The sequence below is a fragment of the Pinus tabuliformis genome, chromosome 3_2, assembly GCF_031772625.1.
Source record: "Pinus tabuliformis cultivar Carrire ecotype Pingquan chromosome 3_2, CPIR1, whole genome shotgun sequence".
NCBI classification, from domain to species: Eukaryota; Viridiplantae; Streptophyta; class Pinopsida; order Pinales; family Pinaceae; genus Pinus; species Pinus tabuliformis.
Window position 1 is genome coordinate 56,628,679 of NC_142302.1, and position 72,089 is coordinate 56,700,767.

At 35.6% G+C, this 72,089-nt stretch overlaps 2 pseudogenes; both read left to right on the top strand.

Annotated features, from left to right (window-relative positions):
• Positions 1-26,668: 26,668 nt before the first annotated feature.
• On the top strand, positions 26,669-28,266 carry LOC149179783 (phospholipase A1-Igamma3, chloroplastic pseudogene; annotated as a pseudogene).
• Positions 28,267-52,319: 24,053 nt separating this feature from the next.
• LOC149179784 (phospholipase A1-Igamma3, chloroplastic pseudogene) lies at positions 52,320-54,106 on the top strand (annotated as a pseudogene).
• Positions 54,107-72,089: the final 17,983 nt, after the last annotated feature.

A 72,089-nucleotide genomic window follows, 5' to 3' on the forward strand; every position in this document is an offset into this window, starting at 1 on the left:
ATGACGTTGTTGGGATGATTATTATCATATTTAGTTAAGTCATTCATCCTGTCAGCCATACTTAACGCAAGATCGTAGGTTCGCATGCTCAACATAATGGTTTTCGTTCTTCGTCCAATCGAAAATTCTTGCTAATTATTACACTTTCATACCCATCATGCGGTTCGTACTCCGGAGGTAATCTAGATGATTGTCACATAGTTATCCATAACTATGACACGTGCCGTGCATACACAGGCCATCGCCCCATTGACGAGAAAAGAGCGTCCACATCCTTTTAGCACGCGAAAAGCAAGAAAATTCATTGATGCGAAATAAATGCCGGCAGCCAATCTAAAAAACACAACACACAAATCGGTAAAGCAATTAAGAAATATTCATCTTCGGATGTGAATTGGCCAAATCAAATAAAACCAACAATTTTTAATTCATTATGTCAAAGATCTTCACCATGATCGGCATTAATCGCATTAGCGTAATCGGCAGTATGTGTTTAATGACTGCCATTTAATGATTGGACATGTGGAATATAATGAATATAGATTAAAGTCACCATTTTATTCAGTTTGTAAGAGTGCTGCTCAAATAAAAATTCTCTTTAAAAACAAATCCATAGGTGATAAGAGCTAAAGGACATATGGCAATATAAGGTGATACTCCAATACCACAAGCAGAGCCACTGCTGCTAGCAGGCATTCATAGCCATGACAGGGTTGCTTTTTAATCCCCCCAAATGATCTAGAGTCCTTCTTGCAGTTAATTCTTCTTTTCTTTGTCATAAAGAGACCACTATGCTGGCATGGTGACCAGATAAGCATAGTGCCATTCACTAGGGTGTAACAAAGTGATTAGGCTGGCTCATGATGGGACCCCCTGCTCTTCTGACATATTTAATTATCAAGAAGGTGATTACCTTGGTTTGGTGGCCAAATTGGAATGTCAGCTGTTACATCCTTATGATCATGGTAGGCTAGCTCAAAATGAGACCCCCTATCCTCTTTAGACAATGTTTTAAGCATTTTCATATTTTACCATTTCCATTTCTTTTTTTGCAATTCTTATTGTAAAAAGAGGGAGGCTCATTTGCTCCTTAAGAGTCAGGGATGGTGTAAGAAGTAAAAATATGCTAATGAAAGTGTTATACTCTTATCCCCTTATCATTATATCAATGAGTTTTATCCATTTGGGAGTATAAACATAAGCCAACATGGATTAAGAATAATGAATCATTTCATGATGTGTCCAAAAGAAAAGATGTTCAGGCAGTCATTCTAAAGATACATCGTATTAGCTTATGAATAAAGATAACCATCAAAAGGATTTAGAAGTCATAATGATATTATTATTACTGTTTTTCCTTAGAAGAGGCACAAACCAATTCAAATGGTGCTTCTTTGCAATACAAAAGAAGAAGAGAGAATGGCATAATGATAAAAAAAAATTAGAAAAATTCACAATTTATCTTATTAAAGGGTGATGTTCAATCGATTAAACGGAAATCGTTCAATCGTTTGAACGACGAAATCAAATAGAAAATGAAAAGTGTTGTTTAATCGATTGAACGACAATTGTTCAATTGTTTGCACGGTGAAATCAAGAGAAACAAAAAGTGTTGTTTTAATCAAGTGAATGACAGTCGTTCAATTGTTTGGACAACGAAAATCAATCAAAAACAAGAAGTGATGTCCAATCAATTGAACAACAGTCGTTCAAGTGTTTGGACAACGAAATGTGCTGTTCAATTGATTGAACGACAGTCGTTCAATTGTTTCGAACAACGAAATCAAATAAAAACAAAATGTGTTGTTCAATCAATTGAACGATAATTGTTAAATTGTTCGAATAGCGAAATCAAATGAAAACAAATTGTGTTGTTGAATCAATTGAATGACAGTCATTCAATAGTTTGAACAGTGAAAAACAAATGAAAACAAATTGTGTCGTTCAATACTTTGAACAACGAAAAACAAATGAAAACAAATTGTGTTGTTCAATCCATTAAACAGTAGTCATTCAATTGTTTGAACAACGAAAACAAATGAAAACAAATTGTGTTGTTCAATCAATTGAACGACATTCGTTCAATAGTTTGAACAACAAAAAACAAAAAGAGGAAAATGTGTTGTTCAATCAATTGAATGGCATGCATTCAATTGTTTGAACAACGAAAAACAACAAAAAGAGGAAAGAAAAAAAAACTTCCAAACTTTGCGAAACTTCCTAAAAAAAATCATGTTTACATGGTAATGCCTAAAAAAAGATATATACATTATTTACAATTTCTCAAGCAATTTCAATTTTTTGAAGGAAAAGCTGCTCGGTCCTCATTCCCTGCAGCCAGAATTTGCATGGAGGGGTCCTCGTGTACCTTTTCACAGAAAGACTCCTTAGTAAGTGGTGGATGATAGAAGTGCACTCGATGCCCGTTTACCTTAAAATAATGGTCACATCCGTCGATAGTAATCAAGGTAAGAGTACCATTATTATGCACTTCTTGAATCTCATAAGGGTCGAGCCATCTTGTTTGCAACTTGCCCAGGAAGTCCTGGAATCTAGAACCGTACAGAAGTGCCCAATTCCCTTTTTTAAATGTTTTCTTCTTGATAAGGCTGTCATTCCATTTTTACCTTTGCTACTGAATTATTGCAGTTCGTTGGAAAGAAAGCATTCGAGCCTCATTTAGTTCGTTGATCTGCTGAAGATGCTTGGTTTGGGCTTCTATTAAATCTAGCCCCACTTCTTGGGCCGTTCTTAGAGTCTTTATTTTGAATTTGATTGGAAAAATTGGTTCCTTACCGAACAGAAGCTGGTATGGAGAGTATCCACTAGTATTCCTCCAAGTCGTATGATAGGCCCACAAGGCCTCTGGTAGTCTAGCAACCCAATCTTGTCGGTTTGTTGAGACTGTCTTGGTCAGAATCGCTTCTATAACCTTATTGGTGCTTTCGACTTGCCCGTTCGCCTACGGGTGATACAGAGAAGTGATCCTATACGTAATATCATGGTTTCTGGGAGGGGCAGTAATCTTCTGCTCTGTGAATTGCTTTCCCCCATATGTGATCACTTCTAGTAGTAATCCATACTACACAAATAACCCAAAAAGGAAGTTAATCACTGCTTCCTTTGTGGCTCTTGGTAAATCTACTGTTTCCACCCATTTTGTCACATAATCCGTGGCCACAAATATGTAGGTCTTCTGATTGGATGGCAGATGGAATGGAACCACGAAGTCCAATGCCCAGCACTCGAAGGGCTCTATGACTAATTGGGGCTGCAAAGGCATTTCATCAAATTGGCTAGGTCGGCCCATCTTTTAGCAACTATCGCAGGCCTGGGTATATTTCTTAGCATCCTTAAAAATGGTGGGCCAATAATAACCCATTTGTAATACCTTATGTCATGTCCTTCGATATGTGAAATGGCCCCTGCAGGGCTCATCATGGCAAGCCTTTAGAATGTCATGGATCTCATCCTCACGGATACATCCGCATGTACACATGTCAACCCCTATATCAAAAGGATATCCGCCTATCCAAGAGAACCGGGTACTGCGTTGAATGATCAGTTTTCTTTCTCTTGTTGTCAAATGTTTAGGTAGCTTCCCTACTGCGAGATAATTTGCCACATCTATGTACTATGGTGTCTTGGCTACCACGAGAAATAGGTGTTCATCCGGAAACTGGTCATCTACCGCCAGTGGATCATTCACCTTTGAGATTCGAGATAGAAAATAAGCAACTAGGTTTTCCTTCCCCAGACGATCTTTAATGGTAATTTCAAACTCCTGAAAAATCAATAGCCACCATGTTACTCGACCATTTGTGATCAGTTTATTAGCTAAATACCGAATGGCAGAATGATCAGTGTACAAAAAGACTTGGTAGCCGGTTATATAGTGTCTAAATTTGTTTATTGCATAAATAACAGCTAAGAATTATTTTTCTGTCACTACATAATTAAGTTCCGCAGAAGTGAGATTTTTGCTAATATAATATATAGCATAAGGTTTCTTGTCCTCCTCCTAGCCGAGGACAACACCTATAGCTACATCTGATGCATCCGTGGAGATGTGGAAAGGTAGCTCCCAATTTGGTCCATGTAATACTAGTGATGTTGAGACTAGTTTCTTTAAACCTGCAAATGCTGTGTCACACTTGTCAGACCAACTGAAATCAGCATTTTCAGTTAGATCATATAAGGGTGCAACAATCTATGAATTTTTTTAATGAACCTATGATAATAACCTGCATATCCTAGGAAGCTACGTACCTCTGTTTGAGTGCAGGGGGTAGGCAATAAAAGAATTACCTGTATTTTTGTTCTATCTACCTATATTCCTATTGTGGAGATATAATGTCCCAAGATCACACCCTCGGTCATCATCATGTGACACTTGACATTGCTTAAACATAACCTGGTAGAAATGCATCATTCTAAGACCTTTTCTAGCATTTGCAATGCTGATTGAAGTCATCCCCATATGGAGAAAATTAATCCATATATACCTTAAGTCCTTCACTTATTAGATCAACAAAGATGTCAAGTATAGCTCTCTGGAACATGGTTGGGGCATTACACAAGCCAAATGGCAATACCCTGTATACAAATGTACCCCAAGGATGGGTGAAAGTTGTTTTATCCTGGTCTTCAGGGGCAATATGAATTTGATAGTAGCCAGTGAAACCGTCTAAAAAGGAGAAGAACCGCTTCCCTACCAACGTATCGAGGACCTGATCAATGAATGGGAGGGGGAAGTGATCTTTCTGTGTTGCCTTATTCATCTCCCAATAATCTATAGAAATACGATACTTCCCTTTTTTCTTAGGGACGACTACCAATGGAGAGACACATTTACTATCCGAGATAGGATAAATAAAGTTTACATCCAACAACTTCTGCAATTCCTCTTTCACGATGTCCTTGAGGTGTGGGTTCAACCTCCGTTGAGGTTGTCGGATGGGTCAAGCATCCTTCCTTTGTATAGATGTGGTGTGTACATAGCTGTGGGTCTATCCCTTTCATATTAGGATAATCCCAGGCAAAAGCCCCTTTATTTTTTGTAAGGCCTAGATAAGCCTCTGCTGCTGTTTGCTATCCAGATTGTCATTGATATTTAGAACCTTTCCTGGCTTGATCTCAACGGGCTTGATGTTATGAACAACAATCATTTGAATATGTTGGTCATCTATATCCTTTAGGGGATCTTCCATGGCTTCATTATCAAGGATCGCTTTCAACATCTAAAATTGTACATTACTCACATTAGCTCGCTAATTTATAAAATTATTGATAACGTCATCCTCAGTCTGATCTTTAAATTCCAGTGCCTTCGCTACTGTGAGTGGTGAATGAATGCTCTCTTCCAGGTGTGCTAGTGGCTGCTTACATATTTTTACAATGGGCAAACTTGGCCTAGAAAGAGGATATAACACAAAAAGTTTTGCAGCATCCCCATTCATAATAGTCATGCTGCCTTCTCGGCAACCAATATATGCATTAGCTGTTTCCAGCCAAGGTCGACCTAGAATCAAAGGATGCCCATCCAACCGAATCCTTGGGTTTATAACCAGGAAATCTATTGGATATTCCCATGAGTCAACAGAAATTGTTTTATCTTGTAAAGTCCCTTCTGGTCTTACCACTGATCGGTCAACAAGTTCTAATAAAGTGGTGGTTGGTTTCAGGGTTGTAATAACAAGTGCTTGACAAGTTTCTGTTGTTAAGATGTTAATGATGGCTCCTAGATCAACTAGTGTATTTGGAAAGGAGCGGCCATATATCTGAACTATTACTATGGGGTTTCCAGGATCTTCATACATTATTGGAGTTTCCTCTCCCAAGAGTAAATCGGATAAGGTTCCTACAACATGAATAGTGGGTGAGGTTTTTACCTTCCTCGCAAGCTTCCTTACACATAGTTCTTTGATTGTTTTGGCATAGATGGGAATGTCTTGAATGGCCTGGAGGAGAGGGATCTTAATAAACAAAATTTTTAGTTCCCCTACAAGATCGAAATCAGGGTAGGCGATCGATTTAGGTATTGTTAGTCTTTCGGGGAACGAAGGAGAAGTGATTATAAGTTTTTCAGGGTCATCATGTTGATCTGTCTCTTACCCTTGCTTTGGTTCAGTATTATTTAGGTGGTGTAATATGTACAGGTGGAGTTACACTTTCAATTGAAGGCTAGTCCCTATTTTCCTCAGGGGTGATGACACGCCCTGACCTCAATCTAAGCTCATTACATTCTTTCTACTCAATCTCATACTCTGGGTTTTCAATAATATGTACCAACTGGACTGGTTTGTTATTAGGATTCGAGTTTGGCTGAGCTGGTATCTGCGGCTACAAAAGAGTTTGAGAATTCTGCTATAATGTATACGGAGCTGACAGTGAGGGTTGAGGCTGAGGGCCTGTCCCCATCGGTACATTGGATATTCCCAGAGGTCACTGCCAATTTGTTACTAGACTAGTTCAGATTTTGAGAGGTGGAGGCAAGCCACTAGGATTGATAGGGATTGCCTTGCCAAACAAGAGTAAAAGGAGAATTCAGCCAGCCATTTCCTAGAAAAGATTGTGTTGGCCAGGATGTCATAGGGAATGGTAGGCTCTGTAAATTTGGGTCGGACGATTGGCCTTGCTAGGCTGCCCTAAGGTTCTTTTGTTGATTAAACTGTGAGGAAGGAAAGATTTGGGGTGCGTCTTATGACATACCTGTAGGTTTAGCTTGCCATTGTCGATGCTGGTTCATCAGATATACTGGTTCTATTTCTTCCTCTACTTCTTTGAATATTGCTTTCAGCCTTGGTAATGATGGACATTGTTCAGTGTTGTGATCTTTAGTACAAATAGCACACGTTTGAACCATATCTAATGGGAATTTCCATTGGTTGTGCTTCTTTCGACAACATGGGCAGAAGCTGGCCAAATTTTGTTATGCTAAGGTCTGTTTTTGTTTAGCCTGTAGGATGTCCAATTGTGTTGTAAGAGTGCCCAGGATGTCTGTCTTAAAATCTTCTAGGAGGTTGTTGATCTCCATCTGTGTTTCACCTCCACTATGTGGTTTTCTTCCTCTGCTCATGGGATCTTGACTTCCTGCTCCTATGCGTGTGCTTCCCTGCGAACACCTGATACACAAAAAATAATTTCATCATAATCTTCCTGAGAAATATTTCCTTTTCCCATTAAGTTTAGAGTTTCTACCCATTCCTTTTTCATTCCTTTAATTAAGATAGCTCTTAAGACTTCTTTTGATAGGGCAGTGTCTAGAGACCTCTGCAAATTATAATTAAATTGTTCTACATAGTATTATAGCGTTTCATTATATTTTGCAGCCATCTTAAAAATCTCATCTTTCAGTTCCCTAGTTTTACAAAAGTCCTGGTATCTTTTGAGGAAGGAGGTTTTCATTTCATCCCAAGAATTGATAGTTCGCCCACCTAGACCCACAAACCATCTTAGAGCTGCTCCTTTCAGAGTGGAAGGGAATAGTTTTAGCTTTTTCGGGTTGGTGGTATAGTCATACCCTCTACAGAGGACATCAAACTCAAATAGGAAAGCATCGGGATCCTCTGTGATCGTCCCATGGAAAGTTGGGATGCTCTGCAGAGGAATAGCCTTCATGGGAGAATTGGCCACCTGGTTGACTATGGGGTACTCTAATGTCAAGGATTGACCTTGGGGTGGCTGATCTGCCATTTGGTCAAAGATGTGCCAATAATCTTCGGGGACTTCAAGGGGTGCTTCTGAAGTAAGCAAAGAGTTAGCAACCCGAGTTGGCTGTGCAACACTACCTAGGTCTGGGATCTCAGGAGATCCTTTTTCAGACAAATATGGTTCTGCCTTAGTAGCCCCACTAGTTTCTCCTTTTCCTTCTCCTAAGTTACAAGGTTTTCCCTCTTGTAGAGGATCAGAGTGTAAACTTATTGTAGCTTGATGACTAAGGTGCAGATGGTGAACCTGCTACTTGAGAGATAACAGTAGGAATTTTTCCAGGTATAGCCTGGAATCCTACTAATGCTTGAGACTCTGCTCTTCTTACGATTTCGTCTATAAAGTTCGTTCTTCCAAGGTTCATTGATCCTTTTGGTTTTGTGGGTTTTGGTGGAGGATTTTTCTCTTTTTCTATTTTTCTATTCCTAGTCATTCATAAAAACAAATTCCTATTTAACCTCTAAGATTTTGTTATAAAGCAGGCAGGTAAGCAAGCACTTTACTTGCTAGGTACGCAGGTTCTTACCTTCCATTTTTAAAACCCAGTTATTTCACAACAAAAAAAAAAAAATCACTTGAAACACTCTCCCCCGACAATGGCGCCAAAATGTTGGTTCACTAAGATGTCTTTTTACAGGTAATCTCATTCCCTACATTAGTTTTCAACCTAAGGTAAGTCTTTTTATCTCAAGAGTGTCAGCACCGTATATGCAGTGAGTCTAGAGGTTATCTAATGATGAATCGTTTCAATCACTAATGACTAATTCTTCAATTCAACTCTCACAATTCTAGAAAGAACTATCTATAGAAGAAATACACTTGACACACTCTGCAATTCTATGCAACTTGTTCCGAAATCAATTGAAACTAAATGCAAATAAAAACCACACTTGGAATTGTTCAAATAGACTTAAGGATAACTTACTCAATCAAGGAAAGAAACTATAACTATTGAACAACATTTTTAATTCTATAGCAAATCCAAATTAACTTGCATTTCTCAATTGAACAACAACAATGATTGAACAACAATTGGTAATTGAACAACAAACAACAATTGAACGACAAATACCAATAGAGGATTTATAAATAGAAAATGATATATATTGCAATATGTGGAAATTAATTAGAATTATCTCTAAGATCTATGATAACATCAATTGAAATGAACAACGATCTGCTATTAACACTAATTCACTCATTCCAATCAAAGCATTACTTAAGTATGTCACACGGCTTCACTCAGAATCTAATTGAACAACATTATGAATCAATATCACAAATCTTTACGATAAATGAAATAACCAATGACTGAACATTAAATCAATAGCAAAGACTATAACACAAGGGAGAAGTAGAACTTCTTGTGACCGGGCCCAGAGTCGCCAGAAGCTTCCGCTTAATAAGAACTCATAATATGAATATGTATCAAACACAACCTTCTTTCATTAATGTAAGTAATAGCTTACAAAGTCACTAGGATAACAACGTATATGTTTTCAAAAATAATAATTACAAATTATCAAAGTCTAAACTGTCTCTAATTTCCTTTCGGCCCTATATATAACATAAAAGAGTAACTAGATAAAAACGAATCCTCAGGATCAGGGGATCCTGAGGATTTCGTAATACATAATCTGATCATGTGATAAAATAGCATTGTTCAAGCTGATCTCTTGTTTCCTTTTCTGCCAAAGACGTTGTATTTTTTCCCTTTTATGGCCTCATGTTGTTCTGTCAATTGAACGAATTTTGCCCAGTCTACATCTCTCCACATAAAGATAGCAAAAAATCAATTTCTTGTGCTAGATTTTCCTATTTTTTCACCAAATACTTTCATCCAACTTTAGCCGATATTTTCCTTATTTTTGTTGGGTGTGGAGCATGATTATTTAGAGGTCTTTGTTTTAACCGGATGTATACCCCACGAAGATTGTACACCCCTCCACGCGGGGGGGGGGGGGGGGGGGACTTGTCCCCCCCGCGGGGGTCCAAGGGGCCTAATCCTTCCCGGCTGGGGGGTCCGGGGGCCAACAGTCCCCCGGCGGGGGTTTTGGGGGCAGCACTCTTGAAGCTAAAAATAGATGTAAAATTGCCTTGTAAAAGTATAGTAATTTCTAGTCAATCTAGGCCGTCCATTAGGCGGATGATCTGACGGTGGAATTTATGTTTAGTTTAGGGATTTTTGCCCTAGAAGGCAACCCCTCTCTTTGTATTAGGGTATTTTATTGAGGTTGTGATATAGATGTGGGTATTCTCAGAGCGAGAAACATAGAGGTGAGACTGTGAGAGAAAATAGAGGATATTACAGCGGATTTGCTATAGGTTGTGTCTTTTCATTTTGCTGGATAATAGAAAGGATGGACTGGCTATTCGGGGTGGACGTAGCCCAAACTGGGTGAACCACGTATATCTGTGTCTCTCTGGTTTTATGTGTTTGTGTTTTTCCGCATATTATATGTCTTGCATTTCTCTGTCATATATAATTTTTCCAACAACTGGTATCAGAGCCGAAGGTCTATTTGGTTGATAAACTCGGAGGAAAGAAGGGTTCCTCATTCGAGTGGGAGAAATGGCAGAAGATGGTAAGTTCAAGGTTGAGAAATTTAACGGCCAAAACTTCCCGCTGTGGAAGATGCAGATGGAAGATTATCTGTATCAGAAATATCTGTACCTACCATTGAGTGGAAAAGCAAAGAAGCCGACAGCGATGACAGATGCAGAATGGAACCTTCTCAATAGAAAGGCACTCAGAATAGTACGAGTGTGCCTCACAGCGTCGGTCGCCTTCAACATTTTGAAGGAAACAACAACAAAGGGTTTGATTCAGGTGTTAGCGAAACTATATGAAAAACCCTCAACCTCAAGCAAGGTATTTCTTATGAAACGAATATTTAATATGAAGATGTCAGAAGGTGGATCTGTTGCGGACCATTTAGATGATGAAAATATAGTTATAAGTTAGTTAAGTTCTGTAGGGGTAAACTTTGATGATGAAGTTAGAGCTCTGTTATTCTTGTGCTCATTTCCAGAAAGTTGGAATGGTTTAGTAATGGCCATTAGTAACTCTGTTTCTAGATCTAGTACTTTAAAGTTTGATGATGTTGTCGGTGCTATCCTTAGCGAGGAAATGCGACGAAAAAGCTCCGGTGAGACATCGGGTAATGCTTTGAGTGCAGAGTCTAGGGGAAGAAGAATGGAAAGAGGAAAGAGCTCAGGATATCACAGTAAATCAAGGAAAGGTAGATCCAAGTCCAGATTGGGAATAGTGTGCTGGAAATGCGGAAAGAAAGGACACCTAAAGAAAGACTGTAGATCTCGAAAGGGAAAAAGAAGCAGATTCAAAACAATAAAATAATCATGAAGAAAATGTGACAGGTGAGGTGTTACAAGATGCTTTGATTCTTTCTTTCGAAAATATTACTAATTCCTGGCTGGTAGATTCAGGGGTCTCATTCCATGCCACACCTGATAAGAAATATTTTCATGACTATGTTCAAGGAGATTTTGGACAAGTCCATTTGGGTGATGATAAACTCTGTAAAATTGTTGGAATGGGTAAGGTTCTTGTAAAATCGCAGAATGGAAACCAATGGCCACTAAAGGAGGTAAGGCATGTTCTAGATCTGAAGAAAAATCTGATTTCAACAGGGCAGTTAGGCAGTGAAGGTTGTGTGACAACTTTCACAAATAAAGCTTGGAAGGTCACCAAAGGAGCGATGTTAATAGAAAAAGGCGAAAAGGTTGGTACATTGTATTTATGCAATGGTATTTCTAACTCTGTTAATGATTTAACTTCCAAAGGAGCAGATGCAACATTATGGCATCATAGGTTCAGACACATGAGTGAGAAGGGGATGAAGATTCTTCACTCAAGGAATCTGTTGACGGGTTTGAAGAATGTTGATTTGGACTTCTGTGAGAATTGCATTTATGGAAAACATAAGAGAGTCAAATTTCTCAGAGTTGGGAAAGAAAAGAAGAGCGAAAAATTAGATCTTGTGCATATAGATGTATGGGGACCTGCTCAGGTATCATCTCTCGGTGGCTCTCATTATTATGTTACTTTTATTAATGATGCAACTAGAAAAACTTGGATTTATTGTCTTCAGAATAAATCTGATGTATTTGATACTTTCAAGAAATGGAAAGCTTTGGTTGAGATTGAGACATGAAAGAAATTGAAGTGTCTCAAATTAGACAATGGAGGTGAATATTGCAACAAAGAGTTTGATAGGTACTATTCAGAGCATGGAATTTGCAGAGAGAAGACAGTTCTAAGAACACCACAAGAAAATGGTGTGTCAGAAAGGATGAACAAAACAATCATGGAGCATGCAAGGTGCATGAGATTGCATGCAGGATTGCCTTTATAATTTTGGACAGATTTTGTAGATACTACTGTCTATCTAATAAACAGAGGGCCTTCAAGTTCCTTAGATGGTGGTGTTCCAGAGGAAGCATGGACAGGTAAAAAGGTAAACTACTCTTTTTTAAAGCCTTTTGGTTGTGACGCCTTTGTCTATATTAATAAAGAAAATAGAACAAAGCTTGAGGCAAAATCAAAGAAATGTACCTTTATTGGATATGGTGTTAATTATTTTTGTTATCCCTTATATGATTATGAAAATCAGAAAATCATTAGGAGCAGAGATGTAATATTCAATGAAAAGGTCTTGTATAAGAATTAGTTGCAGGAAAGGAAACAGGGAAAAGAAAACAAGGAATACACAGTTCTTGATGAGATCACTGAAAAAGTAAAGGTGCCTAAAAATAATAATAATCAACAACCACAACAACATCAACCACCATAATAGCAACAGGTACCCCAAACACCTGAAAGTGGTGTTAGAAGATCTATCAGGATAAGTATACCCCCTGAACGATACTCTCCTTCATTATATCATTTATTGTTGACTGATTCTGGTGAACCTAAATGTTATGAAGAAGCAATGCAGGTTGAAAGAAGGAAGAAGTGGGAGCTAGCCATGGAATAAGAGATGGACTCCTTAATGCATAACCAGACTTGGGACTTAGTCAGGTTTCCTGCAGGTAAAACTATATTGCAGAATAAATGGGTTTACAAGCTGAAGGAAGATGATGGAGGAAAATAGAGGTACAAAGCTAGACTTGTGGTGAAGGGGTTTGCACAGAAGAAAGGTATTGATTTTGATGAAATATTTTCTCCTGTTGTTAAAATGACTTCAATCAGAACTACTTTAAGTCTAGTAGCAGTTGAAGATTTGCATATTGAGTAGTTAGATGTAAAGACAACCTTTCTCCATGGGGATTTGGAGGAAGAGATATATATGCAGTAGCCACAAGGATATGAGGTAAAAGGGAAGGAGAAACTAGTGTGCAAGTTGAAGAAGAGCTTGTATGGATTAAAACAGGCTCCAAGGCAGTGGTATCTAAAAGTTGACAAGTTTATGTTTGAACAAGGTTATACTGGATGTCACTCTGATCATTGTGTTTATCTGAAAAAGCAAAATGATGGCAGCTATATTATATTGTTATTGTATGTAGATGACATGCTTGTTGCAATGTCTAACATGCAAGAAATAAATGTGCTCAAAAGAAAATTGGCAAATTCATTTGCAATGAAGGATTTGGGAGCTGCAAAACAAATCCTTGGTATGGGAATAACTAGAGATAGGAAAAATCACAAATTAACATTGTCTGAGAATGAGTACATACAAAAGGTGTTGAAAAGATTTAATATTCACAATGCAAAACCAGTCAGTACACCTTTTTCTAGCCATTTCAAACTTAGTAAGGAGATGTGCCCAAAGACCCATGAAGACATGGATTATATGTCTAAAGTTCCATATGCATCAGCAGTTGGAAGCTTAATGTATGCAATGGTTTGGATAAGGCCTGATATTGCACATGCAGTGGGAGTTGTAAGCAGGTACATGAACAATCCAGGAAAAGAACATTGGATGGTAGTGAAATGGATTCTCAGATATTTGAGAGGTACCACAAATCAAGCATTATGCTTTGGTGGTCCAAACATTTCTCTACAGGGATATGTTGATGCAGATATGGCAGGTGACAGAGATAATAGGAGGAGCACTACAGGATATGTATTTACTGTAGGTGGAACAACTGCCAGTTGGGTTTCAAAAATCCAAAGTGTTGTTTCACTTTCAACAACAGAAGCAAAGTATGTTGCTGCTACAGAGGCTAGTAAAGAAATGATTTGGTTACAAAGGTTTATGGTTGAATTAGGTAAGAAGCATGATATGGGCACGTTATACAGTGATATCCAAAGTGCCATTCATCTTGCAAAGAACTCAGCATTTCATTCCAGGACTAAAAACATACAGCTCAAGTACCATTTCATACGATCAGTGTTGGAAGTTGGAGAGTTGAAGCTGGAAAAGATACACACTAGCAAGAATCCTGCAGATATGCTAACAAAAGTTGTAACTAGGGAGAAACTAAGAATATGCTCAGTTTCAATTGGTCTTCAAGGATGATGATGAAGATGAGAAACAGCCAGGTCCAAAGAGGAGTCATTTTCCAGCAAATGAAGCAGCGGTGGAGTTGCTACAATCATTCTCCAAGTGGGAGATTGTTGGGTGTGGAGCATGATTATTTAGAGGTCTTTATTTCAACCAGATGTATACCCCAGGAAGATTGTACACCCCTCCATGCGGGGGGGTGCGGGGGGGACTTGTCCCCCTAGCGGGGGTCCAGCGGGGCTAATCCCTCCCGACTGGGGGGTACGGGGGCCAGCGGTCCCCCAGCGGGGATTTTGGGGGCAGTGTCCCCGAAGCTAAAAATAGATGTAAAATTGCCTTGTAAAAGTATAGTAATTTCTAGTCAATCTGGGCCGTTCATTAGGTGGATGATCTGACGGTAGAATTTATGTTTAGTTTAGGGTTTTTTGCCCTAGAAGGCAACTTGTCTCTTTGTATGAGGGTATTGTATTGAGGTTGTGATATAGATGTGTGTATTCTCAGAGCAAGAAACAGAGAGGTGAGACTGTGAGAGAAAACAGAGGATATTACAGTGGATCTGCTATAGGTTGTGTCTCTTCATTTTGCTAGATAATAGAAAGGAAGGACTAGTTGTTCGGGGTGGACGTAGCCCAAACTGGGTGAACCATGTATATCTGTGTCTCTCTGGTTTTATGTGTTTGTGTTTTTCCGCATATTATATGTCTTGCGTTTCTCTGTCATATATAATTTTTCTAACAATTTAATCTATAAACAGAGATAGTCGTATAAGGGTGAATGGTAAATAAAGAATTTTACGAAGAGAAAGCATACCAAGCGAGAAATGGGGGGGGGACAATTTTGGCAGAAAATCCAGTATGCTCTAGGGCTCATGGTTTAGTTCCACCTCACAATCTTAGTGAGATAAAGTTGAGTTCTAGCATATTAGGCCAAGGTCCCAAATGTGCAACCAATACACCAAAGTTTATATTTTTCACCCCCAACACCAGAGCTAACTCCTTATGCCGTTACTTCTAGTCTCCCAGCAGAACATTCCTTCTAGATCTTGGCCTCCTGTACTAAGAAAACATGCCTACTTTCAATGACCTTGCATCCCATATCACCTTCAAAACCAAAAATCTCATGTGTAATACTCCCTAAGTGCTCAACCAACGCAATAAGCACAATCATGATGTGTTCCCATGAATATATCAAGTCACCATAAAATAGATTTTAATGCTAAATATATCAAGTCACCACAAAAGAGATTTTAACACTACATGACACTGCATGGTACCATGATGCCATGCCACCCTTTCTAGTTGACAAGACGATTAGTGAAATCGTTAACACCTGCACCATTCCCAAGGATTTTCGAATCCATGACCCATTAAAGAGTCTAAGAAATATTTTAAATATTATAATAAATATAATATTTTCCCTGTTTCAAAGATTATTTAGCTTTTTATATATATATATATATATATATATATATATATATATATTTTATGAATTAAAAATATTAAAAATAATTTACTTAAAGTAACTTTAGAATCTAAAAATAATTTTATATTATTAAATAAGTAAGAAATCAATACAAAACAATACTTCCTCACTTCGATATATAATGAAATAATTTCATTATCTTTACTTTTTCTCAGGGTGGAGGATGGCATCAACCGGTCCTTGCCGTATCGATGTACGATTCGGATTTATTAAGACTTTAATAAATTTATTCATTCAAAATTATCCTAAAAAATTAAATTAATAAAAAACATTATGCATTCACATATAGACTCATTCAATGTTGATGAATACCTCTGTGAGTGGCTTTGGCGAGAGGGCGATGGACGCACGTCGGGTCATGGGAGAGCTAACTTCTTCGAGCGACAGCCTGTTCGGCCATCCAGCATGCGACTAAATCTTACCAACCAGTGGCCTATGTTTTTTTCCCTTATCATTCCGCATGGCCACCTTCTTTCAGGACATGTTCTCGGGTATGGCGTATGCTGGTTGACACCTGGTATTTCATCTACTTATGAACTCTTTGCTACGCACACCTTTAAAACTCCCCGGTGTGCTTTTTACGGTTTCCTCCCGGGCCTCTCTGGCTGATGCCTCACGGAAATCCTGGGTAAGTTGATTTGGAGGTTTGCTGTTTGCTGCGGGTGATTCTGAGACGTCTGATATCTAAAACCATATTCTATTGTCACTAGTCCTTTTCTGTATATCCTTCCGCAATCTCTACGCTCATTGACGATGGCTCTCTCGGCTCCTGACTCGGCTGCTGCGTTCATTGCTGGTCAGTAACTTTCTCCTTCTCCTCTTTTGGATGTTTTAACATTCATAGTTGAATGCAGGTTACCTTTCTGTGTTATTATTAGTTACAAAAGTTTATATCTTGCTCGTTACTGATCCTGTGACAAAATGATGGGAATATTATAAGGGATTGTCAAAGTTTGTGTTATTCATAGCTTTGGTTTTTCCTTTAATTGTCCTCCGAGTCATAATGCTGAAAGCTATTTTTAACAAGATTAAAGCATCCATTTTCATCTATAGTCCCTGTTCAGACATCCGTGTCAAAATAGGAAGCTGGTGGTGTATCTTTCAAATATACTGCTGCTGTGTTGATTGTCATAACCAGTCAGCTGAATAATTTAGGCATTCAGTTCTCTGGTTTCTCCACTGAATTGTCTCGGAAGTCTGATCTTCCAACGTTTCTCTTTTTCCGGTGGAATTTTCAAATCCTCTTTTCCGACATTCATTAAGATTGTCTTAATGTATTCTGACTATCCATGAGGTAGCCTCACTCTATTATCTCTACCACCTTTGCTTTGATATTCAAACCAATGGTTGGAATTTATTCTCTCAAGACTATTCACATTATGCGATCTGCTAAATTGGGTCTGGAATTTAATTTCCTTTGTCCTTGTCAGCTCCTTTTTTCAGATCCCTAGGGTCCTTCTCTCTGTAGCTCCTTAATTTCCATATCTAGCCTTTATCCCTAGGCTCTGACAGGATCTACGGGTGGATTACATTCTCCTCTTTCTGCCCGTTTCAGCAGTTATTCTATCCAGGCTTTTGTTACAGAAGGTTCAATTGGTTGGATTTGATCCGGTTCCGTGTTGTACCTATCTGCTTCCAGTTCCTTCCGAGCTTCTCCACAGTCACATGATGGATGGATGTGATTCTCCTGACACCTTAGCTCTCATTCAGGCTACTATAGAGGCTGAATCTGCAAGAGAAAAAGCAGCCCATGCTAACAACTGGCATGCCACGGTGGAAGATATGATCCACATCCCTGAAGTCCGTGTTCAGAGTCAATTGATAAAAGGGGGGGACCACTCTAGAAAGGATCGTTCCCTTGGGCAAGACCAGCTGTATAATAAATCCAAAAATCCGGTTAAAACAGCGCCCCCTTCGAAGGCTATAACCGTGGATAGCGCAACTCTAAAAGAACGTATTGACAGTTTACAAAAGCTTGCTCTGGTCGGGAAGTGGCATTCTCGGAAATGCCCGAGGAGGATATGAGGAAATGGTTGGCTGATAAATGGATCCCTGTGATTGGCTATGTCCCTGTTATATCTCGTCTAATGAAAGACTGGTTCTCCTTCCATTTTCTAAAGGCACCTGACCTGGAAATCATCATCAACAGGCCGTGGGTATGTGGCAGACGTTTTCTGGCATTATCTTGATGGTACTTGGGTTTTGATCCTCTTAAAAACACACCATCTAACTGTATGATCTGGGTGAAACTTCCTAACTTGCCTCTGGAGTTGTGGTCGATGGAAACCCTTACAGTGATTGGTAATTCCATAAGCAAGTTCATTTATGTGGATCCTTGGTGTAGGGGTGAGAAAGACAAGAGGATTACGTGGATCTTGATTGAAAAACCATACAAAGGTGGATATCCTGACCATCTAGTGATATCATGGGAAGGGGCAAAAATTAGTCAAAGACTTGATTTTTGGGGCATTCCTTTTCGATGCTCAATGTGTCATCGTACTGGGCACCTCATAAAAAATTGCAGTTTTCGCTTTAAAGGCAGATCTAAGAAACAAACTTTTTATCAAGGTGGAAGCTCCAGAACAGATCTTCTCTCTGATGGGTTAAGAAATCATGAGAATAAAATAAACTCCCAAGACACAGTCCCCCTCTATTCGCTGTCCTCTAAAGATCAGTCGGTGGCTCCAAATATGACGGAATTCGAATGCCCCCCTATTCCTGAGCCTCTAGAGGATAAATCTGTGCCTTCCCCTCCCTCCATGAAAAAAGGGGATTTTGTGGTAGGTTCACATCCTATCTTGATCTCTTCTTCGTCTCCCTCTCCTGTTACTCCATCTGTAGGCATGCCGAAAGGAAAAGAACCTTTTCCTTCGCCTACCCCTTTCAACTCCCCTGTTGATTCACCTGTCAATAAATATGACAGTGATCTTGATCTTTTTCTTCAAAGGAACCCCTCAGTTCTTGAACCTTTAACCATTCATAAACCTTCTTTTCCTTCCCTCCCATCCATCAGTCCTAACTCTGCAAAGAACATCACGGTCAGGAAAAAGCAGAGGGGTGGCAGTCGACATTTTGGAGGTAGAACCATTGCTTCTGATTTTGGTGTTACTAATCTGTCCCTCGTCGAAGTTCCAATTCTGGAATCTCCTGAATCTCAGCCTCTTAGAGCATGTGTGGCTGGTCAGTCTTCTAAATGACATTCTTAATCTCCATGAACATTAGGGGCCTGGGCGCTTCCCCAAAATTTTTAGTGCTTAAAGATATCTTCCTCCCGGCTCGCCCTAAAATAATCTTTATTCAGGAAACTATGCATTCAAGCACAGTAACTCTGGCTTTCTTTAGGAAGATGTTTCCGTCTTGGCATATGGTTGCCACAGAAGCAAATGGGCAATCAGGTGGCTTGGCAGTTCTGTGGGATCCAACATGGATAAAAGCGAAAGCTTTTAGATGTTGTGCTGGTATCCTTATCTCGGCTACCATCAGGGGACAAGCTCTTGTCATCAACATATTAAATGTTTATGCTCCATACAGGAATCGGCTTCCTTTCTGGGAAAGATTAATGGACTCAGAAATTTTGGACATTCAATCTTTACTGATAGTGGGGGACCTAAATGTGACATTAAAATCTGATGAATGTTGGGGAAATTGTAGGAGAAATGACCCGCTGGGTGAGAGACTGCGACAGGAATTCCTAAGCAAGAATTTAGTAGATATCAGGCCAGAAAAATTGATGCCTTCATGGGACAACAACAGGACGGGACAAGCCTACATCGCAAAAAGAATCGATTGCTTCATCGTTAATGCTAGCATCATTGCTAAATGGGGTATGCCACTTTCTCATACTGGTATTGACTTCACTTCAGACCATAGACCCATTTTCCTTGAATGGAAGGAACAGGATCATAGGCTGGGATATTCCTTTAAATTCAATAGAGTATTTTTAGAAGATTAGTCCTTTAATGAAGCCATTTGGAAAAAATGGAAGGAGCTACAAGAATCTGACATGGCTCCATTCACCACGTTTAGAGAAAAGATACAATGCTTAAGGGTTGTTTCAAAGGATTGGCAAATCCTAAAGAAAAGGAAGGATAAACAGGCGCTGTTTGACATTCAAAAGGAGCTGCAAATTTTTCTCAACTCAATTAACCCAGAATGCTTGTCTTTTGACCAAAAGAATCATATCAGGAAGCTGGGAAAAGTGAAACAATCATTGTTGCAAAAGGAAGAAGCTTCCTGGAGGCTCAAAAGCAGAGCGATCTAGCTCAGAGAAGGAGATAGAAATACAAATTATTTTCAAAATTTTGCTAACGCCGAACGAAGTAAAAACTCTATATGGAAAATTGAGGATGGTAAGGGAGGATTTTTATACTCTCAACATGACATCTCTGTTGAAGCTACAAGATTTTTTCAGAACCAATACAGGAGAAAACTGAGTAACATAAGTGACATTTTATGGGTTGTGGATCTGATGCCAGAGATGTACGATGATACTGCAAATGATAATTTTTTTATGCCCATAAAGGAATAGGAGCTTCAAGCTGCAATAAAAGCCTTCAAAAAGGACAAAAGCCCTGGGCCAGATGGGTGGATAATTGAATTTTTTTCACACTTCTATGATATCTTCAAGGATGAATTGCTAGGGATGGTTGATGCCTCCTGTATATCAGGAAATATAAACATCGCCCTAACTTCTACATTTATAGCTCTCATTCCGAAGAAGGATCGTTCAGAATCACTTCATGATTTCAGGCAGATTGCTTTATGCAATATCCTGTTTAAAATAATTTCTAAAATCATAGCAGAGAGGATGAAGCTTGTTTTAAACTCTTTCATTTCCAGTAACCAGCATGCATTCTTAAAAGACAGGAACATTCTGGATGCAGTCGCCATGACCCAGGAATGCTTATTCTCTATCTTATCAAACAATATAGATGCTGCTATTTTAAAGATAGATCTGAAAAAAGCTTACGATTGTGTTGATTGGGGTTTTCTACGAATCCTGCTGGCTAAGATTGGGCTGAGACCTCAAAGCATTAACTGGATAATGGCGTGTGTCGAAAATGTCAAATATGCAGTTATAATTAATGGAATTCCATCGTCCTTTTTTCAAGCAGAGAGAGGACTCCGTCAGGGATGCCCTCTTTCCCCACTGTTATTTATCCTAGTGATGAATTCCCTCAGCAATAAGATCAACAAAGCTGTGTCTGATCGAAGTATTAGGCCGATTAAGATCTGCAAGGACATTTTCCTATCCCATAACCTTTTCGTTGATGATATTCTCATCTTCACCATGCTCTGTAGAGCGTCATGGAGCTGTTTATTCGAAATCCTTGGAAAATTTCAGGCTGCTGCTGGTATGGTCATCAACAAGGAAAAATCTATGTTGTATCACAACGATTCAAATATGGATACTGTGTATTGGATATCTGCGCTTTTTGGCATCAACCAGTCCTCAATTAAGGAGGGATTCAAATATCTCGGTTTCTCCTTGAAAGCTAAAGGGAACCGCAAGCAGGATTGGCAATGGTTAATCGACCGCTTCTACATCAAAATATCAGGATGGGAGTCGAGATTTTTATCATTGGCAGGCAGATTTATCTTGGTGCAGGCTGTATTATCTCAATTAGCGGTTTTTTGGGCTCACCTTTATCTCCTCCCGGCAGCTGTTATAAATAAAATATGCTCTCTGGCGGCAAATTTTTTATGGGGAGGAAGATCTTACCAGTCCAAAATACATCTAGTTAAGATGGCGACTGTCTCTAGAATGAAGAAGGCAGGAGGATGGGGTCTTATTAATGTGAGAATCTTTGGAAAAGCCCTTCTTTGCAAAGCTCTTTATCAGGGCATTTATGGGACTGGTCCATGGAGTCATGTCATTCATAAAAAATATTTAAAGGGACGAAGCATGGTTTATTGGTATAGAAGGAATTCATTAGGTATCAAAAGAGGATCAGCTATATGGCTCAGCTTCCGGAAACTTCAGCCTTTCTTCATGGAAAATTTGCGACGGAAATTTTTTACAGGCTCAAGTATCATCATTGGTATTGATCCAATTGTTAATGGTTTGGAGTCTCTACTTCCCCGCTGTCTGATTTCCCATTTCCATTCAAAAGGTATATTCACATGGGATAAGTTGATTAAATCATGGTCATCTTCATCTCCTGAATGGATGGAAGGGGAGGATTTATCACTGCCTATCACCATGAGACCTGTTTGGACTTCAGTGATTCAGAACCTTTCCAGCAAAGGGGTTCTCCACTCTGGTAATAAGGATGATCTTACATGGTCCCTTCCGGATTCATCTCCACCTATTCGGGTCAAGGATATATATGCTGCAATGACTGTCTGCCATCCATCAAGCGCCGATCCGATCTTCCCTCTTAGACTATGGAAGGTGGCATGTCCACTAAAAATGATATTATTTTCTTGGCTGGTCTTCTTAAACAGGAACCTCACTTGGGAGGTCCTCCAAAGAAAAGGCTGGCTTGGTCCGGGAAGATGTTCTATGTGTCACTCCGAATTCGAGACAAATGCTCACATGTTTTTCCGATGTGCCTCAACTCTTCACATCTGGTATGCATTGTCCTTGTCCTTTGGTTATCCTTACCAGGTCTTTTCTACTATACAGGAAGCGTTCAAATGGTGGAGCAATCAATGTTCATCCTGGCGTACCTTGTTTGTCATGGTCGTTTGGTACTTATGGAAATGGAGGAACGCCCGAATCTTTCAAGAATCCCGGGATCCCCTGGACTCTATTCTGCTCCTAGTTACGGAACTCTCGAACTGACGTGATGTTTCTGGGTTGCTGTCCTCCTTTCATGTGATTTTTTTTTCTCAGCCTGGATTACTGCTGATTTTGAGAGTATCTCTGTGCTTTTTCGTTTAACTTTCAGTGTCTTTCAATTTTTAAAATCTGTTATTGTAAGTTCTATGTTCCGACTGGACCTCTTTTCCAGTATCTGGCCATTGGGTAAAATGGACTAAACAGCTCTTTAGTTTCTGTTTTTTCCGGACATGTGTCAAATTGGATCCATTGGCTTCAGATTTTTGTATGTATACTGAACTTTATATTCTCTTAATATAAACTATGATGTTTTTTCTCTCTGAAAAATATAGACTCATTCAATGTTGGTTCCAAAAATAAATCAATTGGCTAATAAAATATCCGCAACATTCGGAGACCAGACTAAAAGTATGTAGCTCATTAGCGAAATGATTTAAAAGGAAGTTACATCCACAGGGTAAAAGCCAGAGGCCGTTATCGTAACTTCAAGTCAACAGAGATAAAGAGAGTGCGTTGTTTTGTAGAGGTGTCATTTTTTTCTCAATAAATTTAATAGAACGAGTGTTTGAATTTTATTTTTCGAATGGATGTAGCATTATCTAAAAAATTATTGAAAACTAAAATTTAACAATTGTAATGCAAGTTTCCCAAAAATTTTATCAAAATTCCGTGTTTTCATGAGCCAATTTAAAACCTCCCTAAACTACGGGTTAAAAAAAAGAGTGCAAAACGTGTGCAAAGACCGAGTAATTATGGTTCCTTACGCTGTGAAGATTTCACAACAAAACAAGTCAATGTTTTATGCCGGGAAACCGCATTCATAGGTTTATGAGATTGGTAGGTCTCACTGTGGTTCTTGATTCAAGATGAGTCCACGAATAGTGATTTTGACTATATGAACCATTTGACAACTACCCTTTAACATATCTTCATCGTACATGTCTCTTAAAAAAATAAAATAGTTTTATATCTTAAAAAAATAAAATAGTTTTATAAATTATGTAAATTTGTATAATTTAACAAATATAAAAATGAGATTTATAATAAAAATTACTTTGAAGTGAAAGTTTTTTTTTGTCTAAATCAAAGAGATTTTAGAACAGTCAGTGAAGGAGCGCGACTTAAGGTGCTTCGTAAGCAAAGGTCATTGGGCCTAAGTAATATTATATCTCTGTTTAAACCTAAAAAAATTATAATTTTGTAATTTTATTTAACTGTACAAATATCATTTTGAATAAAAATGACTTGGAAATGGGAACTCCTGTTTCAATGATTTTAACTTCACTTTTACTTATAAACCAAAAAAATGGCTTTTCAAATTAATAATAAAGATGGTATATATGTATATATAGATTGAAAATAATAAGAAAAAAATCCCGAACCAAAAAAATACATATAATTTTAATATGTGCATGTTTTTTAATACAAAAAAATAATGTGGATCTAATATGCCTATGAGACAACTAATTACACTGAGATTTAATAATAACTAAAAATATTTAAATAAAACAATAAAAACTAAATATATTTAAATAAAAACAAATGCACATTTCTAGAAGCTATGCATATCCTTTAAAGTTAATAACGTAAATGAAATACTATTGTAATGAATTTAGAAACCAACTGCATGAACATAGCAAAAACTTGATAAATAATAACTATGTCTAATTAATTGTGTAATGTTTCCGAGTATGAAATGTCTATCATGTAGACTATATTATTGATACATGACATTTTTACTACATTTTAACATAACTTTATGTTTATGAATGCGCTGACATAGTGTAGGTTGGAAAGTAATAATTAATTGTGTAATGTTTCCGAGTATGAAATGTCTATCATGGAGACTATATTATTGATACATGACATTTTTACTACGTATTAACATAATTTTATGTCTTTTCATAAAGAAAAGCTGAATTGTGTTATAATGAGTGTGTATAATAGATCATTCATACAAAATATGAGGAATATAATCCATAGGCAACAGAGAATATACCCTGGACACATTAGCAGACCTTCCCATCACCAGCTAGGACCAAAAAAGCGGATATAATTGTGACATAAAACAGATACAAACATATGCCTTGACAGATCTTGACGACATAAACAAATGTAAACATATGCTAGGACAGATCTAAAGAGATAATAGTGTAGGTTGGAAAGTAAAAAATGATATGCATTATGGAAACTCGTAAACAACATATATTACTTAAGATTAAAGAATTATAAAATAATCTAGTCTACAAAGCTTTATGAATGCAAAGCTCAAGTGGGGTGCCATGTACTATTATTGTAACTTTTCATTCCTACTATAATAACCCATGTGATGGGTTATCATGCTGTCTCATGAGGAGGATAATGAATAGTCCGGGCATAGAGACTTATGCTATGGTAAGTGTCATCATTAAAACACTAAGATTAGGTAATTATGGGCTATATTTGTGATGGCCATTTAAACAATGGGATGTAATCACTAGGTATTTGTAATGACATCATTTAGGTATCATGATAAGGATAACAAGGGAGGGTAAATGATGGAAAATTGAATAGATCATATAAACACTGAAAAAATATTTGGATTATGAATAATAACATATTTAATTAAAATTAATTAATGTTATTATATTGTTTATTTAATATGTATTAATAATATTATAGTTAGCATAATTATTTCACATTATAAAAATATAGTCTAAATTAATACAATTTGAGTGGGTTTAATAGTTAAAAACATGTGTTTCTTTCTAAGAGGTCATAGGTTCAAAAACAAAAGAGATAAATCCCTTGTCCCATAAACAAAAAAGTTAAATAATAATAATAAAAACATAATGTATTTTACATTAATTAGTTCAAATTAATAATAATAATAATAAATAAATTTCTTATATAAAAAAGAGAAAAATACTATAAATAATTTATTTAAATACTAATATATAAATATTTTATTCACAAATTAAAAAAATATGTTCGTTAATTTATTTCACTGAAAAATATTTCTAAATTTTCAATTAATCTATTAATATTAATAAAAAATCTCGCTCTATATATAAAAATAATTTTATTAAAATTTTTAAATATACCTATTATAATTTTATTACAATTATAAGAATATGATTTCATAGCATCTCTATACTTTAAAAGAAAATATTGATTATTTTAAATACAATTTTTAAATATATTTTTTTAAAATTATAAGAATATTATTTCATATATATATAATAATAAACTATACATATTCTTTTAAATATAATCCTTTCATAATTTTATTAAAAATATAAAAATACCATTTCATAAAATTTTTGGAAGGAAAAATATTAATTTTATAATAAATATAATAATTTTTTTCGTTAATTTAAAAAAATATATATGAAAAATATAAAAATACTATTTCATAAAATATTTGGAAAAAAAAATATTAATTTTATAATAAATATAATAATTTTTTTAGTTAAATTTTTTTGAAAAAATATCTAAAGTGATTATAAAAGTTTATTAACAAAGTCTAACCATAAAAAGTTATTATAAAAACTTTACCAATTAAACATTAACTGAGCTGTCCGTTAGAGCTAAGTGTTTGACTTGGAAATATATATGTGTTGAAATACATTTTTTTGAATAAAAAATATTATAAATAATTTACTTGAAATTTAAGATATAAAATTATTTATAGATTCGTAAATAAATAAATAAGAGATCAATACAAAATACTACTTCCTCAATTCGATATATAATATTATAATAATAATAATAAGATATTTCATTATTTTTAAATTTTCTCATGTTGGAGGTTACATGCAGGGCGTAAAAGCAAAACCAGGCCCTTATAGTAAGGATGGTTTCTTTTTGCTGTGTGCAAAAACCCAGTAACGATGGTTTCCTTACGCTCATGTGGAGTTTAATATTCCAATATAATTTGACAAGATTTCATAACGGAACAGTCAACATTTTATCCCGGGAAATCGCGTGCATGGGTGATTTCATAACGTAACAAGTCAAAGTTTTATCCCGGGAAATCGCGTGCATGGGTTTATGACATTGGTAGGTTTGACTGTGGTTCTTGGTTCAGGAGAGTCCACGAATAGTAATTCTGAATGTCTCCGCGAAGACGAATTCTCGCAGTGATCATTGACTCAAACTTATGTATTTCAAGATCAATAGGTCCCTATATATATATACCAACTAACGATCACTTCATCCTTGTCTTTGGTTTCTATATCTACAATCTTTCGGAAAGAAAAACCATTAAAAACAACAGCCTCCTATACAATTTGTTTCCAAAAACTGCATCTGAATTCTACTTGTAAACTCCCTCTTACGATGGTTCGATTTGCATTTCCTCTTTATACAAATCATTTGTGGGCTTCAAACATCAAGTATCCATTCAGCCCCTCTTCCCCGGCAATAAGTAATGGAGATGGCGATCAGCCCGCACAGGCAGGGCGACCGCAAGTTGCTTATTTGTGGCGAGATATCCAGGGTGTCAACTCTTGGAAAGGATTGCTTGATCCCATGAATCCAATTCTGAAAACTGAAATTCTCAGATACGGAGAATTTGCTCAGCTTTGCTACGACGCGTTTGATGACAGAGACTATTCTGAATATTATGGAACTTGTAAGCACAGTAAACACTCTTTTTTCCAGAAAATGGGTTTCCCTCATTCCGGTTATCAAGTAACCAAATATATATACGCAAATGTTGGTGCCTTACGATCCTCTTTTGGCGAAAAGTCCATGGACGAAGGTGTTTGGATAGGATTTATTGCGGTTTGCACGGATCCAAATGAGATAGAGAGACTGGGCAGACGAGACGTAGTGATTGCGTGGCGAGGAACGCGAACAGCGCAGGAATGGATGCAAAATTTCAAAGACATATTAGTTCCGCTTCCCCCTACAGTAGCTCATGTGAATGTTGAAAAAATTGCAGATCCAACTGTCCGAATAGAAAAGGGATTTCTGTCTTGTTATACTTCCGCGGATGAGGGTTCTAAAAAATGCAGTAGAAGCGCCAGGGATATTGTGGCGGGCGAGATCACACGGCTGCTACAACAATACAAGGACGAGAGGCTTAGGAGCTGCGCTTGCAACGTTAAGTGCATATGACGTTAAAGAAATAGTTAAGATGCAGGGCATACGTGCTCCTGTCACCGTGTTTGCCTTCGCCTCTCCCCGTGTAGGAAACTTCACATTCGCCCAACGTATGGAGGAGATTGGCGTGAATGTCCTGAGATTGGTCAACAAGCACGATGTCGTCCCAAATGTGCCTGGGATTTTTACGAATGAGAGGATGGGATGGGTGAGCAAAGTAGTCAGTTGGCTTCCCTGGACATATTTTCATGTGGGCATCCAGCTTTCGCTGCAGAATGAAAACTCTCCCTTCCTGAAGGCCACTCATAATCTATCCGACTTCCATAGTTTAGAGCTCTATCTTCATTTACTGGATGGCTATGTTGGGGAGAACAAACCCTTCAAATCTTCAGGTAGAGATGCAGCTCTTGTCAACAAGAGGTGTGATTTATTGATTGATAGCCTTCATATACCGGCCCACTGGTGGTGTGAAGAAAATAAAGGTCTAGTAAAAATTGCAAATGGCAAATGGGAATGGGCTGCTAGGTCTCCTCGATCTCCCGACGGAGACTATGATCCGCACCAGATCTGATTTAAAATTCAGTTGGACGACAAGCTCTTTGAAATGGCTATCAGAATTCACACTACCATTTGATTGCACCGAAATGCACATGCCTTTACCACATTTATTCAATGAGACATCACTCAATAGATTAGAGCAACATACTTTCCCTCGAAAAGTAGGAGGGGGAGAATCACAGAGCTAAAGGCTGATGCCAATTCACTATTGACTCATCTGGGAATGAATCAATTTGATATCACGTGCTTCCTGTTTATGTAATATTGCAATATTGGTGGTTGATATGTTTTTTTTCAAATTTGTAATAAGAAAAGTAAATTATCAATATAAGAATTAATTCTTACTAGTTTTATAGTATAATTGGGCATTTTTCAATTCTCTAGCAGAAAAAATTTCTCGCTCGGGTGATTATAAAATAATTAAAAAAGAAAATCACTTTCTTTTATAGTATCTAACATATACTCTCACATTTAATCTAATTCTCAAAACTTTTATCACATTACAATTTTTTTTGATTTTTAAATCAATAAAAATATGGGTATTTGTGAATCCCATATAGTTCAAAAGCATCACAATCATCATGGAAAAAAATGTAATAAAAAACCTATCAAAAATAATTACAATTCTCTTGAACATGATAATTTTTCAATAAAAACTCAAAAAATACTATTAAAATATTCCATAAATATGAAATTCCTATTATCCACTTAATTATGCCGATATGCATACCTCTATTGAAAATGGGCATATTAATCTTTTTCTTAATTACCGAGTCCAATCATATAATTAGAAATGATTTGACAAGAGTCCAATCATATAATATATCCATATAATTTGACAAGATTTCACAACGAAACAAGTCAAACTTTTATGCAGGGAAATCGCGTGCATAGGTTTATGAGACTGGTAGGCCTGGTTGTCGTTCTTGATTCAAGATAAGTCCACGAATAGTAATTCAGACCATGTCCGTGAATACGAACTCTCACCGTAATAATTGACTCAAACTTCAGTATTTCAGGATTACTAAGTTCCTACATATATCGACTAACTGTCACTTCATCCTTCTGTCTCAATTCTATATCTACAATCTTTCAGAGAGAAAAACCATTAAAAACAACACCCTCGTAGACAATTTGTTTCCAAACACTGCAAGCATCATCTTAATTCTGATTGTAAATTCCAACAAAGGAGTGTTCGATTTGCAATTCCTCTTTATACAAAGCATATGTGGACTTCACACATCAAGTATCCATGCAGTCCCTCTTCCTCAACAATAAGTAACGCAGATGGCCATCTGCCAATATAAAAATTAAAATGTTAACTAAATTAATTTTTTATTATTAATTATAGAAAAAACTAATATATGTGTCTCAAAAAAATATATAAAGAGATTGTTAATGATGAGATTTATTATTATTTTATTATGGAAATGTTTGATATGTAAATAGGTTTTGTTACATTATTTTTTTTTCTATAAATTTGTAAATTTATAATTGAACTCGTGACTTCATATCAAGGAGTTCCTTAATAGAGTACCGATCACAATCTATCCAAAACTCTGTGGAAGTGAATGACATGATCTTGATGCATGAAATCTTGACAAAAAGGCTCTAGATGCCAAGTAAGTGAAAGACATTAGTGCAAGGGTTTCTTGGATATCGGAAAGACACTCAATCAATAGAAAATATCTAGATATCTAAGAATCTAACTTCTAGGAATTCTAAACAATTATAAAAGGCCATGAAGGAAATGACCTAGATCCTTATATGACTTGGCATGCTATGGTGTTCAATTAGTAGCACTACAACACAGAGTGGGGTTTTAAGACAATTTTTGCCTAAATTGTCTCAACTTGAGACAAATCAAAATTTGTGTGTTGTCTTAAATATTGTCTTTGAGGGAGTGTCTCAAATTATTGTCTTAAAATCTTGCCTATATAAAGATAATATATAACACAAGCATTATTGTCTCTTAGGAGACAATTTCATTTTTGTCTCTCCACTTAAATCCTAGCTATTGTCTCTTTAAAGATGGTAAAAAATTATATTTAAAGACAATAGAATATCACTTTTCAGTTTTAGAGTGAATATAAAACAATAAATTCAAAAATATCACCATTAAAATAAATCAATATAAAAGGTATTTAATTAAAAATAAACTACAATGTCATTGATTAATTCATAAATCAATATAAAAAGTATTTAATTAAAAATAAACTATAATATCATTCATTAATTCACATTAGAGCATAATGCAATTGAACCACCAACCTCTTGCTTATAAAGAAAGTACTCTTCCATATATAAAGAGTAATAGTCTTACTTAAAATTAATCCAAAAAATTTTATCTACTCCCACCAATAATTACATTCTATATCAACTAGTTACACTATTAATTCATAATATTCATTAGTTATTACTATTTTCCTATGTGGAAGGACACTGAATACTTCGTCAACATTGAGCTGTTCAAGGCATTTAGAGAATCTAAAATTTATTGTTCTCTTACAAAGAATGAAAAAGGTTTTTGTGAAAACACATAAAGACTAATTTCACTTAAAAAACACGTGAATACACGAGTGATTTAGAGAGCAGACATTTTGAGAGTGAATATCATTTTGTTCACAATATGTTGAGAGAGAATGTTTTTATTTCATAGGGAATCCAAAAATGTTTATATTCCCTTTATAGCCACTTATTTTTCTTCTAGCTAAAACATCCATTAGGGTATTTTTTTTTTTAGCACTGCTAACTCCTAGAGAATGTTTCTTGCTTCATAGAGAATCGAAAGATGTTTATATTCCCTTTTATATAGCCCCTTATTTTTCTTCTAGCTAAAACATCCATTAGGGTATTTTTTTTAGCACCGCTAACTCCTATCCACGTAGTAAGTACAATGGTTCGGTTTCTATTTGCTATTACTGAAATAAAACATGTTTTCCCAACACAATGATTCACTTTGCACACCACCTATATGTTTATGGTCATGCCCTAACTTAAATTTACACTAACAATTAATTTCACTAAAATTTAAACATATGAAATTGAAACATTGCACAATAATTTAAAACCATGTGCAATTTCATTAAAGAAAATAAAAATGAATTGTACACATTTAAAATACGAAATTGAAAAAATGCATTTCATGTTGTTAGATTGCATTTCAAAAACCATTTAATTTGATATTATTCAGCGTCTCAAAGAATTGCAAAAAAGAGTAGTGAATGTAGGAAATTTTTTAAAATAACACTCAACCTAAATACATAAGCATCACTTGGTTGTTTCAAACAATGGAAAGCTAAAACAATTACACTTAGTTCTTAAATTTGGAAGTAAAAAAATGAATAGTATTTAGAAAGTGACATTATTTTATTTTTGTATAAAACAAAATTAAAACAACCTAAGGAAAAATGAAAAAGTTAAAAAAATAAAAATAAATAACATTTAAATAAAATTTAAAACTTGTGTGGTTGTTATTTTAATTCAACAATGCAACAATTATATTATGAGAAAAGCAAATAAATTTAGCAAGCTTTATTTCTATGGTGATGAAAAATAAACCTTAATATTTCTAGAAAACATAGATTTTATAGTTATTAAATATTAAAAAAAAAATTAACCAAACAAAATAAATCAAAATGTAAAAGAAAAAATTAAAATATTAATTAAAAAAAAAACTAACTAACTCATTTTAAATGTTAGGATAACTTCACTAAAGAAATAATCTTCCCTACTTTCTTTTCTATTCCTTCTTACCTTCCTTAGTAACATCTTTCTTCATCTTTTATAGACCCAAGAAATAGCGCGTGCTACTAGTGTTCCAGTTTATTTAGTCAACCAAGAGAGCATAAGTACTTAAAGCTTTAATGTAAACAAAGTAAATCAAAATGTAAAAAAAAAACACTTATAAAGCATGGGTAATCACCTAACAAACGGTAATAGCCTTTACGATTATAAATGAACCTTCATTTTCATGACTGCCATTCCTAAACCTTGTGCCGCCAATCACATTCTGTCTCCAAAAATCATTACACTCATTTCATGTCATTGATGTGGGATACATCAAGGCCCTCCTGTGACAAGTCGCTTCTTGTCGACATCAGCACATTATCCAAGAAGTTGACTTAGAAACAGCCTTCCAGTACCTTGAGTCTTGCATACATTAATGGCAAGTTTCTCGCTTCCAGCAACAAGCTAAAATCTTTGGCCTTCGACCGAAAGACTTTGTATGGTGTTCGACATCAAAATGTCCATTCACACCATGCAGAATGAACTGCAATACCTTGAGGATCATTATCATTATTGGTGATCTCTCTTGCATCTGTTAACAACTTACATCATTGGCTGGTAATCAGACGATGTCTTCCCATGTTTGACTATAGATCACATATTCACATGGTTAGACTCATACTTGAGCGAACGATTTAACAATATAGAAGACCCCGGATCTAGTTTCATCCTTTCGAGATGCGATTTCAGGAGAGTACTAAATCATTTGTACAATAGATTTACATTGATGGTCATCCCATCATGGGTCTATATCTATAGACGACTATCTATGTAGATGTAATGAAAGTTTATATGCTGAGTATGGGTATGCCTTCCCTCAGCAATTCATGAAAAATTCAAATATCATGATGTAATGTATTGTAATCGAAGTAGGTCACCGTCTGCTTCAGTTCCTCTCCATCACATCGTAAAGCATATCACTCGACATTATCATTTTCAACTTCATGCTTTAGGGGGAAACTGTTATAGGTCTATTTGGGCACATCACTCCCAACATTCAGATCAGTACTTTTAGGGCTCCTCAAGCCCTGATTTAGTTGTTACATGCCCTAGAGAAGTCAACTCAGTGAATGCCTCCTTCTATGAAAGTTTCATGGCGTGAAGCCGTCTTGAAAAGCCTCCTTGGGATACTAGCGTAGCCCAAGCCTTGAGATAGTGTGTTGTAGAGTGGGCAAGCCCACTGTGGTTTGCACTGCAGTTCACTAGGCCATCTTTAGCCTGCTGTGGGCGAGATTGAGAGAAATTTGCATAGGGTTCTGAGAATATTCCTTCATTCTAGATGACTCTAGAAGGTTCCCATCTCCTATCCTCTCCTATAAGCTCGAAATTGGATAGTGAATGAATCAAATAACCTCCTATCCTCTCATACCTTCCTCCATGGAAACTAACTCCCAAATTGGAAAGCCATTCAATGCCCAATTTATGACAAAATCACCTCCATTTCCCTATAAATTGAGCACTCATCATAGTGATCATGGGCTCGACTTTGAAGAAATGTAAGGAGATACTGTTGGTTTGAGGTTTGAGATCATAAATAAGTATTGTTATGCTTACGGAGTGTGGTGCTTTTGGTGTGATGAAGGATGGAACTCAAGCTGGATGAGTGACATGGGATCGGATTTCTTTGGTTGTAACTCTTCCTTATACTAAATGAAGTTGTCTACACCTTTTCCCATATTCTTCTCTTTAAGTATGATGATTATATGTGTAAATGATTTCGATTCTATTTGCTTATAGTAGATAGATCTCTTTCTTTGATTGGTTGTTGTCCTCTGTTAATGATTGCGAGTACTGATCGAGCGGATTTAGTTCGAGAAGGAGCAACAAGAGATATTCAAAGGAGACAAAGGGAAGCGAAAGATAACAAGTATGTCCCTTGTCTTGTTTATCTTCTATAGGAAAAGGTTAAACTCTTTAATTCTTTTGTTCTAAGTGTAGCTACCCACTTAGGGAAGTTATGTTTATTCGTAGATGCAAAATTCCACATAACAAATTGGGTATGAAGAGAAACTAATATGATTTTCCAATAGTTATGATATCCTACACTGGGTATGGATTCTGAAAAGCTCCTTTTATATACAAGAAGCATACCTTATTAGGAAAAATCATATCGCCATGGAGAAAGAGAAATTATGGAGTTGGATCTGGTCAGGATTTTGGATAAAGTAGAGGAAACTGCAAACGATTTATTTTCAGATTGTGTATTTGCTTTACGATTCTCATATATTCTTTGTAGTTGTTTTGGTGTTGAGCACCCTAATTGTGTCAACTTCCAAATTATGTTGGCTCAAGGATCCCTTCCTAAATTCAAGAACCTTATTATTAATAGTGCTTGGAAATAGGGGATTGGATTTATCTTATGGAACTTGTTGAACAAGGGAATTGACAGGATATTTAAACAAAAGAAACGCTCTACTTAGATGGTCTTTGAGGTTGTATTATCAAGTTGGAGGGAAACAATCCTTGTTGCAAGGTGGTCACTTGGGGATTGGGAAGCAGATGAGTCAGAAGTGATTGTCTTACATAATCTCAACCTTGAAAAAGAAATGATCCTATCAACCTCTATGTCACAACATGTGGCTCCTTCTTTTATTAATACTTCTTATGCCCCCTAGGAATTTAATTAAATTAAATTCTGATGGGGCCTCAAAGGGAAACCCAGGTTTAGTAGCTATTGGAGGAATTTTTCATGATGAGTCCTATGTTCCCCTAAGGTTATTTACAATAAGCTCTGGGTTTGCTTGTCATATCTCCTATAAATACTAACATAATTTTATTATTTTTCTGTACTTAACCATATCCTTTTAAAGTATGTAATGCATAATGGTGAGGCAATATTTAATCTTAATTTATTTACTCTCCCATAGTCGTATTTCAAAAGGGAAACATGTGTTCACATCACCTTAGGTATTAGTAGGGATTCGATTGCCCTTGCCAATATTTATGTTGGGCGCCACACCTTGGTTTAATAATTTTGACTGTTACTTATTATTCCAGGTCTAATGTTATGGTGAGAATGGTTAATTTATTCAATATAACTTGTATGGGGTGGGGTATGCTATGGTTTTAACCCCTGGTACCAAGACTCTCTCTCATTGGCTCCTGGTGGGGTTAGGGTACGAGGAGTTCTACTCTCCAATCGCCACCTCAGCTCGATCATGTGGGTAGTAAACTGGGCATGGGTTTATGTGTGATGGTGTAGATCTATCCAGGTTGAGATTGATGGTGGAGGTTAACTCTGAAACCCTAACCTATCTTTACCCTTACCTTCCCCTCTTGTTGTTCATTGTTTTCGCTACTCTTCGTGAGGAAACCCTGCTGCACTCTTCTCTCTAGTCATCGGTCAAGGCGTTCCCTTTCCTCCATTTGACATGGTGCACCATCTCCAAGATGAGACCTTCCTTGTCGCTGAGCCTTTGTAGTGGCATCATTATGTAATTGTGGTTTTTTTCTCGTCTCTCGTCCTTATTTCCAATGCAGAGAGGTTTTGTTCTAAGTTATGCCTCCTCGTCCCACTAAGCTATACCCATACAATACACCAAATTATTTTTGTTGACCTTATAGGTCCCCTCTAAGGCAGAAATTTCATCAAGGTTGCTGCAACAAGAAAGAGGGCTTTTATATTACTCTTTTAAAGTCTCTGAATTGGCAGTTTATTAAATTATTAGTGTATTTCCCAACTAATTCATATGGGTTCCTCGGCTTGTAGAGTAATTTCCTTCTCCACGGAGATAATTTAGTAGATATTTCGCTTTACATCCCCTCACCAAGTGTTTTTTGCATCAGCTGTACCAATGGAACAAGGGTTCGCTTCAGGACCTGTTCAGGTAAAGAGGGTGGCATTTTACCTTATTTATGTTTTATTTGCTAAACCCTGAAGGGTTTCTCTTTGACTACTATATAATTCGACAGTAACCCAGTTCTGTTTTGTTTCTCTTTGGGGTTCGATTCGGGTGCATTGCCATCCCCAAAACTACTTTCCCAATCTCACAGGTAAACCCTTTGCGCTATGATCAAAGCCTTAAGCACCATTTTCTTTTTACAATCTCTGACAGCCTTAAGCAGAGTCATAATTTCATTTTTGGGGGTTTATCATAATATTTTACACAGGTTTATGATTTCAAGGCTTCCTAATCTCATTTTCTTTTGATAATGTCGTGCACAGGTACTCCAACATACTTTTAATTTACTTATTGTCTGACTTACTCCAGATCTCACACACTTTGTAATTCAAGGGTTATCTCCTTTCTTCTGAGGATCAGTTGGTAACCTTTGGTTAGTTTAGCTTTGGATCTCTCTTAGTATTCTCTCTCTCTCTCTCTCACTCTTGGAAACCGAGTTTCCTTGGAGCACTTTGGCATTGGAGCAAGAAAGGTAAAGAAGGAAAGAGGAAGGAAAGATCAATTAGGGAAAGCAATGATCAAGTAAATACAACAAGCTTCATTGTAGGTATCAACTTGCATGTTTATTTTCCTTTCTATATTTGGCATGCATGGGATTTCATGTGGTTCTTTTATATCATGGCATGGGTTTTTCCAAGCATGACAATCTTCTTCAACCTAGCCTTTCCATTTCCTGATAGCTTTGAGGAGATGAGTTTCTCATACTCGGTTAATGTGGGATGGATGGATGGATTTGAAGCTGAGTGGGGTGGATCTCTGAACTAACAAACACATGGCCTATGGAAAATCCTGTAGATTCACAAGCTCATGCAATGTACTAAAGAACAGGACAAGAATTTACTTCTACTTTCAACCAACAGAAGCCAATAGATCAATGAAAATGATATGAAAAAGAAGAAGATAAGCCAATGACACATAACCAAAGATGTATCTAGGGAAAGACACTGCTTAAAACCCCACTATCTATATTGCAAATATTAGAAATATGAGTGAAGATACAAAGTTTGTTCTCACTAGAACAGTTCCGCACAAGTATGCTCAACTCTCACAACTCAAAAGCTCGCTCAAGTTAAATCCTTAGCCTATTCAGCAGCTCTCCAAGCATCTAATCCCTTGCGTAATTCCTAGGATGAATAACCCGTATTTAAATGGAATTCATGCTTCCAAAACTGTGCAATCCAAACATAGGATAAATCTATGATGCATGCATGATATTTACACTCTAGTAAATAATACCACTGATAGTACATTGTCCCTACACTCTAGTGTCAACTGGGTCTTTCTCTGAACTGACATGCACAAGTTTCTCATGAGGGAATCTCCAGTTAACTAGAGTAACACTAGTGGATGCATTAGGGCACCAACTGGCTATTAGTCCTCTATTAGTTCCAAAAACAATTCATAACTAATTTACCAAAACTTAACTCAGTAAAATGAGTGATCTAATTTCCAACTCAATTTAAACTCATACTAGACCCATAAAGCTTACAGAGAACACATACATGACTACAAAAAGACTTGCAACTCAAAATTCCTAAGCTCATTAAGTTAATTAAACTTAATTAACTATTTACAAGTTTCTATGAGAATAGAATTCGATTTTAATTCAAGGACAAATTAAATTGGAACTTCTTATTGCCATTTCTCAACACTCCCTCTCAACAAGAAAGGGATTATCAGCTACCCCAATCCTGTCCCTGTGAAACTCAAATTTACATCTTGACTTCCTTTGTCAAAATGTCAACATCTTGCTCCTCCGTGGCAATGTACTCTAACAACATAATCCACCTCCATACAAAATCTATGAGATGATGATATCATATATCAATAGCTTGAACCGATCATGAAAAAATGGATTTTCAGAGAGTTTGATACAACTTTGATTATCGCAGTAAATCATAGTTGGATCCATCTGCTAACAAAACAAACCAACCGGGATCTTCCTCATCCATATGACCTCACATGCTACCTGAGTTGCAGCCATGTACTCTACCTCTACCGAACTGAGTGCAACTGATCTCTGTTTCATGTTGTATAAAGAAATTGCCACTGACCTAGTCCTGAAGATCCCTCTTGATGTGCTTTTTTGGTTGGATGGACTCCTTGCCCAATCTGCATCAGTGAAGCCTTTCATTTTCACTCCCTCTGGCTGTCTATAACATAATCCATACTCAGAAGTGCCCCTGAGGTATCTCCACACATGCCTTTCTACCTTCTAATATAGCTTGGTAGGCTTAACCATCGCTAGACTAAGTTGGTTAAATGCATAGCACATATCCAGTCGTGTGTTCACCAAGTATATGAGTGAACCCACAAGTTGCTTGTAAATAGTAGCTTCCACTACTTCCCCTGAAGTAGAATCCTCCTTCCTCTAGTTACATATTAGAGGAGTTTCCATGGGTTTGTTGCTCTCCATGCAGAATATCCTGAGTATCTTGTTGGCATACTTTCCCTGAGACACAAACAACTCCCCATCTCCTTGCCATACCTCCATGCCAAGAAAGTAATGCATGAGCCCCATGTCCTTCATCTCAAACTCTCTTGCAAGGTACTCCTTGCAAGGCTTTATCAAATGATTATCACCTATCAGTATGAGATCATCAACATAAAGTACAATGATCAACAATTCACCTTCCACCACTATGTGGTATAGATTCGCATCCGCTTCACTCTTCATGAATACCAACCTAGTGAAGTAGCTATCTATCCTGGTGTACCAAGAACGAGGTGTTTTCTTCAGCCCATACAATGCTCTCTTGAGCCGACACACATGTGACTCACGGTCAAAGGTTTCAAAACCTTCAGGTTGCTCTATGTACACCTCTTCCTCAATCATGCCATTAAGAAAGGTTGTCTTCACATCCATCTGATGTATCTTCCAACCCATCTATGCTGATAGTGCCAATATAGATCTTATTGACGAGTACCTTGCAACAAGATCAAAGGTCTCATCATAGTCAATCCCCTCTACCTGTGAAAAGCCATGGGCCACAAATCTAGCTTTATGCTTCGCCACACTACCATCTGCAACTTACTTTACCTTGTAAAGCCAACGGGAGCTCACCACTGATTTGTTCTTTGGTCTCGGGACCACATCCTAAACACTGTTACGAACTATGGAGTCATACTCCTCCACCATGTCATGAACCCAAACTGGATGTTGCACTTCTTCCTTAAAGGAAGATGGCTATGTCACAACACCTTCACCCATAAGATTGATCCAGATTTAAATAGGAACACAACAAATTACAGATATAATGATAAATACAAAGATGCAGTGGAAATAATACTTCATTTCATTAATGTAAAATATTAAGATACACTTATAAATAGAAATGGAAATAAACCAACTAGGGCGATGGTAGCTTATCTCTGAGAAGAGATGTGGCAGCTACATGCCTCTGAACTATGTTACAATGAGGTTCGAAGGCCTATTTATTGTTGAGAAACAATGGAAAACCCTAAACATCCAAAAACCTAACCCTAGAAGATGAAATGCAAAACTGTGGGCCCTGTTTGGGTAAATTGGTACATCAACTTCCTGGGGTCATAACTTTGGCACTCGATCTCTGTTTGACACGTAAAATAGCTCGTTAGAAAGTTCTATCTGAGCACTACAACTTTGGGAAGAGTAACATTAGTCCATGGACCCATGTTGCTCCCAGATTTCCCAAAAAATTCCATTTAGGGCCTCAAAAAGACTTCAGAAGTTCAGGACCTGAAAAACTGCTAAAAATAGTAAACTGTGCTACAATTTAGGAAACTGAAAAACTGAAAGAGATAGTTGTGGGGGTCCAAGTGCGATAGGTGGGTGAGATTAGGTCACTGAATAACTCTTTGTCACGAATCATGTGGAGTGAAGCTCCATTGTCTAAGTACCATACACTTCCCATCATTGATGACACCATGCATGCAATGATGGAAAAGTCCAATTCGAATTGAGAAGCCAAAGCCTCACCTGCCGCTTCTCCTGAGAACTCCTTCTTGGACTTCTTGAGTGGACAATTTGTAGCAAAATGGACCAGCTCATGAAGATGAAAGCACTTAACTTTCTTCATGTCTTTCTTCTTACTTCCATGATAAGAATCCAATTTGGAATGGGAAGTTTTTCCTTTGCCCTTCTTCGCCTTAATTTCTAAGGAAAATTTCTCTTCATCACTAGTCTTTGATGAAGAGCAATCCCTGGTGTTCCTCCTAATATCCAAATCCGGTAACTACTCCCGACCATTGACAGAGTCTTGATAACTATGCCAACTATTTCAGAGTCCTAGAAGAGCAAGACTCACCATATCATCCTCGACAACTATGATTTCAACACTTCCAAGTTCATCACGACACTGAGTGAACTTGGTCAAGTATTTTGGAATCTTCTCGCCTTTCTCCATTTTGATTTTTCAAATTTTTTCCTTCAGTGCCAATTTCCTTTGGTCACTATTGTTTTGATACAATTCCATCAATGTTTTTCACATAGCATATGGAGTTTCCTTTCCATGGAGACTCGAGTCAATGTGGTGTCGAACTCCCTCAAGGATTATCCACCTCTCCTTCGCCACACACTTCTTCCATTCGGCAAAATTCTGTGCATCTGATGCTGCTAGCTTAGGAATTTCTTGATTAATGAATTCCTTGAAGCCATTATCCCATAGCAAAGCCTCCATTTTGTCCCTCTAGGATATAAAATTCAAGCTGCCTTCCAAGGCATACTTGAGCCACAAACAGTGGAATGCCATCTGCCGATCCTGAAGTATGTATTGAAAATTTGAATTTCACTTGTAACCCAAAACTCAAAAATTCAAAATCTCCTTTATTATAATGTTATCACCTCTGATACCATGTATAAAATATTGTTGATTCACAATCTCATGCAATGTACTAAAACACAGGACAATAATCTACTTCTACTTTCAACCAGCGAAAGCCATTAGATCGATAAAAACAATGTGAAGAAGAAGAAGATAAATCAATGGCACATAACATAAGATGTATGTAGGGAAAGTCACTACTCAAAACCTTGCTAATTGTATTACATATACCAGAAATATGAGTGAAGATAAAAAGCTTGTTCTCACTAGAACAATGCCGCACAAGTATGCTCAACTGCCACAGCTCACAAGTTAGCTCGAGCTAAATCCTTAGCCTATTCAACAACTCTCCAAGACTCTAATCTCTTGCATAATTCCTAGGACAAATAGACCATATTTAAAGGGAATTCATGCTTCCAAAACTGTGTAATCCAAACATAAGATTAATCTTTGGTGCATGCATGATATTTACACTCTAATAAATAATACCACTGATAGTACATGGTCCCTGCACTCTAGTATCAACTAGTTCTTTCTCTGAACTGACATGCATGGGTTTCTCATGAGGGAATCTTCAGTTAAATTGAGTAGCACTAGTGGATGCATTAGTGCACCAACTAACTCTTAGTCCTCTTTTAGTTCCAAAAACAATTTAGAACTAATTTAACTTAACTTAACTCAGTAAATTGAGTGATCTAATTTCCAACTCAATTTAAACTCATATTGGAACCCTAAAACTTAGGGAGAACATATACTTGACTATAGAAAGACTTCCATCTAGAAATTACTAAGATAATTAAGTTAATTAAACTTAACTAAGTATTTAAAAGTTTCCAGGAGAATATAATTCAATTTTAATTCTTAGTTTAATTCAAGGACAAATTAAATTGGAATTTATTGTTGCCATTTCTCAACATGGCCTAGTGGTCCCTGAACTAGACTATGGATCACGATAAAGCCACTGTCATAGTAACCCCTGAGCTGGACTGTGGGTTGCGGTAAAGCCATATTGTGTGCCTCGGTGGGCCTAGGAATCCTTGTCTGTGAATGGCAAGATATACGATAAAGCCAAAAGGTGGATTTCTCTTCGTTGGGCCCAGTAGTCCTGGGATGGGAAGCATAGTAAAGCATGGAGAGTGTGTCTCAGCGTAGGGCCTAATGATCCCTAGATCAGACTGTGGATTATAGTAAAGCCTGAGAGATTAGGAGGCACTCAAATTCCTCATGGTGCAGGTGGAGAACTCTTATGGCATCCATTCTTGTTGGTGTTTTCTTTTGGTGTGTTCTATGAGTCCCACATTCATGCTTGGAATATGGAATAGGGGTGATTGGTTGAAGAGAGACTTGGCTCAACCAATATATGGTTGGGTGGAACATGGTAGTCCCATCTCCGATTGGTTTATTGCATTCACTAATGAGAAATTCATTCCCTTGATGTTCAAGTGTAAATGTACTGATGTGTATGTGGATTCTATAGCTGATATGTTCATGATATTTCTATCCCTATTATGTTGGTTATGTGTATGTTTTATGACAACAACTATGTATGGCTCTCATCATGTTTTTACTTGTAAACGAATGGATAATGTATCTATGGCCTAATAGATGATAACACAACAAATGACATGAGGGAACAATGGTTCATAACTATTATCATATAAGTATGAGATCCTTATTCTTAATTATGTTGTTTACACCTATAGGTTACATGTTGATGATATGTTTGACGAAATGCCTATCATGGCTAGTAGGGGTTTGGTTAAGGTCTTGTTCAAAATATTTCTTTGGCATCATCGATTTCTTGTTCTTTTACTGATCTTAAGCTGTCACTCCATTATGGGTAGTGACCTGGGTTCTCAGCCTGAAAAGGTGGCTTAAATCTTGGAGTCATTGGCACAGAATTGGAAAATTGGGTCCCTATACGCTAGTACATAAGCCTGTGAGAGTGACTTTGGGTTTCTAGACACTGTCATACTTGTAGCATGAGAGCGATTGAGGCCTAAGATAGTCAAAAATTCAGTAGGACCCAAGGGCAAGATGTCTAAAGTGTTGGATTGGTTTCTGTAGGCCCTGAAGCTGATGCTAGATGTTTGTTTACGATGTTTCCATCGATTCCACTTCCTTAAGTTCACATAGGAGGTTGAATCCAATCATAGTAGCCTCTCATCGCATGTTTACCCCGATTGGCTAGTTACTTGGGTAGAAGTGGGAGAAGGGTGTTACATGAAAAACTCTTCAGTTACTCCAATATTCTACTGCGCCACAATATAATGAGCAGCTTCAAGTGCTTTAACTTTCCATGGATATGAAGATTTACCTTTCTCTTCATTTTGTCCCAAAAGAACTTGCTTGTGGAATCATGATGTCCATTTATATTGTAGCATAAACAATGAAGATCAAGTCTTCCTCCTTGGTAATGACCCCCACAGTACGTCCATTCTTATTCTTTCCATGTCCTCTTCTGCCACCTCTTCCTCTAGAATATTCTTGTATCTGATTCTTGTATTTCTATGTGAGGCACACAAATTCTTCAGAATAAGGAGCAGTTGCCTTCCTCTTCCCAAAATATTTCTTTCTTTCTACAAATTTCTCCACAAGAGAGTCAAAGGTGATCTCTTTAATTCTTCCACTAGCTTGTAATCATTCAATATATTGAGAATATGTGGGATACAGTGCCTTGATGAAAGTTGTAAGAAAAATATCCATTTTAACACTGATAGGCTCCTACATCATGCATAATAGCTATGATTTCAGAGGCTTTTGCAAGGGGGTCATCATATTTCAATTCAAGATCAAAGAGTTTGATCATCAGTTGGACTACTTCAAGCTCTTAGTGTGAATCATATAAGCCTTTCAACCTCTTTAAAGAATTAAAGGAATTTGTAAATGGTGCAGTGGGATGACTCGCCTCTTCATTTATTGATGTAACAATCAAGGTGTAGGCCTTTTTGTAATTGTTCTTCCATATGGCGAGATCTTTACCTGAAGTGGGATTTTCGGGAGGATTGCCACCTTATCCTTCACAAACACCTTTACATAGTTCATTGAAAATGAAGGTATTCTTTATATTTCTTGACCATTAAGGGAGTTATCTTTGCCAGTGAGAACTACTCCAATTATGTAGATGAATGAATGCATTAATAATAATGTTTAAGAAAATAAATACTGCAATAATAATATCTATAAACGTACACCAATATTTTAATCAACAACCATTATCTAATAACTCTTTAAGGAAATAAATATAAATGACTTCTCTCCTCATGTGTGCAATATTAAGTATAATTACACAACCATGTAGCCATAACCAGTTGTCATAAATCATTCAACATACAAATAATGTGTTATTCACTACTTAACAAATATAGAAAAGTTGAATGGGCCCTTAACACAGAGTATAATATGGAATAAAAATAATGCACATGGAATAAACCAAGTCATTAGAGGAAGAACACAATCTATAATGCATTACATTCAACGCAGATGCACAAAAAACCTCATTGCTAAAATCACAATCTATTCAAAACATATGACTGTCATATACCAACACAAACGAGGCAACACATATAATATATAAGCAATAACTCTTTTCAACACAAACACACATTGCAACATGAACTAGTGCACAAAGCCCAAACCAACACGCCTGCACTCAAATTATTAAACACTGCATTCCACGTTATCATACCAAGAACGAATCAAGACTGTGAGTTGGTGTAGCAAAGCACTATGGGATTGAAAAAATTATGAGATTAGCTGAGCGTGGGATGAGAAAAAGCCAGGAATGGTAGTGCCTAGACACAATATTCTACACTAACTCAACGTATCAATGTCAAATGGTGAAAAAATTTCGTTAATGGTGATCCAATGTGGAAATGAATGTCTTGGGAGATAGGTAATATATATAAAATTTATGATCGTTGCTAGCAGACTGGTACATAAGAAAGAGGTGTTGTTTTGGTAGAGGGACTAATTTTTGTAGCCATAGGAGTTACAAAGAGAGAAAATGAATTCCAAATAGATATTTATGCTCTAATACCATGCCAGACTAGGTTTTGGTAACTCCATGACTTGAATTTTTTATTGAGAGAATATATCTATATATATATATATATATATATATATATATATATATATATATATATATATATATATGGGAGGGAGAGACCCTTGGGATTCACATTCCAATGTCTCTTCATCTTCTTATTTTCATATTTATAATATTTTCCCAATCCTAGAGGATTAGGTATCAATAAATATATAGAAATAATGTGGATCTAATGTGCCCATGGGACAATTAACCAATTCAATAAGAACCAAAAATATTTAAATAGGAACACATGCACATTACTAGAGCCCATACATATTCTTGAAAATTAATAATGTGCATACAATACTATTGCAATGAATTTGGAAACCAACTTGAAGAACACACCCAAAATTAGATAAATAATAACTATGAATAATTGTGTAATGTTGGGAGTATGAAATGTGTATCATGTAGACTATTTTAATGAGACATGGAATTTTTACTACATATTTATATAAATTTATACTTATGAATTTGCTGCAAGCATAATTGATTTGACATGGTGTAGGTTGGAGTGTTAATGACAATATGTACTATGAGAGCTCATACACAATGATTGGTTTTCATAAGGACTTATAATTATGGTAAAGAAATAAAATAATACATCCATCAAACTTATACCAACTAACCTAAATATGCATGTGTACTAGAGGCTAAAGAGCTACAAAAATAATCAAAGCTACAAAGTTGTATGAATGTAAAGCTCATGTGGAGTGCCACATATTATTGTTTCAACTTCCAATATGTACTATAATAACACATATGATGTGTTATCATACCATCTCATGATGAGCATAATGAATTTTTTGAGAATAGAGACCTATGCCATGGTGAGAGGCATCATCAAAACACTAGAATTGGGCAACTATCATCTATGAGTGATGAGTGATTTCATAGACCATTTAGACACTAGGATTAATACTACATTGTATTTCTAAGAACATCATTACAACACCATGATAAGGATAACAAAATACAATAAATGACGAAAATAAGAAAAAATAATAAAGAAGATAATTAGATTATGAATAATAAGATATTTAATGAAAAATAATTAATATTATTATTTTATGAACTTAATATGTTTTAATAATATTATAGTTGCATAATTATTTTACATTTTGAAAACATACATAATCTAAATTAATATAATACATTTTTCATTTATATAAATTATCTAAATAATTATATATGTGTGGGCAAGTACCACTAATTATATATATATATATATATATATATATATATATCTATATAAACTTCTTATATTAAAAAAATACTATAAATAATTTATTTAAATATTCATATATGGAAAAATATATTTCTACACAATTTTTTTTATTAATTACCCTATTTTAATTAATATATATTAACACAAAAACCTATTTATTAATTTTCAATTACTTTATTAATATTAATACATCTCCACAACTTTCCTACACCATTATATTTTTATAATTAAAAAAATATATATTTCAATATAGGAAAATGATTAGCTTTTTAAACATGAAAAGTATATTTTTTAAAATATTTTTTTTGTGATTTTATTAAAAAGATAAGAACATTATTTCATAACATCTTTATAACTTAAAAAAATATATTAATATTATAATAATTTTTTTTAACTATTTAGAAATAATGAAATATATATTCGTTTAAATATAATCTTTTCATAACTTTATAAAAGATATAAAATACTACATAATATTTATAATTTTTTTTCACATGTTTTTATTAGAAAGATAATAGAAGTGATTACATTTTCTCAAAAACTTAGCCTTATCCTTACTAAATTTATTGGCCAATAGGTAGATCCTAAAACAAATAACTAATTTTCCAAATGAGTCTAAGAAAGAAAAACTTGAAAGGCCAACTATACTAGAAGATGCTCAAAAGTAAAATACAGATGACAAGTGTTAAGCATAAGAGGAGTTGGCTAGAGTAGGATGATCAGGACTAGAGCCAAGAGATGGAGGAGGTATAGAGTCATAGTGAATATGCATTTCCGTATGGGTCATCCATCCATCAAAGTGATCCAAGTTCTCTTGTATGTGTCGCTGTTGTCTCTGAGTGTTGGCCAAGTGGTCTTGTATTTTCCACTAATTATGTCGTAGATCATTCATGAAACTAATGAACACATTTTGATCATCATGTTTATCTCCACTGAGTTGTTCCAAAAGGAAATTTATATGACAGAGCTTTCTATTAAGAGTATCCAGAGAAGGGGCCTAAAATTCACTACCTGGTAGCTAGGGTGGGTGGTGGTCAAGCACTTCATTGTGGCTTTAGTCTCCCATCCTATGATTTTCATGTTGGCCATGCTCCCCCACAACTCTTCTCACTCGCCCACGATTACATGGTAGATCTACATGGCCTACAACCAAAATAACCCATTGCATAGCTCTTTTTCCAGCGACCCACCAAGTAGCAGTTGAAGACTGCCCTAGACCCTTACATTCCACTGTTCACACGATGAGAATGTCAGATATCACCAAGCGAGAAATGGGGGGGACAATTTTGACAGGAAATCCAGTATGCTCCAGGCCTCATGGTGTAGTTCCACCTCACAATCTCAGTGAGATAAAGTTGAGTTCTAGCATATTAGGCCAAGGTCACAAATGTGCAACCAATAAACCAAAGTTTATATTTTTCACCCCCAACACCAGAGCTAACTCCTTGTGCCCCTACTCCTAGTCTCCCAGCAGAACATTCCTTCTAGATCTTGGCCTCCTGTATTAAGAAAACATGTCTACTTTCAATGACCTCGTATCCCATATCACCTTCAAAACCAAAAAGCTCATGTGTAATACTCCCTAAGTGCTCAACCAACGCAATAAGCACAATCATGATGCGTTCCCATGAATATATCAAGTCACCATAAAATAGATTTTAATGCTAAATATATCAAGTCACCACAAAAGAGATTTTAACACTACATGACACTGCATGGTACGAGGATGCCATGCCACCCCTTTTAGTTGACAAGACGATTAGTGAAATCGTTGACACCTGCACCATTCCCAAGGATTTTCGAATCCATGACCCATTAAAGAGTCTAAAAATAATTTTTAATATTATGATAAATATAATATTTTTCCCTGTTTCAAAGTTTATTTGGCTTTTTAAAATATATATATATTCTTTAAAATACATAATTTTTTTGAATTAAAAATATTAAACATAATTTACTTAAAGTAACTTTAGAATCTAAAAATAATTTTATATTATTAAATAAGTAAGAAATCAATACAAAATAATACTTCCTCACTTCGATATATAATGAAATAATTTCATTATCTTTACTTTTTCTCAGGGTGGAGGATGGCATCAACTGGTCCTTGCCGTATCGATGTACGATTCGGATTTATTAAGACTTTAATAAATTTATTCACTCAAAATTATCCTAAAAAATTAACTTAATAAAAAACATTATGCATTCACATATGGACTCATTCAATGTTGGTGCCAGAAACAAATCAATTGGCTAATAAAATATCCGAATCCGCAACATTCGGAGACGAGACTAAAAGTATGCAGCTCATTAGCGAAATGATTTAAAAGGAGGTTACATCCACAGGGTAAAAGCCAGAGGCCGTTATCGTAACTTCAAGTCAACAGAGATAAAGAGAGTGCGTTGTTTTGTAGAGGTGTCATTTTTTTCACAATATATTTAATAGAACGAGTGTTTGAATTTTATTTTTCGAATGGATTTAGCATTATCCAAAAAAAAATATTGAAAACTAAAATTTAACAATTGTAATGCAAGTTTCCCAAAATTTTTAACAAATTTTATCAAAATTCCATGTTTTCATGAGCCAATTTAAAACCTCCCTAAACTACGGGTAAAAAAAAAGTGCAAAACGTGTGCAAAGACCCAGTAATTATGGTTCGTTTACGCTGTGAAGATTTCACAACAAAACAAGTCAATGTTTTATGCCGGGAAACCGCGTTCATAGGTTTATGAGATTGGTTTCTCACTGTGGTTCTTGATTCAAGATGAGTCCACGAATAGTGATTCTGACTATATGAACAACTACCCTTTAACATATCTTCATCGTACATGTCTCTTAAAAAAATAAAATAGTTTTATAAATTATGTAAATTTGTATAATTTAACAAATATAAAAATGAGATTTATAATAAAAATTACTTGGAAGTGAAAGCTTTTTTTGTCCAAATCAAAGAGATTTAGAACAGTTGGTGAAGGAGCGCGACTTAAGGTGTTCCGTAAGAAAAGGTCATCGGTTCTAGTCTCGCCGATACCAAAAATCTAGCATGGTTTCTGTTGGTGTGGCTCAGGCCGGGTGCGATCCCCGAGTCGTGGCCTCTCAACCACAACCACAGGGTAAGCCTGATTTTCAGGATTCACCCACTTATCAACCAAAAAAAGAAAGCTTTTTGACAGCTTAGATGCTCCTGAGTCGTGGCCTCTCAACCACAGAGTAAGCTTGATTTTCAAGATTCACCCACTTATCAACCAAAAGAGGAAAGCTTTTTTGTTCAAAATATTGAGTTCCAATGGCCCTAAGTAATAAACCCAAAAAAATTATAATTTTGTAATTTTATTTAACTGTACAAATATCATTTTGAATAAAAATGACTTAGAAATGGGTACTCCTGTTTCAATGATTTTAACTTTACTTTTACTTATAAACAAAAAAAAAAATTGCTTCAAATTAATAATAAAGATCGAATATATATATATATATATATATATATATTTTGAAAATAATAAGAAAAAGAGCCATAATTTATAGAACCAAAAGAATACATATAATTTTAATATCTGCATGTTTTTTAATATAAAAAATGATGTGGATCTAATATGCATATGAGACAATTAATTACACTAAGATTTAATAATAATTTAAAAATATTTAAATAAAAACAATAAAAACTAAATATATTTAAATAAAAACAAATGCACATTTCTAGAACCTATGCAAATTCTTTAAAGCTAATAACGTAAATGCAATACTATTGTAATGAATTAGAAACCAACTTCACGAACCTCAAAAAACTTGATAAATAATAACTATGACTAATTAATTGTGTAATGTTTCCGAGTATGAAATGTCTTGACATTTTTACTGCATTTTAACATAACTTTATGTTTATGAATGCGCTGACATAGTGTAGGTTGGAAAGTAATAATTAATTGTGTAATGTTTCCGAGTATGAAATGTCTATCATGGAGACTATATTATTGATACATGACATTTTTACTACATATTAACATAACTTTATGTTTATGAATGTGCTGACATAGTGTAGGTTGGAAAGTAAAAAATGATATGCATTATGGAAACTCATAAACAATAACAGCATATATTACTTAAGATTAAAGAATTATTTTAATAATTTAGTCTACAAAGCTTTATGAATGCAAAGCTCAAGTGGGGTGCCATGTACTATTATTGTAACTTTTCATTCCTACTATAATAATCGATGTGATGGGTTATCATGAGACATCATGAGGAGGATAATGAACAGTCCGGGCATAGAGACTTATGCTATGGTGAGTGCTATCATTAAAACACTAAGATTAGGTAATTATGGGCTATATTTGTGATGAGCTATTTTGTAGTTCATTTAAACGGTGGGATGTAATCACTAGGTATTTCTAATGACATCATTTAGGTATCATGATAAGGATAACAAGGGACGGTAAATGATGGAAAATTGAATAGATCATATAAACACTATGAAAAAATATTTGGATTATGAATAATAACATATTTAATTAAAATTAATTAATGTTATTATATTATTTATTTAATATGTATTAATAATATTATAGTTAGCATAATTATTTCATATTATAAAAATATAGTCTAAATTAATACAATTTGAATGGGTTTAATGATTAAAAACATGTGTTTTTTCTAAGAGATCATAGGTTCAAAAACAAAAGAGATAAATCCCTTGTCCCATAAACAAAAAAGTTAAATAATAATAATAACAACATAATGTATTTTAAATTATATATAATTAGTTCAAATTAATAATAATAATAAATAAATTTCTTCTATAAAAAAAAATACTATAAATAATTTATTTAAATATTAATATATAAATAATTTATTCACAAATTAAAAAATATGTTCATTAATTTATTTCACTGGAAAATATTTTTAAATTTTCAATTAATCTATTAATACTAATAAAATATATATATATAATTTTATTAAATTTTTTAAATATACCTATTATAATTTTATTACAATTATAAGAATATGATTTCATAGCATCTCTATACTTTAAAAAAAAATATTAATTATTTTAAATACAATTTTTAAATATTTTTTTTTTAAATTATAAAAATATTATTTCATATATATAATAATAAACCATACATATTCTTTTAAATATAATCCTTTCCTAATTTTATTAAAAACATAAAAATACTATTTCATAAAATCTTTGAAGGAAAAATATAATAAATATAATAATTTTTTTCGTTAATTTTTTTTTTAAATATATGAAAAATATAAAAATACTATTTCATACCATCTTTGAAACAAAAATATTAATTTTATAATAAATATAATAATTTTTTTAGTTAATCTTTTTTGAAAAAATATCTAAAGTGATTATAAAAGTTTATTAACAAAGTCTAACCATAAAAAGTTATTATAAAAACTTTACCAATTAAACATCAACTGAGCTGTCCGTTAGAGCTGAGTGTTTGACTTGGAAATATATGTGTTGAAATACATTTTTTTGAATAAAAAATATTATAAATAATTTACTTGAACTTTAAGATATAAAATTATTTATTGATCGTAAATAAATAAGAGATCAATACAAAATACTACTTCCTCAATTCGATATATAATATTATTATAATAATAATCAGATATTTCATTATTTTTACATTTTCTCAGGTTGGAGTGCGTTCCAACATACATATACTGAGGCATCAACCGGTCATACATCTCTACCGTACGATCCGCAACCTTTATTAATTAGGACCTTAATAAATTTATTCATTCAAAATCTGTAAAAAAAAAAATTAGTAAATAACATTATGCATTAACAATTGACCCAGTAATAAATATGCCCATAAACTATACTGTACCAGAAATATCACCGTTGGAGACCAGAGTAAATGTATGCGGCTCATGAGCGAAATTATTTAAAAGGAGGTTACATCCAGGGCGTAAAAGCAAAACCAGGCCCTTATAGTAATGATGGTTTCTTTTTGCTGTGTGCAAAAACCCATTAACGATGGTTTCTTTACGCTCATGTGGAGTTTAATATTCCAATATAATTTGACAAGATTTCATAACAGAACAAGTCAACATTTTATCCCGGGAAATCGCGTGCATGGGTGATTTCACAACGTAACAAGTCAAAGTTTTATCCCGGGAAATCGCGTGCATGGGTTTATGAGATTGGTAGGTTTGACTGTGGTTCTTGATTCAGGAGACTCCACGAACAGTAATTCTGAATGTCTGAGATTGGTAGGTTTGACTGTGGTTCTTGGTTCAGGAGAGTCCACGAATAGTAATTCTGAATGTCTCCGCGAAGACGAATTCTCGCAGTGATCATTGACTCAAACTTATGTATTTCAAGATCAATAGGTCCCTATATATATATACCAACTAACGATCACTTCATCCTTGTCTTTGGTTTCTATATCTACAATCTTTCGGAAAGAAAAACCATTAAAAACAACAGCCTCCTATACAATTTGTTTCCAAAAACTGCATCTGAATTCTACTTGTAAACTCCCTCTTACGATGGTTCGATTTGCATTTCCTCTTTATACAAATCATTTGTGGGCTTCAAACATCAAGTATCCATTCAGCCCCTCTTCCCCGGCAATAAGTAATGGAGATGGCGATCAGCCCGCACAGGCAGGGCGACCGCAAGTTGCTTATTTGTGGCGAGATATCCAGGGTGTCAACTCTTGGAAAGGATTGCTTGATCCCATGAATCCAATTCTGAAAACTGAAATTCTCAGATACGGAGAATTTGCTCGGCTTTGCTACGACGCGTTTGATGACAGAGACTATTCTGAATATTATGGAACTTGTAAGCACAGTAAACACTCTTTTTTCCAGAAAATGGGTTTCCCTCATTCCGGTTATCAAGTAACCAAATATATATACGCAAATGTTGGTGCCTTACGATCCTCTTTTGGCGAAAAGTCCATGGACGAAGGTGTTTGGATAGGATTTATTGCGGTTTGCACGGATCCAAATGAGATAGAGAGACTGGGCAGACGAGACGTAGTGATTGCGTGGCGAGGAACGCGAACAGCGCAGGAATGGATGCAAAATTTCAAAGACATATTAGTTCCGCTTCCCCCTACAGTAGCTCATGTGAATGTTGAAAAAATTGCAGATCCAACTGTCCGAATAGAAAAGGGATTTCTGTCTTGTTATACTTCCGCGGATGAGGGTTCTAAAAAATGCAGTAGAAGCGCCAGGGATATTGTGGCGGGCGAGATCACACGGCTGCTACAACAATACAAGGACGAGAGGCTTAGGAGCTGCGCTTGCAACGTTAAGTGCATATGACGTTAAAGAAATAGTTAAGATGCAGGGCATACGTGCTCCTGTCACCGTGTTTGCCTTCGCCTCTCCCCGTGTAGGAAACTTCACATTCGCCCAACGTATGGAGGAGATTGGCGTGAATGTCCTGAGATTGGTCAACAAGCACGATGTCGTCCCAAATGTGCCTGGGATTTTTACGAACGAGAGGATGGGAAGGGTGAGCAAAGTAGTCAGTTGGCTTCCCTGGACATATTTTCATGTGGGCATCCAGCTTTCGCTGCAGAATGAAAACTCTCCCTTCCTGAAGGCCACTCATAATCTATCCGACTTCCATAGTTTAGAGGTCTATCTCCATTTACTGGATGGCTATGTTGGGGAGAACAAACCCTTCAAATCTTCAGGTAGAGATGCAGCTCTTGTCAATAAGAGGTGTGATTTATTGATTGATAGCCTTCATATACCGGCCCACTGGTGGTGTGAAGAAAATAAAGGTCTAGTAAAGAATGCAAATGGCAAATGGGAACGGGCTGCTAGGTCTCCTCGATCTCCCGACGGAGACTATGATCCGCACCAGATCTGATTTAAAATTCAGTTCGACGATAAGCTCTTTGAAACGGCTATCAGAATTCACACTACCATTTGATTGCACCGAAATGCACATGCCTTTACCACATTTATTCAATGAGACATCACTCAATAGATTAGAGCAACATACTTTCCCTCGAAAAGTAGGAGGGGGAGAATCACAGAGCTAAAGGCTGATGCCAATTCCAGAGTGGCAGGATTAGTCATTATTGACTCATCTGGGAATGAATCAATTTGATATCACGTGCTTCCTGTTTATGTAATATTGCAATATTGGTGGTTGATATGTTTTTTTTTAATTTTGTAATAAGAAAAGTACATTATCAATATAAGAATTAATTCTTACTAGTTTTATGGTATAATGGGGGCATTTTTCAATTCTCTACCGGAAAAAATTTCTCATTCGTGTGATCATAAAATAATTATAAAAAAAATCACTTTCTTTTATACTGTCTAACATATACTCTCACATTTGATCTAATTCTCAAAACATTTATCACATTACAATTTTTCTTGATTTTTAAATCAATAAAAATATGGCTATTTGTGATTCCCATAAACTTCAAAAGATTGAAAAAAAATGTAATAAAAAACCTATCATAAATAGTTACAATTCTCTTGAACATGATAATTTTTCAATTAAACTCAAAAAATACTATTAAAATATTTCATAAATATGAAATTCCTATTATCCACTTAATTATGCCCATAGGCATACCTCTATTGAAAATGGGCATATTAATCTTTTTCTTAATTACCGAGTCCAACCATATAATTAGAAATGATTTGACAAGAGTCCAATCATATAATATTTCCATATAATTTGACAAGATTTCACAACGAAACAAGTCAAACTTTTATGCAGGGAAATTTATGCAGGGAAATCGCGTGCATAGGTTTATGAGACTGGTAGGTCTGGCTGTGGTTCTTGATTCAAGATAAGTCCACGAATAGTAATTCAGACCATGTCCGTGAATACGAACTCTCACCGTAATAATTGACTCAAACTTCAGTATTTCAGGATTACTAGGTTCCTATATATATCGACTAACTGTCACGTCATCCTTCTGACTCAATTCTATATCTACAATCTTTCAGAGAGAAAAACCATTAAAAACAACACCCTCGTAGACAATTTGTTTCCAAACACTGCAACCATTATCTTAATTCTGATTGTAAATTCCAACAAAGGAGTGTTGGATTTGCAATTCCTCTTTATACAAAGCATATGTGGACTTCAGACATCAAGTATCCATGCAGTCCCTCTTCCTCAACAATAAGTAACGCAGATGGCCATCTGCAAATATAAAAATTAAAATGTTAACTAAATTAAATTTTTATTATTAATTATAGAAAAAATTAATATATGTGTCTCAAAAAAATAATATATAAAGAGATTGTTAATGATGAGATTTATTATCATTTTATCATGGAAATGTTTGATATGTAAATAGGTTTTGTTACATTATTTTTTTTCTATAAATTTGTAAATCTATAATTGAACTCGTGACTTCACATCAAGGAGTTTCATATCAAGGAGTTTCTTAATAGAGTACTGATCACCATCTATCCAAAACTCTATGGAAGTGGATGACATGATCTTGATACATGAAATCTTGACAAAAAGGCTCTAGATGCCAAGTAAGTGAAAGACATTAGTGCAAGGGTTTCTTGGATATCGGAAAGACACTCAATCAATAGAAAATATCTAGATATCTAGGAATCTAACTTCTAGGAATTGTAGATCCTTATATGACTTGGCATGCTATGGTGTTCAATTAGTAGCACTACAACACAAAGTGGGGTTTTAAGACAATTTTTGCTTAAATTGTCTCAACTTGAGACAAATCAAAATTTCTGTGTTGTCTTAAATATTGTCTTTGAGGGAGTGTCTCAAATTATTGTCTTAAAATATTGCCTATATAAAGATAATATATAACACAAGCATTATTGTCTCTTAAGAGACAATTTCATTTTTGTCTCTCCACTTTAATCCTAGCTATTGTCTCTTTAAAGATGGTAAAAAATTATATTTAAAGACAATAGAATATCACTTTTCAGTGTTAGAGTGAATATAAAACAATAAATTCAAAAATATCACCATTAAAATAAATCAATATAAAAGGTATTTAATTAAAAATAAACTACAATGTCATTGATTAATTCATGAATCAATATAAAAAGTATTTAATTAAAAATAAACTACAATATCATTCATTAATTCACATTAGAGCATAATGCAATTGAACCACCAACCTCTTGCTTATAAAGAAAGTACTCTTCCATATATAAAGAATAATAATCTTACTTAAAATTAATCCAAAAAATTTTATTTACTCCAACCAATAATTACATTCTATAACAACTAGTCACACTATTAATTCATAATATTCATTAGTTATTACTATTTTCCTATGTGGAAGGACACTGAATACTTCGTCAACATTGAGCTGTTCATGCAAAAGGCATTTAGAGAATCTAAAATTTATTGTTCTCTTACAAAGAATGAAAAAGGTTTTTGTGAAAACACATAAAGACTAATTTCACTTAAAAAACACGTGAATACACGAGTGATTTAGAGAGCAGACATTTTGAGAGTGTATATCATTTTTTTCACAATATGTTGAGAGAGAATGTTTTTATTTCATAGGGAATCCAAAGATGTTTATATTCCCTTCTATATAGCCCCTTATTTTTCTTCTAGCTAAAACATCCATTAGGGTATTTTTTTTAGCACTGCTAACTCCTAAAGAATGTTTCTTGCTTCATAGGGAATCCAAAGATGTTTATATTCCCTTTTATATAGCCCCTTATTTTTCGTCTAGCTAAAACATCCATTAGGGTATTTTTTTTAGCACCGCTAACTCCTATCCACTTAGTAAGTACAATGGTTCGGTTTCTATTTGCTATTACTGAAATAAAACATGTTTTCCCAACACAATGATTCACTTTGCACACCACCTATATGTTTATGGTCATGCCCGAACTTAAATTTACACTAACAATTAATTTCACTAAAATTTAAACATATGAAATTGAAAAGTTGCACAATAATTTAAAACCATGTGCAATTTCATAAAAAAATAAATAAAAATGAATTGTACACATTTAAAATACGAAATTGAAAAAATGCATTTCATGTTGTTAGATTGCATTTCAAAAACCATTTAATTTGATATTATTTAGCGTCTCAAAGAATTGCAAAAAAGAGTAGTGAATGTAGGAAATTTTTTAAAATAACACTCAACCTAAATACATAAGCATCACTTGGTTGTTTTGAACAATGGAAAGCTAAAACAATTACACTTAGTTCTTAAATTTGGAAGTAAAAAAATGAATAGTATTTAGAAAGTGATATTATTTTATTTTTATATAAAACAAAATTAAAACAACCCTAGGAAAAATGAAAAAGTTAAAAAAATAAAAATAAATAACATTTAAATAAAATTTAAAACTTGTGTGGTTGTTATTTTAATTCAACAATGCAACAATTATATTATGAGAAAAGCAAATAAATTTAGCAAGCTTTATTTCTATGGTGATGAAAAATAAAACTTAATATTTCCAAAAAAACATAGATTTTATAGTTATTAAATATTAAAAAAAAAAATTAACCAAATAAAATAAATCAAAATGTAAAAGAAAAAATTAAAATATTAATAAAAAAAATAAAAAATAACTAACTCATTTTAAATGTTAGGATAACCTCACTAAAGAAATAACCTTCCCTACCTTCTTTTCTATTCCTTCTTACTTTCCTTAGTAACATGTTTCTTCATCTTTTATAGACCCAAGAAATAGCGCTTGCTACTAGTGTTCCAATTTATCTAGTCAACCAAGAGAGCATAAGTACTTAAAGCTTTAATGTAAACAAAGTAAATCAAAATGTAAAAAAAAAACACTTATAAAGCATAGCTAATCACCTAACAAACGGTAATAGCCTTTACGATTATAAATGACATACAACCCAATGTGTAACTTCTGACTATGAAAAGGTTGAGAGAGACGCAGCAACACAGTTCAGTCCCGAAGAATTAATTCAATTCAATCAATACAGGACTAAAAGCATCTCCCACTTATGCATAGAGTTATTAAAACTCAATCAACAGAGCATAGAGTAGGACAAAGGAGTAAGCTCATAATAGGTCTTAGATGTAGCTCATACTAAAGAGATAGAGGCTTCTTCTTCATCATAGGCAGAGGAAGTTCTAATAGATAAGAATCTGGAAGAAATTCGGGAAAAATTTGCGAAACAATATGACCCCAAAAATATGCAAACTCCTAAAACCATAGAGAAGACCTTGTTTACTGTTGAGGCTTCAAAGGAAACTATGGACACTGATGATTTGGAGATCATCCCAGTATTTTTGACCTCTGAGGTCGTTCTAAAAATAGAGGATATTCCTCCTCTTGATGTATTATACAGTTTGAAGCATAAGATAGTGGTCAACAAACAGAGGAAAAGGAGAAGATCTGAATAAAGGCATACTTTGGTTCCTGGAGATGCCTCCTTTCAAGTACTCTGGAAAGACGCCCAAGTCACCCATGTTGAATACCTAGGAAGAATATCACAATAAGTAAGAGCTTATGCTAGTGCAACAATTGAAAAGGCATCATAAGTGCAACAATTCCTCAGGAAGAAGGATGAAAAAATAAGGCGGCTTGAAAAAAGTTTGGAAAGTGAAAAGCAGGGAGTCACTCAACAATGGCAAGCTCAACCTGCACAATTGCAATCCAGTTTTGATAACTTGAAGATTCAATATGAATTTGACATGAAGAGCTGGGATTCCAAATAGAAGAGTTGCAGCACATAATTGAGCAACTAAAGGCCAATCCAAAAGTAGCAGAGTTCAAGAAAGAAGCAGTAGAGCTAAACAACCTACTTGCTCAACAACAGGTTTTTATTTTGTCAAAAGATGGCCATTATCCAAGACCTATGCCAATCGAGTGATTCACTTGTAGATCAAGTGTTCAATCGGAGGACATATTATAGAGAAGTAGAGGAAAATATTTCCAACTTCATCGATTGGTAGGACAGTTCTCAGTCTCGTTCAACCAATCTCCCAAAATAGAAGAATCTTAGAAAAAATTGTCTTTCAAGAATGGGAGATTAAGCTTAAACATGCAGAGATGGTGATCTGTAGTGCTAGGGACATATCAAATAACATCACTGAATCAATCAGTAATAGCCTATTGCAGGCTAATCTCATTTCGGACTACCCTGAAGATACCTTGACTGATGTAAAATTTCTAACAAAGTATTCGCAAGAATCATCAAAGAAAAAGGTTGAGGGAATAAAGGCCCCATCAAAGATTGACATGGAAGGCCATTAACATTTCCTAGTCAAACCTCACAGTTAGTGGTTGATGCTGAGGTGTCTTGCAAATACCATCAGTCATCTTCTTCCAACACTCAACAATGCATTATTCACTGCTCGGATGTGCATTGATCCTCATCATCCACCTCAATTGAAGCTGATGACAGACATATGCGAGGTTCGACAACAAATGGAATAGTAGTCCTCCTCCCAGTCATGATCAAATGTTACAACAAAAAACTATTATGATCTTGTATTTTATTTTAAGTGTGGTTTGTTTAAACCACCAATCATTTTGTGGAACTTTTCTATATTTGAGTTTTGATTTCAAAGTATAAATCCCCTTCAATGATATGAAGAAGGGGTTCTAAATTTTTGCAAGAAAGATTTTAGTTTTCACTACTGTAGTTAACAAGAAGTCTTAATAGAAAGAAGAATCACTCTCATTTTACTTATGAGAAGAGTTAATGTGTATTGAGTACTATTATCTATATACTGACTCTATGTTTGTGAGTTGAATTTTTATTTCTTTTCAAGTTTGTCATATATGTTATTGGATACGATTAAACAATTATCACTATTGATGTGTTTTAATCAAAACATTCTAATTGTATAAGCAAAAAATGATATCTTATATGAGCAGTGAATTATATAAACGAATTTAATTAACTATTTAATTAAATTAGTTATCATTACTCGTTTTATATTCGTGAATTGCTTGATGATCTACATTGTCATATTATGAGCGAAATCTTTAAGTCGCATATATAGAAGATATATTGTCGCAGGATCGATATAGTAAGGTCTTTAATTGTATTCATTTTGGTTTTACATACATCCATCAACCTTCACACGTATATCTCTTTTATCCTATTTCATATATCTTTTTAAGGAAAATTGGTCCCACCAATCTAGTTAGAGCCACCATCTCAAACGGAAAAGGTGTTGCTCTATGTTCCCGACAGGGTGGTTTTCCCCAATGTTGAGACCGAGATTTTTGAGCCTTCAATAGTACCCCTTATTGAAGCTGCCTATGATGGTTATGTAATGGACTGGGGAACTATTTTTTCCAATAACTTAAGTATCTAAATTCTAGAATATAGGAAAAAGAATAATTTTTTGCTGAAAGTATTGTTCCCCCATTATACATGAGTGCCTACATTATGGACTGTATTCGTTTCACTTCATATTTCCCATCCATACGACATAAATGGACTAGTCAAGACCCTTTACCTATTCACATTTACCATAATATCCTTTGCGAGTCAAAATACCAACCCCATTTTTACAAGATTAGCCATGCTGTCGTGCTTCCTATCCACCAATTTGTTTTCAATGAGAAGTGCCCTAGAATCTCCACTGAAGGAAACAATGACCTACTATCAGTTGGAAGATGGTTTGGGGAGTAATCATTTACCTATATTCTAGTTTTTGGCAGCCTTACATACCCTCAAGTGGTTCCCTGTATGCCCCCTATAAGCTCCTAGCCCGGGAAATAACTTATCAAACTATGGGTAGTGGCCTATCTAAGGTCATGAGAGAAAGCAAAAAGACAATGTGGCCTAGTTTCCCCTTCCATTGTGGAGTCTACTCCTTAGAGAATTTCAAACATGCTACTAAGGAAATGGAGGAAATCCAACTGATAAACTTTCCAACCATTCAAAATAGATAGTATGATCCCAATGATACTACCAAAAATATTACAACACAGGAAAAGATCAGGCAGTTTACAAACGAGCCTGATAAATTTGAAAAAGAAGAAGGAGCACAGCTCAGTCCTAAGGAATTAGTGCAGTTTCATCAATACATTTTTAGAAGGATTTCCCACTTTCCCACTGAATTATTGAAATTAAATCAATAGAGCATTAAATAAGAGATAGAAATGAGCATAGCTCAGATTCAAGATGTAGTTCATGCAACTCAAACATTGGTAGCTTCCCAATCAAAGACACAGAAGGTTATGATAGAAAAAAATATGGATGTGATTTGGGATTAGTTTCTTAAAGGGATTGGCCCTAAAAAACTACAAACTCTCTCCCAGAAAGAGATTGCTCTGACTAGTGTAATTACCGGGAATACCTCATTTACTGTTGAGGCTTCTAAAGAAATTATTGACACTGATGACGTGGAAATGATCCCAATTTTTACGACCTCTAAGGTCATTCTCAAGATTGAGGAGATTCCTCCTCTGGATGTATTTTACAGTCCCAAACACAGAGTAGTGGTCAGTAGACAAAGAAAGAGGAAAAGGACTAAACAAAGGCATGCTTTGGTCCCTGGAAATACCTCCTTTCAAATTCTGTGGAAAGATGCCCAAGCCACCCCTAGTGAAGATCTTGGGAGACTATCATAAAATGTAGGAGCATATGATAGTACAACAATTGACAAAGCCACATAAGTGTAACAACTCCTAAGGGAGAAAGATGATAGAATATGGCATCTTGAACGAAATTTAGAAAGCGAAAAGTAAGGAATCATTCACCAATGGCAAGCTCAACTTGCACAATTGAAAACTAGTTTCGATGGCCTGAAGATTCAATATGAATTTGACATAAAGAGTCGGGATTCCCATATACATGAGCTAGAGCACAGGATTGAGCAACTGAAGGTTAATCTTAAGATGGCAGAATTAATGAAAAAAGTAGGGGGGATTAACAACCTACTCGCTCAACGACAGGCTCTATTTTTCCAAAAGTTGGCCATTATCGAAGACATGTTCCTATCCACTGATGCACTTGTGAATCAACTATCTGAACCGAGGACATATATCAAGGAAGTTGAAGGGAAAATATCTGATTTCATTGACTGGCAAAATAACTCTGAGGGGCGATCATCCAATCTCATGAAAATAGAAGAATCTCAGAAAGACATTGTCTTTCAAGAATGGGAGATAGGGCTAAAAAATGTAGAGATGGAAATCTATAGTGCCAGGGACATATCTAGAAACATCATTAAATCAATCAATGACAGCCTATTGCAGGCAAATCTAATCTCGGATTTCCCAAAAGATACTTTGCCTGATGTTACATTATGGATAGAATCTTGGCAAGAATCATCAAGGAAGAAGGCTGAGGGAATAAAATATCTATCAAAGATTGACTTGGAATGTCATTGACATTTCCTAGTCAAACCACGTGGGAAATGGTTGATGCTGAGATGTCTTGAAAATACAACCAGTCACTTTTTTCCATCAGTCAATGATGCGTTATTCACTGCATGGATGTGCATTAGCCCTCAATATCCACCTGAATTGAAGTCAATGACATATATATGCGAACTTCAACAATGAATGGCAGAGAATTCTTGTTCCAAGTCTTGATCAAGTTGTTGTAACAACACTCTAGTATTAGCCTGTATTCTTATTTTAAGTGAAGTTTGTTTGAACCACCCCAGCATGTTATGGAATTTTCTATATTTGAGTTTTGATTTCAAACTATAAATCCGCTTCATTGTCATGCAGAAAGGAGGTTCTGATTTTGTGTGAGAAACCTTTTTTTGTGCACTACTGTAGCTGTAAAGAAGTCTTAATAGAAAGAAGAACCACTTCAATTATACGTATGAGAAGAGTGAATGTGTATTGCATGCTATTATCTGTATGATGATGCGATGTTTATGAGTTGAAGAAATGCTTTATTTCAACTTTTCCATATATGTTATTGGATGCGATTGGACCATTATCACAATTGATGTGTGTTAATCGATTTATCTTTTAAGTATATAGACTAACAATGGTATCATATATGTGTACTGATTTATATCAACTAATGTAATTAACTATTTAGTTAAAGTAGTTATCATTATTCGTTTAATATTCATGAATTGTTTGATGATCTAGATTATAATTCTATAAGTCACATATATTAATGATACATTTTCCTTGGATAGATATTACAAGGATTTGTTTATATTTATTTTTTTAGTTTGATATACAATCATTAGCTTCACATTCATATATCCTTCACTCATCCAAGACCCTTGTAGTCTCTAATACCATTGTGTAATATTGTGGAACACATGAAGAAGGTTAAGGACAACATTTCTTTCTATGAGGTTAGTAAATTGAAACAAAAACATAAGCTATCATTTAAAGAGTTTAATGCAGTGCCTGCATCTCCTTTTCATTTCTTAATTCCTTAAAAGGATACAATTTTAAGAAATTGATATTAACATTTTGAATATTTTATCATTTCATTTGGTTCCCATCTTTGCTATATATAATTAATTTAAATTTAAATTTGAAGTGAAAAGTAACATAAGAAGAAACTGGACGCAAAAAAGAGCGAATATTTGGGAAATAATGTAGCTTAAATTAGAATTAGAATCATATAAATCTACAGATATTTTTTTTGTTACTGATAATTAACATTCAACAAGGATGTTGATGATAATTAACTTCTTTTTATAAATTTATCGGATCGTAAATCGAACGCAATATTATTTTGAATGAATTGCATACCCATATTTGGTTTGTGCATTGGAGGTCTAAACAAATCGGGGGTCTTGTGATATCGCACACTGGAGATCTAAACAAATCGGAGATCATGGGTAAAAATATATTGACGATCGGAGGTTTGGAGGGGTGGTACATTACCAAAACATTGATATGCAATTGATCTAATATGATTTCATTATATAAGATGTGTGTTATATATTTTTTTGCGAACTTTGATTGAAAGGTTTTCAAAGTATCAGTTAAATACTGCAACAATGCGTTATTACTCAAAGGGTGCATTTAACGTTGGTTCAATAAAAAAGGGTTAATGTTGGATAGAAATATAAGTCCTCGAATTGGGGGCTATTTGTTTCATTTATTCTAATTAATGAATAATAAAAAGAAACTTTAAAAATAAGATTAATTCAAATTGAAAAATAAAACAAGAGAACATAAGGAAAAAAGGAATAACAAATGATCCAAAAGTTAGTTGCAAATACATAACGGTCCCCATTATTATTATGATAATAATATAGTCAAAATGGGGGTGTTCTATTTTTAACCACAATAGTTTGGAAAGCTTGTTCATAGTAGCTTTTGAGTCCTTTTGTTGTTTGGAAAAATGGCTTCCAACTTCTGTGGTAAGTTACTTCTTGGACAACTAAAAAGATATTTCCCCGTAAGTGACAACATATTTCCTTTTTGTTTCTTCTTGTCAAGCATTATGAAAGTATTTTATTTGAAGTAGAGTTGTAAAACCATGCTCACATCAATCAACGAAATGCGAACTTGTAAAGTTTTTTCATTTTTTTTTTGTTCCAAACACAAATGCACATTATATTTTTTTTAGATAGGGGAAAATTTTTGGAATTTTAACTGAGTTTCGCAACAACTATTGTGAAGTTGAATCAAAAGTATGCTTACTCAAACAAAATTAGAAGGGGCTAGATGGAGCGATCATACTATACGTCGCTATAAAGACTTTGATGCTAGCATATATTCCTCTTGTTTCCTACGTTTGATGTAAGCATTTCGTTGCATTCAGGAGTAGCGGCCGAAGGAAAATGGTGGAGAGATGCAAAGATCAGCCAAGGTGTGAACTCTAGTGATGGTAGTGAATGTTAAGCCTTGTCGTTTTGTGTTACCAATGTCCACTGTCGCCTTTGGTAATGTCATCCATTGTGATTTATGTATTTTCAAACCCCATACCATTTGAAGGGGAAGTTTCCTACGAGAACCTTGTGTTATTGGGGGAATTGCAACATAAGATGGGTTCAAGGAATCCCATGGCGGGGCTTTGTATTGGAAGAAGTCAACAACAACAAATAATGGTAATTGATGGGGTTTTGATCCAGGTGCATAAAAAATGGAGACTACTTTTCCAAGTGCTCCATTTACAAGACCTGCTTCAACCCACAAGTTACATGTGAGGAAAACCTGCTATTCATTGAAAATAAGAACTTTTGCATCCAATTGTTCATCATATTCGTGTGTACCGGTAGGATGATAGTTCCTTTTATTTGTGTAGCATCATGAATTTTTTGAGCATTAGTTTGTTATGCAATGTGACCGCTAGGTTGGTTGGATATAGGTGGATTGCATTATCGAATTTCTGTTGCTCATCATTTGAAAAAAAGGAATTTGTCCTTGACATGAGAAGTCCCCTGTCTTCGATTGTTGGTGTTGCATTTCTGAGATTCATGAGCAATTGGTGGAATGTAATTTGAAGAGTGTCGGTTCCCTGTTGATGAAAGATGGTAGATAGTGTAACAACCATGTCAAAGGTGCGGCAAAGGGCATTTTCACACGATATACCAACATACATCGGGATGTCCTCAATAGGAGGTAGTTGGCCAAGATCACTAACAAGTATGATAGATCGATTATCGAAAGGTACATTCTGATAGGAAGGAAATACCTCCCTTAAACGATCGTCTATGCGTGAAATAGTTTTAGGCCCAATAAATCTCATTTCATCAATTAAAATGTATTTGATGTGAAAAAGTTTTCCTTGGAGATTCAGAAGTGGTTGGCCCTCAAGACGATGCATTGAGACTAAAGAAATCAGAAGGGAAGAATGGATTGTAAGTTAAATGTTGCAACACGTGTTGGAGTGAGTAGGAGAGATGGACTTGAATTGGGAGAAGATTCAACAAGAAATATATCTTTTAGGAAATCAATTAAATCAGACTTCCCCGTCCCAGGAGTACCTTGGAATAACATTCTAAGTGGAGGAATGGAGGAAGTGGTCCTAAATTGGGTAAGGACAATGGTGAAAGAAACTTGCTTGGTGGGTGATAGTGAGCTGAGTGAGCAGGGAACTAGAGTGGGGCTAGAATGGATTTGGGTGGATGATCTAGTTAAGTCTATAAAACATATGGTTGTCTCTTGCAAAGGGGGAGAGATGGTAGTATGGGCCCAATTGTGGTTAGACTCAAAAGTCACAATGTCCAAGCATGTCAAGGTCATCAATTTGCATGTTGTTTCCAGGGTGTAGCTGAGAAATTTACATGTTTTCATGGGGGTTGGGCACATCATTAGTGGAGGTTTCACCAAACTAGGGGAAGGGGGGGTTTTAGGGGCTCGATGAACATGCCATGGAACATAGCATATCTTTTTTTCCCAATGCGAAATGATTACTGCATTAGTGTAGCTAATGTCTGATGGAATTGTGTGGAAAGGGAACTATAGAAGTAGTTCACTCTAGTGAAACGAAACATAGGATGCATCAAAAGGAGAAGGGATCGAGGAACAGCAAGGGAGGACATGAACAATCTTGAAAGGATTTATTTGTTTCCATTGGTTGTGTTTTGCCGAGCAGAGAAGGACCAAGAACGTGTAGCCTCAAAAAGAGTTAGTGTTTCAAGCGAAGGAGGTCTATTCATGTATGCTACAATGAAGGGTGGTGTTGGGAAGGGGGAACCTAGTCCATGCGAAACACATCGAAAAAAAGTTCGAGTAACATTGAGGGAAACAAATGAGTGGCTAGAAAGTGAAAGGGGTAGTTTTTGTAGCATGTTGCATGTTTCTTGTGCACCAATGTCCCTATCAACAACTGTTTCTATTAACAATTTTCAGACAACACTAACAACAGGTGCTTCAGGTTGAATAGCCTATAAGATATGTGACAACATTTGCCAATAAATTTTTGATCTTGTCTCTGGTTTCACTACATATTTCGTGATGTAGCAGAGAACAACATGCCGAGACAAAATGGGTTGGCAATCGATGTTTTCTCTCCATATGGATAGCATGCCAGAGTTGTGTATATTTAACTTGTCATCATTACAAGCGGGGACATATTTATTTCGTCCACTATCATCAATCATCAAAGAGGAGGTGGAATTCAAATCCCATGGAACTCCATAGAGGCAAACAAAAGTAGGACCTTTTTTGCGATGACATGAAGAGGGGTGGAATTTTGTATGTCGTTGAAAGCAATTAAGAAGATCCTCGTAGTACTGAAGGCAAGAGGATGTAAATATCAATAGCGATGGGAGGATCCATGGGTCATGCTTCATAGAGATGTGTACATAAGGTGCACGTTGTTCAGTAGGCCGAGGATTCTAAGTAGAAATGTGTTCATCGAAATACGAATTCGCTCTATCCACTGTGCCTTGGTCATCCCAATTGAGGTTGTCCATATAGGTGCATTTTCCAGCCAAACGAAACCATGTATGTGTGCGGAGCCCCTATGTTGCCACCCATACTTGCAAAGATGAGAAAGGAAATTTTGTGAGGCGAGTGTACATGTATGCAAAAAAACAAAAAAGTAGAAGGATGGTCAGGAAAAAACCTGCACCAAAAGTCCTTTGCATGGAAACCTTTTTGCAATACCTCTTTGAGGAAGGTTGTGAATTTAGAATGAATGTGCTACGCTGCAAGATGTGGATTGTTGATTATATTGTTGAATTTCCATCAAGACAACTCTGATGAATCAAGGTGGGTTAGGGTAGAGGGCACCAGGCATGAACATGTGCATGTCAGCCCATTTCGTGTTAGTTTCACTAAGGGTGAAGAAGAAAGTAGGGCTACCCATTTATGGATCATATTAGTGAGTTCACCTCTACGTTTGTTCCAGAACGTGCGTGTCCCTCTACGGCTTGACCCGAGGCACATAATCTGGTCAGGAACCATGGAATCAGGCATGTCATTGAGGCATGCACAAAGGTCTGCAACGGTCATTGGAAAGCCCTCTTCAAGATTTCTTTTCACGAAAACAGTAGTAGTTGCTTGACTATGATGTCACAACATAAGATTGTACAAGTAATAACAAAACCTTGGATGCTGGGGAAAGGTCATCATAGTATCATATAAGGTGAATATCATATTCTTGCATTTCAACTTTTATAAGATGCAGTTGACCAATCATGGAAACCCCTATGGGGAAGAGTGTGGGGAACGCCATAGAAAAAATGCCTTCTATGGTATATTCATTGATAGTGAAGCAGGAAATAAAGGGCCATGAAAGTGAAGTAGTGGAATTAGGATGGGGAAAGTGCAGATAGTTGGATATTTCTTCAAGCTCAGTATTGGAATTTGGGAGTGCTGATACAAAAGAGGATGGTTGGAGGATTGTTGGGGTGGGTTGTGAAGGAATGTTATCATCGAAAGTAAGGAAGGAAAGTCATGGTTCAGGAGAAGAGGGGGTGATGCGACAGATGAGAGAAGACATATCGGTAGGATGAGTCAGCAAGGAAGATATTGCATCTTGGTCTAGATGGATATCCTTGTAGTAGGGATCATGGGTTAGTTTGTACTATAAAGCTGCAAGAACATGTGTCCTACTAACAATGTAATCATATTTTTTGCAGTCAGAGCCATGTCTAGTAACAATGACAATGTCCAAATCAGAAACCAAGCGTGGAAAAATGTTGGTGACCATACTGATGTCTTGGGGGAAACAAATAGTATGACCAACGTATTTGAACTGCCCACCTTGTGCATGGGTGACTTGCAATACTGGATTGACACGTGATATGATCATTTCCTCTATTTGCGTTAGAGAAGCAAGGACAAACATTTGGTTTGCAAGGTCCATGTTGTTTGCAAGCGAAAAGCAGTGGGTGGATTTTGTAGTTGCAGATCATCAACAACAGAAGTTACCATGTAAGAATTTTTTTTTCATATTTGGGTATGATTCTTTGCACATGGAGCAAACATGAAAGGGAGAGAGGTCATCTATGTTTTCAAGAAATCAGTGGTGTGCATGGTTAAGGGCATTTGAGAAAAATATGGGGATGGGAGGGTGAAGGAGGATGAGTCGATGGTGGGGTGTGCGATGTATATGGGGAAGAAGTGCCAGTGAATGGAGAAAGTTGAAGGGTAGGTACAGTTGGAGTAGATAATGTTGAAGGACATGGGTTTCCAAGTGAAGCTTTGAGATGTTGAGGAAGTGAAACATTACATGGGGGTATACCTGGAAACGCTTGGGTGTTTAAATCAACTTTATATTTGAGATGCCTTTGTTTGTTGGAGGCATGTTTATTTTGTGCATAAAGGAGTCTCTTGTGAACATTTCTTGAGGGGATTGTAAAAGACATTGGCATGTCCATCCTGATACAAATATGGGGACACAAGTATTAGTAAATATAGGAGTTGGGAAACAATAGTCTTGAGCACAAAGATAAAGTACATAACCCCCAAAACCAAGAATTTCATTATTGGTTGTATTTTCAAAATAATGCCTTTTAGCTTATAAAGTAGATGTGCCTTTTGATAAAGTGGCTACAGTTAATTGGTCGGAAAAACCTTTTTATAATAGAGTTTATGTTTCTTTCACATTACACACTAATGTCGTGCCATTGAAATTTTGTTGTTGAAATCAATCTTATTTCAGCGAAGTATTTTTTGTGGTGACCAATAACTATTTATCATTGATTTACCAAATATATTTAAGGTAAGGAAACAAAATTCATTTTTAAAAAGTCAGTGTTTGTATTTAGTTGCACAAAGAACACTTTAAAATGATGCAAAAATTCTATTTTGTTTAGAATGAAGAAGACAAAAGAACATATACTCCACGTAAAGGTAAAAGATGGAGAATTATGCAAAGGTGGAAGATGCAACATGTAACATAGGTGTATATACATAAATGAGAGAAATACAATGATGGAGTGAAGAGAAGAAGAGGGCGGTAGGGGACGAAATGACAATGAACAGAAAATCATATAGAAGTTTTTGTTTACACTTCAGTGTGGCATGGGGAAAATAAAAGGAGTTTCAAAGGCGGCGAACAACTGAAGTAGTATACATTATTTTGATATCCTAGAGGAGAACAGAACATGAAAAGCCATACTTTATTTCCTCTGAATTGATTAGCACAAACTTCAAACGGTCGACACCATTGAAGCTATCTATTTTCACAGACAGTGTGAAGAGGAAAGGATGGAATGAAACCCTTGCACGAAGCTCAACACCCATGACTTCAGTTGCAGCATCATCAAAATAAGTAACATTTTCCAGTAGGCCCATGTGGTCATGCATTTCAAATTTAAGAACATAATGACACTGACATTCTCGGAAGTCCCCACCACATTTTGTGCAACACCACATTTCATTTGAGTGGTTGACAATTTTTTTCATGCATTGCATGCCATCAGATGAGAGAGGGTATGCAACGGAGTAGAAATTTTGCATTTCAATAGAGGTGATGTCCACGAATAGAGAACCATGTTGCTTTTTGGGCAGGATGTGATTCTATGAGGTCGATAATTGTACATTGTGGGTGGCACTACTTGGAAGACCCTGAGAATTTTCTACTTAACGATGGTGAAGAGGCCAAGTGACCTCTTTAATCAAACCATGAATGGAGCTGCTCAGTCTCTAGAATGTCAGGATCTAGAATGAGGTTGGTGGTCGAGATAGTCCCAACAGTTCTTGCATTAAATTCGGCTATGTGTTCGCTTTTGGTTGCAAGCACAGTCGAAGAACAAGAAGAGGCAAGTTCAACAAGTTTCTTTCCTACGGTGTCACAATGCTCCCCCCATAGGGTGATGTCGATACTATACCCAGACATGTCTTCCAAGCTGAGATTTTTTCTAGGTGTTTCAGAGCCATCTCTTCGGTGAATGGTGGAAGTTTGAGAAATGGACCTGACAATGCCAATGATGTCGACAATTGAGCTTAGGTTTGTAGATCGAATTTCATATATATATTTAAAATGGAAATGGTGGAAAGGAATTTTCGGAACATCATCTAGGGAAGGTTCAATAGTGGAAGTCACAGATAGGGAGACTTCCCATTTTCTATTGAGATGGTTGTAATTTGTGTTTGCTGGTTTCACTATGACATTTGAAACCATCTAAATCTTCCCAATTTGGACAAGGTCATGCAAGGAATCTTCCAGATCACTGAAGGCAGAGAGATCGATTGTATCATTGGAAGAATCAACAAGTTCAAATCTTAAGAATTTTCCATAGGCTCGAGCATTGTTATATGAGCAAACAATTATTTTAAAAGGACACTACCCTGGATCGACCATTGTTTACAGTATGGGCTTAGCGCCATGAATGGAATGGAAATAGGCAGAGAAGAGGACAATTGAGTTGATGGTGAAGGAGAAGCTTGTGTCAAAGGAGCAGTATATGATGCGGGGCCGTGTGATGTTGAAGAGCCCGGTTGGTATGTGGACGGTTGTATAATTTGAAGAAGGGTCAGGTCCCCAATCAAATGTGCATGACATTAAATAACTTCAAGTTCAATAACCTAGAGAGTCTTGAAAAGAAGGAAAGAAAGAGAAAAGCAACATGACATTTCTTGGAGTGGTAGTGGCACAAAGAGGGAAGGAACAAAAAAAAATGATGGATATGGTGAAGAGTGAACATACGCATAGTTTTGCAAAAAAGTACAAGTGACTTATTTGAGAATGAAAACCGACCCTAGCTTGAGGGCACCAGATATGACATGGCCATTGTAACCAAATGGAAGCAAAGTTCTATGTTGAAAGGTACTGTCGGAGAGGGAAATTTGGTATCATTGGGATGCTGTCTTTGTGGAAGCAAGAAGGACGAGTTCAACTATTTGGAGTGATGGTTGGATCATTGTAGAGACAACCAACAACAAAGTGATGACATTCGTTGTCAAGGTAACTTCCATGATGAGGAGCAAAGGAGGTGTCATGAAAGGTGAAAGTGCGTGAAATGCTGTCAACATTGGAAAAGAAACGAAAATAAAGAAATGAGCACAAATGAAAGAAGAACGATTCATAATCTAGATTGTTGCCAATAGTGAAAGGTAATAGAGAAGCAAGTTTGAAATGTATAAGAATAGAAAGTTGGCTCTCAATATATGAGGTTTCAGAAACTTTACAGGTGGGTGTTTTTCACATCGTGACAATGTAGATACATTTTAAGCTATATATGCAGTATGAAAACATTGATACTTTCCATTTGAGTGTACAAGGCGATATGGTTAGCAGGTTTTCGATTCTCACTTTCTTCTTAATGAAATTCCAGGACAATTATCTGGTTGAAGGAAGTAGCATGACGTTCATTAGAAATAACAAGAGACCAATAATAGCACAACAACAACAGAAACTACAACTTGAAAAGAAATAGAATAGTGCGAGGTGAAGAGGCTA